The sequence below is a fragment of the Bos indicus x Bos taurus genome, chromosome 22 (genome assembly GCF_003369695.1).
Source record: "Bos indicus x Bos taurus breed Angus x Brahman F1 hybrid chromosome 22, Bos_hybrid_MaternalHap_v2.0, whole genome shotgun sequence".
NCBI lineage: Eukaryota > Metazoa > Chordata > Mammalia > Artiodactyla > Bovidae > Bos > Bos indicus x Bos taurus.
Window position 1 is genome coordinate 42,994,496 of NC_040097.1, and position 71,591 is coordinate 43,066,086.

General features: G+C 47.9%; 2 protein-coding genes across 2 annotated transcripts; one reads left to right on the forward strand and one right to left on the reverse strand.

The window, feature by feature from the left end:
• The first annotated feature begins 20,667 nt into the window (after positions 1–20,667).
• CAV3 (caveolin 3) lies at positions 20,668–34,405 on the forward strand. The gene is made up of 2 exons (XM_027523058.1): positions 20,668–20,907; positions 33,675–34,405. Exons 1-2 carry the CDS (start codon positions 20,794–20,796, stop codon positions 34,014–34,016), a joined length of 456 nt encoding a protein of 151 aa, XP_027378859.1. The 5' UTR covers positions 20,668–20,793; the 3' UTR covers positions 34,017–34,405.
• A 2,119-nt stretch (positions 34,406–36,524) lies between these two features.
• Positions 36,525–50,267, reverse strand: OXTR (oxytocin receptor). The gene is made up of 2 exons (XM_027523057.1): positions 48,627–50,267; positions 36,525–41,237 (listed from the first exon to the last, which is right to left on the reverse strand). The coding sequence occupies exons 1-2, from the start codon at positions 49,552–49,554 to the stop codon at positions 40,990–40,992; spliced, it is 1,176 nt and encodes a 391-aa protein (XP_027378858.1). The 5' UTR covers positions 49,555–50,267; the 3' UTR covers positions 36,525–40,989.
• Between the last annotated feature and the right edge of the window lie 21,324 nt (positions 50,268–71,591).

Here is a 71,591-nt window from a genome sequence, read left to right on the forward strand (position 1 = left end):
AAAACAAACCTTCTGTCTATTTCTTCACTGTACCCTTATATCCAAGTTTCTGACCCACAGTGGTTTCCTTCCTGGTCGACTCACCTCAACCCACCACCTCAGCCCAGTAATTCTTCTCTGTTTATGCCCCTTTTCCATGGCTGCTGCTGCTGCTGCTAAGTCGCTTCAATCGTGTCCAACTCTGTGCGACCCCATAGATGGCAGCCCACCAGGCTCCCCCGTCCCTGGGATTCTCCAGGCAAGAACACTGGAGTGGGTTGCCATTTCCTTCTCCAATGCAGGAAAGTGAAAAGTGAAAGGGAAGTCGCTCAGTCGTGTTTGACTCTCAGCGACCTCATGGACTACAGCCTACCAGGCTCCTCCATCCATGGGATTTTCCAAGCAAGAGTACTGGAGTGGAGTGCCATTGCCTTCCATGGCTACTTCCCCTTTAAAAGGAAGCAAGTTAAACTTCCTGGCTCCTGAAGATGCCCCAGTTCACTCGGTAGCATGAGCTCCATCACCAGAGTCCAAAGCAAGCAGCAAAGGATCCTGGGAGATGGCGGGGAAGTTGTGACTTTATCAGTATCTTGGTTCCCACCGCGCAATGTTTGACTGAAACGTTTTTCAAGTCAGGTGGGCTATACGGTGGCATTACCCAGGATTTTTAGATATAATCCATCCTGAAGAAGTTATATTCTATCCTTTGCAATAAACATGGATCCACACTTGATACAAGCCTTAGAAGTTTAGGGGGAAGGGATGTTTGTTGCTGTAGTCAGCAGGCAGCACCCCCAGAGAAGGGAGGGAGATAACAGTGAGGAGAAGAGGGCTGGCTGCACTCGGGTGATGAGTGGTGTCAGCAGTGGCCTGTGGGGGGCAGAGTGGCCCCAGGAATCCAGCTATCCTTGGACCCATTTCTGTCCCTCTCCCTATACACTGACAGCTGCAGCAGACTTTGATCCCATCTCACTATTTAACGGAATTTAAAGGCAGATCCACGCATCCTTATTCTGATTTCTTTGGGGAAGAAATAGGGGAGATTCTAACTCCTGAGAGGATATCATCAAAATAATTGATTTTGATATTCTATTATAGCAACTGTCAGAAAAAAAAATTTTATCTTTATTTGACACCAGCCTGTCTTGGCACTGAATCTCAATCTTTCTACTCACTTGCTGTGTGATCCTGGGACAATTACTTCCCCTTTCTGTAGAGCCTACCGCCCTCATATGTAAAAAGATAATACTATTATCCGCGTAACATGGTTGTTGTGAGGGTTAAAGAGCTAATGTAGGTAAAGTATCTACACTAGAGGTATTTAAAAAGCCTCCAATCTTAAAAGGACAAACAACACAAACTACTTATTGAAATTAAATGGGTGGGTGTATGGACAGATAAATAGATGTATACACATATATATTTGGCATTTAGAGATATGTTGGTGATCTGACAAGCTCATGTATATGAAAGTGCTTACCAATCCAATTTTACTAGAAAAACAAGCAGACACTGTACTGTATCTCAAAGCTTCCACAGATGCTAAGCAGTGGCTACAGAAAATGGCAGGTGAGGCTAGGCTGCCCTCAGGGCACACCCACAGCAATCCGGGGATTAACCACGCTGGTCCCCTTTCAATGCCATTCATGACCTATGACCTTGGTGACTGGCTACTGTTCCTTGATAACCCACCACCAAGTGATGGGACTCGAGTTTAGGGCCTGAAGTGATTGTTCATGGAGTCAGGGTATTTGCTTGTCTGTGGATGTGAAAGGAGCACTCAGCTGGGCCCAGTGCTGCAGGAAGCCAGCGTGGGCCTCCCGGGCCACCCGCCCCCACTCACCACGCTTCGCAGACACAGGCAGCGCTGCCAGGGCCTATCTCAGCTGCCTCTCCTTTCCCCCTTGGAGCCACACTTTTACACTTACCCCGCTACGGTGAAGTGCCACTTAACCTGGGAATTTCACCTTTCAGAACATGACTCAGAATATAGGAGAGAGAGCCAAAAGGTCCTTTGGCAAAGTCAAAGCTACTGCCAGCACCAAGTGCGTGCACCAAAGCCATGCTCGCAGCCATGACTCATAGTTGAGACAGAATTGTAACCAGGTTAGTTATCCGATAGCCCAGATCACAGAGGATTAGAAACAGTGACTTCAGAGGGGGCAGAAATTAGAGGCAGCCGACAATAACAAGGAGTGGCAGTTGAAAGTGAGGAAAGAAATGCAGCCAAAAGCTTCAAACACCACAGCAATCCAGGTCCAGTGATATTAGAAGCATCATGTAAAGGAGGGCAGGACAGAAAGGAATGTGGAAAGGGGTGAAGGCCACCAACGCAGAGCACGGCTTCACTGAGCACAAGACTGAGCAGGATCTCACTGTCACGGCCTGAGAACAGACACACAACAAGCAGGACAGATGGAAAACCAGGGCAGATCCCCAAGTCCCCGACCACTGACTGTAGCACCCTGACCCTTCTCCCACACTCAGGATACGATGGGAGGTGCAGATGGCCTGGGGCAGCCCCAGAGGGAAAAGCATGTGGGACAGAGAGATGATGCCCCAGCCAGACACCCCCGTGGCCTGGGAGTCAGAACTTCCACCTGATTCTCAGTGTTCCGTGACCTAACAGGCAATGGTAAGTAGACGCAACCAGCCCTGCCTGGGGCCCAGGGAACCAGGAAGGACATTTTGGGGAGGGACAGGAGTGTCCCAACAGGTCGGGAGGGGGATCCAGTCCCCTCGATCATTTCTTTTCCTGTGACTGATGGTGGCAGCAAAGCTCACTGTCAACTTGAGGATATGCTTGTTTGGCTCCTCCTCGGCTAAAGAGTTAGAAGAACTGAGAGGCAAAGGGGAAAGCATGAAAGGGAGAGAGAAGGTCCAACCGCAGAGCTGGCACCAGCCCTGTGACGTCAGGTGCTAAGAAACGTACTCCTGCCTAGACTGCAGACTGAAGTAAGCCAATTCATTTAATCGCAAATTAAACATGCAGTATTCCAAATGCTCAGTCTCTGGCAACATGGTGAATTTACCAAGCATCCTAAGTTAGAGGTACACAGAGTTATATGATTACAGGTTGAGCTGGGGAGAAACTATTAATCATCAATAAGCAGACAGACTTACCAGAGAGTTAGTATCAATATGAACAGCTGGCACAAATCATTAAAATGTGAAGATGAATGTGAAAAGGGGATGGGAAGGAAATGTCCCCAAGAGAGAACAGAAATAATAAAACTCCATAGAAAAAACTGTTTGGCATCACCAGTTACCAAAGACATGTAAGTAGAAACTATGGTGTGTCACATGACATCGATTAAATAATCAAAAAGAAAAAATAACAATAATGCCCGATGATGGCAAGGTTGTAAGAAAACTGGTAAATTCAAATATCACTAGTGGCAGAGTATTTTGGAAAGTCATTTGGAAACACTTCTTGAGCCATAAAATTATTGGTACCCTATGGCCCAATGGTCACACTACATGGAGTTTTTTCTAAAAGAATCCAAAAGTGCAATGTCCAAAGATGCTAGAACAACAAAGAAAAATTTAAAAACAATCTAAGCACACATGGTATGGAAACAGTTCAGTAAGTTATAACATGTGCACCTAATGGAATATTTTAGAGCCATTTAAGGTGACAATTGTGAGAATTATGTAACAACTTAGAAAATGTTTTTAATATACCTAGTGTGCAAAAGCAAAATGTACAGTTGACCCTGAAACACGGTTTGAACAGTTTGAACAGTTCTACAGTCTGAGGTTGGTTGAATCTAACACAGAGAAATTTGCATATACTGAGGGTCAGCTATAAGTTATAGTCAGATTTTTAACCGTGTGGAGGGTCAGTGCCCTGACGCCTGTGTTTTTCAAGCGTCAACTGTATAGAGGTAGGGTTACCATTATGGAAAATTTCTGTTTCTAGGGGTACGAAAATAAAAGAAGTTCAGAATAATGAAAAGTGCTGTTACCTCAGTAGGGTGGTAGGGATTAGCTGATCGTTCAGAGTGAAAACTGTCTTAAGTGTTAGTTGCACAGTCGTGTCCAACTCTTTGTGACCCCATGGACTTTGCCCGTCAGGTTCCTCTGTCCATGGGATTTTCAGGCAAGAATACTGGAGTGGGTAGCCATACCCTTCTCCAGAGGGAACTTCCCAACACAGGGATTGAACCTGGGTGTCCCACATTGCAGGCAGATTCTTTACCATCTGAGCCACCAGGGAAGCCTGAAAACTGCCTTATGGGAAGTTAAATACAGAGGGTGCTTCTAGCCAGCACTGCTCACACCCCACGTGGTTCTGTCTTCAAGCCCAGTTTTCCAACATGCCCGCATCCCTCTCCCCACACTGGTCAATCAGGGACTCAGGCTTTCAGCACCCAGAGTTCTGTTCAGATGAGAGAAGAGAAACCACCTGAGCCCCCCTCAGGGAAGAAGCCTGGAAGTCATAAGGTGACCCATACTCCCTGGGTTTCCACTTTTTAAAGCAGCTGCAAAGATGTGATCTCCCTCAAGACTCATGAGAATCACGGGAGGAGGTATAATTAGAGAATACTGTTTGGGTTAGAAACTGAGGCTCAGAGAGGTGAACCACCCTCTCCAGGGCTGCCTAAGCACATAAGCAGCACAGATGTCAGAGCCCAGGCCTGCTGACTCCAAAGCCCATGTTCTGTTGGCTCAACAGGGAGGTTACTGGCAGAAGCTTAACTGCCCTTGAAACCTTCATAACAAGAAGAAATTTGGATTCACCAGAAACCTCCCAAAGGAAAAACACTGATTGTCCAGAGGTTTCTGAACTTGAGCTTGTATCAGAATCACCTGGAGGGGATCTAAATGTGGATCACCAGGACCTACCCTGGTCTGGGATGAAGCCCAATAATCTGCATGTCTGACAAATTTCCCAGTGATGCTCCGCTGCTCATCCACATACCACACTTCGAGAACTGCTGGTCTGGAAGTCTTGAGAAGGGCTTCCGCTTAGAGGTGCAGTTGGGGCAGCAGGGGAGAACCAATCTCCAGGAAAACCAAGGAGAAAAACGCATTCTCTCGTTAAAGCAACTGGAACTATGCGGGCTTGGTGTTAGTGGTGTAGTGGGTTGGAGGGTGTGGAAATTGAGGGCATAAGTGGTTAGGTGTTGTGTGGGAATAGGGGTGAGACACATGGCCAGTGATGGCCAGATGGACAGGCTGGCTGTCTGGATTCCAGCCACCTGGAGATTAGGGTGGGGCTACCAACATCCAAGGCCGTGGTATCGGGGGATAAAGTGCCTGTGGGCAGTCATCTGACATACAAATCAGATGAACCAAAGATGAGAGTGGCCTTTGGTGGCCTCTACCATGTGCTGGCATGAGATCACTGCCACGCATTTATGAATGCAGCATGAATGAACCGATCTCACTCAGTGGCTGCACCCCCTCTAAGGTCAGGGAGGAGTCTGGGCATGGGGAGGTGAGGATGCCAAACCCAGCTGAACACCCTGAATCACAGTGGCTGGTGTGACATCCAAGATCCCACCACCAGAGATTAATGCTTTCAGGGAAGGCTCTGGCATCTTCCAGGATCCCCTGTTAAAATGTCCCTGGTAGGCTGACTCACCCATTAGCTCAACAAATATTTACGAAGTATCAGGCAGATGCTAGGCAATATAAAACCTTTAGACAGTCATGAGCTAATGCTTTAGTGGGTGTTAATCAGCAATCAGTCCATCTCATCTTCATGTAAAATGGTCAGCAAAGTGAAGGAGCAGGGGGCTGAGGAGCAATCTGTGACTTGGGATTTACGTTCTAGGAGTCAGCAGGCTGGTGCCGTTATTCTGATGGTGGCTCCTGTCAGAGCGGCCAGCGTGGCCCAGAGCTCCTGGTTCATGCCAAATGTCAAGCCTGATGATGGAGGAGTGTGAGTACCAGTGGTGTGAATACAGTGGAGGGTAGGGAGTGGAGAGGGCAGGCAGCAAGGGGAACAGGAAAGATGGAGACATGGGTGGCTGGGTGCTCCTGACCTCAGTTTGACAAGAGCTCCAAAGACATGCGTGTAGACTGAACTCCAGGGGAGTGGTGGGGAATTGGGGTTGATTCTTCTGGAAACCCACCCACGATATCCCAGAGGCCTCCACTGTGGAGAAAAGTTGTTTGCAGTCAGTGTGAGAGGGGTCCTGTAACTTTCATTGTGCTTGAAAGTATTCAAAAGCCAACTGAGGGAACCGAGGGAAGAGCACTAGACTTGGAGTCATGAGCCTCAACTCAAGACTCTGGGCTGTGCCATCTATGTGCTGGGAAAACTCAGTTCAGTCACTTCCTCTTTTGAGCCTCAATTTTCTCACTCATGAGAGAGGTGCTAACACCTCCATCCTAGCCTCTGAGAGGCCACAAGAACAGTGGTTAGAGGCCCTGACTCCAGAGCTCCACCGCTGCGATGCACAAGCCATGTGACTTTGGGTCGGTTATCTAACTTCTCTGTGCCTCCATCAATTCATTTGTAAAATGAGGCTAATTATCATTTCTAACAAGATTCCTTGTAAGAATTAAAGAAGATAATATGCGTAAAGCATCTACAACAACTTTTGGCATCTGGAAAATGCTATATAAGTGTTTATTTCAAAAATGACTGAACAGGATATTGAATTGCCAAACCCATCACCTACCACAACCTATGGATGCAAAGGGAGGGGATTTCTGAAGGGAATTTGCTGTAGGTGCAGGTAAGCAGGTCTTTTCCAAGCCAAGTGGGGGGAGCCCCAGAGAACCATGTGGGTAGGCTAGGGGGTGCTGGCAGGATGAGCACGGGCAACACAGGCATCCCCTCCTGACTGATCTCTGCTGAGCTGCAGAACCTCAAAGGCCACCCTGAGCATTGAAGAGTTCTGGGGGCACCAGACAGGAGGTCCTAGGAGGCTGGGGGTTATGCAAGGACAGGCCTAGTGCTGGCCCCTCAGAGAAGCCTAAAGAGGCAGAGGCAGCCTGCAACAGAAAAGCAAGAACAGCCTGCATGCTTGGTGGGCCCAGTGCTCTGACCTGAGTTTTGTCCCCAACTCGTAAATTCGTATTATGAAGTCCTAATCCCCAATGGGATTATCTGGAGTAAGGAGGCAATAAAGGTTAAATGAGGCCATAAGGGTGGTGAGCCCTGCTCTAAGAGGACCAGTGTCCTTTCAAGAGGAGACACCAGAGAGCTCACTGTCTCTTTTCCCCATGTGAGGACGCAGTGAGAACGAAGCTGTCTGCAAGCCACGAAAAGCACCCCTATCTGAAACCCAAACAGCCTGCACCTTGATCCGGGAACTTACTTCCAGTCTCCATAATTCTGAGAAATAAATGTCTGTGTTAAACCGCCTATCTCTGGCACTGTGTCATGGCAGCCCAAGTGAAGGCACCCAGGCTGCCTGCAAGTGCCCAGGCACCCAGAGGACTCTGCAGTCCTGTGGCTACCTCCAAAGTGCAGGAGCCCCCGGGGTGTGCACCCGGGCAGGACCAAAGATCAGGCCAGAAGCGCAGCTGGTGAGGCCAGGACAGAGGCCCCCACCAGGCATTCTGCAGGGAGAGCAGGCTAGGGATTGGCCACTTGTGCACCCGGAGGGGTAGCCACAGACAGCACTGGACGGGGCATGGGCACCACCTGGAGCTTCCCTCTTGTAAGGAGACACTCACACCTCTGTCTCTGTTATTGCCTGGTCTTGCTGTACCATGTGCCTCCAATCCCAAATTTCTGGGACTCCCCATGGGAAATCTGACCTGTGTCCAAAAAATGTTACCATCAACCAATTCCAGGGCTCTATAGGGCTGGCTCTTGTTTCGGTTGTTTAAAGTTCAACTCCAGACACCCACTGGCTGCTGCTGCTCCACCCCACGCTTCCCTGGCCCCAGGCTCACCCACCAGAGTTCCCTCCCCAAGGCTGGAGGCACATGAGGCTCAGACCTCATGTGTACCTTCCCATGCTGCTAACCCTGTTGATGTCAGCTCTACCCACCAGGACCTCTCCCCAGCACCTCTCCTCCTGGCTGTACTCCAAGGGAACCCCAGATTCATTAAGACTGAAGGTCTAGAAACAACTTACACAATCAGACCCAGGATCTCCTGCCTGATACTCCCAGTCAGAGGCCTCTAACCCCCTTACAAAAATTGTCCCAGAATCCATGTGCAGCATCTCGGCACAGGCTGGCCCCCACTCTCCACCAAAAGGTCATCTTCAATTGCCAGCCACGGGCCCTCTTGTTCCCTTTCTGAAGCATCCTGTAACCTGAGGGAGAGCTTTGGGCATCACTGAGTTCAAACCTCAGCACCAGCACTTAGAAGCTGTGTGAGCTTAGGTACATTACTGAGCCTCTATGAACCTCAGTAGCTCCCCCCTTCTGAGTTATGAGGGCAATCCCATGAGAACTAACACATGTTACCCCTCCCTCCATTAGGTAACTCGCCTGAAGTCACATTGGGTATGTAGCTCTAGAATCAGGGTGAATCTGAATTTATACACCCAATTTATATCTCATCTTCTCAAAACACACATCTCAAGATTTTCTGTGTTTAATATTAACGTCAATTCAAAACTATGCGGAATTCAGCCGAAAGCTGCTCGGATTTCTTGACTCAGCTGTGACATGAGTCATTCTGTGCGTACAAGAGCCACTCCTAGCAGCTTCCAGAACCACGCACAGCCTTGATGTGCAGTCAGCTGCTTCCCGCCTAGTGGAGCCGGCATTCGACGTGACTGGAGCCGGACGCTCGTTCACAGTCCTCCCCTTCTGTCAGTGTGAAGCCAGCCCAGTCGTTAACCCTATGTCTCTATAGCTCAGAAAAAGAGTTTTATACAGAAAACCAAAGTTTTTCTCTATCACCTGTGAAAATTCATTCATAGAATTTGCCAGCTGAGCATTTCTGCTCTTTTTGTCTTCTCAGAGAGAATCCACGTGGTATGATTTTCATTTACTTGCTCAACAAATATCTATAGATCTCCTGCTGGGGGCCCGGCACTACAGTCCAAAAAGTTAAATTCAAAAGAACAACTTATTCCCAGTTGCTACTCATTTTCCATGAACCAACTGCTCAGTTAATTCCTCAGAATTGAGTTCAGAAACCTTGACAGTCCTGCAGGCTCCATAACTACAGGTAACCTGGTTTTATTCAAAGAAAGACTGTCCTGTTCCAACCCCGTTAAATAAATCCACTCCCCTCAACCAGGCCAGCCTGGGGTGGCGTGCCTACGAGGCTGCTGCTTCTCCTCCACGCTTTCTCGTTCTCTGTTTGTACCCTCTTCTTTCAGTTAGCAAGCTTCCCTCCAACTCCCTGGGCCATCTTGCCACAAATCTAAAGCCACTTTCCCCTCCGTACCTTTCGAGGGTGAGGGGCCCAGTCCCTGCTCCAGTGTGTCTTTTGCCCCAACCACCACCACAGCAGTTCTCTGACAACAGCCGAGCCTCGGACAAGTCAATTCAATTCTGACCCTATCTGGAGATCGCCTGAGATACCACAGGTTAAGAGCTCAGTTCCACAAGACTGTGCACCCTCCCCCCACACTCCTCCAAAAACACACATTTCAGATGCAAATCACAAATCCAGATTGCCACCTGGGCTTCTGACCAACTGGCTATAGTTCAGAGGTCCCCATGACACCCACCTTGGGTTCAGTTAACTTGCTAGAGTGGTTCACAGAACTCAGAGAAGCATTTGACTGTTGAGATGACCACTTTTCTTTTTGTTTACTATAAAGAGCTATAACTCAGGGACAGCCAGATGGAAGGCATGCATAGGGTGAGGGTATGGGGGAGGGCCACAGTGCCTTCAGGCCCTCTCTGGGCACACCTCTCTCCCAGGACCTCCACTTGTTCACTAACCCGGATGCTGTCCCAAATGCATCCTTTCTAAGAATTTCTGCAGAGGCTTCATGACAGGCATGACTGATCATCACTGGCCATGGATGACAGTTCAATATCTAGCCGCCTCCCCTCTAGGGAGGTCAGGGGTATGGGAGTGTTACAGGAATGGGGACAAAGACCAAACACATATTACTTTAAATCACATTGCCCCTTTCCCTCATTCTAGCCACTGCCTGCTGCCTCAACTTCCTTGGCTCCTGGGAACCAACCAAATGGACCACTCTTTGCTTTGTCCACTGAACGGGGATAAAATTAAAGTCTGCCAATAGGACATCTCATTTCACCCAATAAAGCTAACTCCTCCTACCCTATGGTACATAAATATGGATGGAAATATGCACGTTGGCTAAAACTTCTCTTTACAAGCCCACGCCAGCACTACAGCACACGAAGATGAAAGGCTATAGGGCGATCCTCACACAACTGAGCAAAACAAAGCCCTGTCTATCTGAATTTGAACAAAATAAGGCCAGTCCCCAACTACAAAAGTTCTATTCCAGTAAGAATGACTTTTATTTACCTGGCAGAAGTGCCAAGTTCATCAGATAAATGCAACCTAATGAATCCGTCTGCTCGGCTGCCTCAGTGTAATGATCTTATTAAATGTTCCCAAATGGTTTCCCACCCCCGCCACCGGGGCTGATCAAGGACTCTTTCTTTAAACACTCCATTTACCTTCCGACAGTCATTTCTCACACAGCCTAATAACCTTGTCTCCCTTGAGCCAGTTTAGGTTAAATTTTAAGCTGGAGTTTACCAAGTTTAAGGAGGCTGGTTGGGACATTTTTATTTCCTGTTGCAGCCTCACCAGCCACTTGCTCTATAACACCCAAAGGACAACTTCTTATTTTCCAATCTGTCAAGATCCTTTCTCGGGACTTCCCTGGTGGTCCAGTGGCTGAGACTCCATGCTCCCAAAGCAAGGGGCCCGGGTTTGATCCCTGGTTGGGGAATTAGATCCCATATGCCATAACTAAGCATTGGCATGCCGCAACTAAAGATCTCGCATGCCTCAGTGAAGATCAAAGATCCCATGTGCCGTGACTAAGACCCAGCACAGCTAAATAGATAGATGGATATTTTTTAAAAGATCCTTTCTCATTGTAAATGTGCATCTTGTCACTCTTTTTGTCTGAGTTCTTAAAAGATGTGTAGTGTTTCCCATAAAAGACCAGCCACAGCTAAACAATTTCACAAGGACTCTGGGCTTTCGACAACAGTCAGTCAGTGCCCTTCTTACTCACAAAAGCCATTGTAGCCCACATCAGTTTAATACTGAACTTGGCCCTTTCCTCCAAAGCTCATGATGATAGGCACGCTAGGATATGTGAAGCTTTATGAAGACAGTGAGGGGTCACAGGGAGAAGACCCAGCTGACAGCAATCACCCTCAAACCCCTATCATGGACTCCTTTTCCCCCTGAGTCTCTCTCCCTGGCCCCAGTCACCAGGCGGCCCCGTGGCTGTGCCTTCGCCCTCCCTACTGGTTCTGAAACTGGGAACCACTGACCCCCACGTTCACGGCAGCACTGTTTACAACTGCCAAGTTACGAAAGCAACCTAAGTGTCCAACAACAAAGAGATGAAGAAGAAACATGATTTTATATATATATATATATATATATATATATTATACAAACACACAATGGAATACTACTCAGCCATTAAAAAGAATAAAACCTTGCCATTTACAACATGGTGGACTTGGAGAGTACTATGCTAAGTGCAAGAAGTCAAAGACAAATACTGTATGATATCACTTATTTGTGGAAGCTAAAAAGTGTAACAGACTAGTGAATATAACAGAGAAGAGAGTCATAGATTCAGAGAAGAAACTAGTGGTTGCCAGTGGAGGGGGCGGCATGGAGGGAGGGGACTAAGAGGTGCAAACCATTGGCTGTAAGATAAGATCGAGTTTAAGGATATACTGTGTGACACGGGGAGTATAGCCAATATCTTGCAATAAATGTAAATGGAAAGTAACCTTTAAAAGTTGTATTAAAATAATAAATACATATGTATTAAAATATGTAAAAAAAGTAAGACTGGGACTCACCTAGAGTAGACCTCTGAAAATGACTGATGCCAGGTTCTAAACTAGAGATGCCGACATAACTGGTCTGTGTGTGGCCGGCACGTTGACTCTTCACAGTCCAGGAGCACTCCAGCCCTAGACCAAGTTGGCCCAGTCCCTCTTCACTTTGGGTAAGCTGTTTAGCTCCATACGCAAGCTTGAGCACCCCTCTCCTCTGCGAGGCAGTAGGGCCTGTGATCAGTTTTCCACAGTCCCTACCATTCCTTATCCAACCCCACACTGAAGCTGAGTTTCCCTCACTTAGTCACTAATGTTTTCCCTGTCAATTTCCCAATAGCTAAAAAATAAATAAATAAAAGGTATATGTCTTGTCCCCAGGTCTACCCAAAGAGAGAGCACCAGCAAAGCCCTGTGTTTCCTCCACCTGGGCTGGTTTGCTCACTTCTCTTGAGGGCATTTAAATCTGTGACCCTGGCACTGTCTTCATTTCAGGAAGGATGAAATGTCCTTCATGTCATCATCATTCCTGTCATAGGGGAGAAAACTAGGGCTCACAGTCATACAACGGTTAGATCCTCTTAATTTAACTCAGAAGTCCAGGCTCTTAAGATCTACAGGATTCTGCAGTCTCCAGAGGAGCTGTGTTGGTACCCTACACTATTCCCTGAGAGCTCTGGCTGTTGGAAAATCCCTCCTTCTATGGGACTCAAATCACTTTTCAGCTCAAATATAATGTTCATATAAAAAGAAAGGGAAGGAAGGAGAGCCTGGGGTCCAGATGCTTTTTGGCTGACCAGTAGGTTCTGTTCAGCTAGGGACCAGCAGTGTCTCTGCTGTCTGGAGAGACTGCCCTGGGGTATGGGGCCCCAGAATGCCCAGAGTCAATGCTGAGGGCTCAAAAGGAACCTAGGTGCTTATTCGCCAACAGGCAAGAAGTAATGGGTCCCTAGAGACCAGACATATAGGGTTGGAGGCAGCAGTCAGGACAGAGTGGAGGCGAGAGCCTGGAACACAGGCTCTGATTTGGAGCTGAGGTTGAAGGGATGCACTTTGAAGATGGGAACAGGGGTTTCAAATCAAAAAACACATGTGGCTTCTAGAAGCTAGAGAAGGCAAAAAAGGAAAGTCTCCCCTAGATCCTCCAGAAGGAGCACTGGACAGTTGACCACTTGATTGGAGGACTTCTGACCTCAAGAAATGTAAGAGAGAAATTTGTTATATTAAAAAGCACAAGTTGTGCTCATCTGTTACAGCAGCAAAAGGAAATTAACACCGTTAAAGGTTTGGACCCTTCCACCTTGGAAGTTGCCTACGGCCGCATAACAAAGCACCACTAACAGACTGGCTTACACTACAGAAGTGTATCGTCCTACAGTTCAGGAAGCAACAAGTCTGAGATCAAGATGCCTGCGGGCTCACATCCCTCTGAGGGCACAGGGAAAAAGCCGCTCCCGGCCATGCTCCTAGCTTCTGCTAGATTCCTGCCTTGTAGTAGCATGACTCCTAGCGTCACATCACATCGTCCCTGTGTGCACATCTGTCCCTGGGTCCACATTTCCTTTTGACAAGGACACAGTCATTCAGGATGAGGGCCCACCCTACTGAGCTTATTTTAACCCGGTCATCTGCAAAGACTCTATTTCTAAATAAGGTCACATTCACAGGTACTGACGGCGATGACTTCCATCTCTCTTAGGGGCACACAGTCCAACCTATACACAATATTACTCCTAAAATCTGCCTCCTTTAAATACATGCCGTGCTGCTGAGCCCATTGAAACTGCCCAGGAGCAGAGACCAGCTGCTTGGGGACAGCTGGTCTGTCCCCAGTTGTGGTCCAACCACAACTCCCTGTAGTTCATCACAGTCCATGAGGCGTGGGGTGCCGTGGTCCCCCGACATCCCCTACAGGCAGCAGATACCTCCAGGTAAGGACCGTGTGGCCCCTTCCTCCTACAGCCTTCAGCCCCCCCCTGCTACCCGTCTCATGTCACCTGAGGCTGGGCCCTGCATTGGTCACTGTTTTTCTCATCTGCCTCCCAGGGGAAACATGCAGCTGGCCATCTCTGCTCCTAACTTCTCCGCTGCATCCTCAGCACCATTGAAGAGCCACACCCCCGGTAAGCATTTGCTGAGATGATGCATTCCTCATCTGTGGTTCCCATCCATCCGCTGAGTCCTACAAACACACCAGCACCAAGTCACTCTGTGGTGACTGAAGAAATGGTCCCAGAGAAACTTCCCTACATACAGAGACGCTGAGCTTGCCCGGTTTTTCGGCTTGTTTGTTCAGGCCACGCCATGCAGCATGTGGGATCTTAGGTATTGGAAGTGCAGAGACTTAACCACTGAACCACCAGGGAAGTCCCTAGCCTGGTTTTAAACACTGTTTGTGAGGTGGGGGCATCCTCTGAATGATCAGGGCTCTCAGGGTGCAGCTGGCCTTCTAAGCTCAAGTGAAAATTAAACTGGGACTTCCCTGGTGGTCCAGTGGTTAAGAATCTGCCTGCCAATGCAGAAGACATGGGTTTGATTCCTGGTCCGGGAAGATTCCCCAAGCTGTGGGGCAACTAGGCCCGTGCACCACAGTTACTAAGCCCCTGCTCTAGAGCCCACGAGCAACTACTGAAGTTTGTGCACCCAGAGCCTGTGCTTCTCAGCAACAGGAGCCACCACCACGAGAAGCCTGCACGCTGCAAAGAAGAACAGCCCTGGCTTGCTGCAACTAGAGAAAGCCTGCACGCAGCAATGCAGACCCAGCACAACTAAAAACAAATAAATAAATACAAAGAAAATTAAACCGGAGTGGATTCTTTTGAAGCTGAGACCCGATCTGACAGCAAAGTTCTCCCTTAAGAGTAACACTGAAAGTGAAAGGGTTAGTTATTCAGTCGTGTCTGACTCTGTGACGCAGTGGGCTGTGGCCCACCAAGCTCCTCCATCCATGGAGTTCTCCAGGCAAGAATACTGGAGTGGGTAGCCATTCCCTTCTCCAGGGGATCTTCCCGACCTAGGAATCCAACCCAGGTCTCCTGCACTGCAGGCAGACTCTTTACCATCTGAGCTACCAGGGAGCCTATCAACTATCATTAGCAAGAGGGCTTACAACAATCCAGGCACTGGGCTTAATGAAGCCAGAATCAGCCACTTATTCACCCATCATTGAGACCACCCAGAATCAATCTCATCCTTAAGCCTTCAGGGATTTGAGTGAAGTTCTTCTGTTTTTCCCTACTGAGACTCCTCTTCTCCAACCCCAAACTGTTCTTTCTCATTAAGACATGTTTCAAGCTCTTGCCCCATCTTACTCTCTTACTCACCCTCTCCAGATATAATCGTTTTCTAAGGCCCTAAACAATGTTCCAAGTGTAGTCTGACCAGGGAGGAGTTAGGTAGATAGCCACCTCCATTGTTCTAGGTGATATATCTCTTTTAATGCATCCTAAGATCACAGTGCCATTTTTGGAATCTATTCCAAAAATCTCCAAGGTCTCTGGTAGGAATCAGGTACCATAAGCTGCTACAAAGAGATGACGTTGTAATTCCCGTGCTATAGCAGAGTAAACTGAAGCTTGGAGAGGAGTGACCTGCTGGTGAGCATCTATCCAGTTACTCAGGGTTCTCCTGTCTCCAAACCTCAAGTTCTCCCCTCCTTTAACCAAGACATTTTGGTCTCTCAGTTTCTTCATCTGAAAAATGCAGAAACTGGATCTCTCCCAGCTCTGGCATGCTCTGACTTGTCTTCTAAATGCAGAGTCCAAAAGCCAAAGGGTGAACAGAACAAAGAAGCCTTGCGCCTAGATCTAAAACTCCCAAGAGAAACAAAAAAGCTCCCTTTTCTACTCCTCATCCCAGCCTTACCTACTCTGGAAACTTGGGATTAAGTGATGCATGCTGTTGGTTAATGGTAGTTCTAAATTTGACAGTCGAGCCTCTGGGCTGCAGCAGTACAACTTTCTTGGCAAGTCAGCCCACATCATCTCTCCTATTTCTTCCCTGTTCTCACTCCATAAAAGTATGTCTCACTGCACATCCCATTTTCAAAATATTTTTTCGTCTCACTCCCGTAGCAAGCCAAATAACACTCTCCCAAAATGCCTTTAAAACAAGAACACAGAGTCCTCCCTAAGCCCCAGGTGCAAAATGGATTTCGGAAAGCAGCTCTTCTTTTGGCCCTGTGTTCTCATGCCAGGAGCACTGCCCCAGGGCTGTCTCAAAAGCTTCATCCTTCACTATGTTCTCAGTAACATCTTCTCCCTGGGTACGTGTGCCCGCTGGTGCCCCACCTGTTTTTCTCCTGGTGGGAGAGGCACAGAGTCACAATGTAAGGAACACAGTGGGTGTCACCATCCACATGCGACAGGTGAGAACTCAGCACAGAGAAGACAGGGGGCTGAGCCAAGATCAAGGAGCTGGTTAGTGCTGGCCCTGAGAAAAGACCAAGTGTCCTTTCTACTACAGTGTGTCTGGAAACAGGATTGCCACCATGAAATGAGGGACAGATCTCTGTCCCTGACATCTACCTCTTTCCAGTCTGCCTCTCTGATTCCAATCACCCTCTGTCCAAGAGCCAGCTGAAGAGCCACCACCTGCAGGAAGTGCTTCCTGGGCACCTCAGCCCATAGACCCTGCTTCCTCTGAAATCCAAAAAGTGCTTCAGCTCCCCGCTACCTCGGCCCTTAGCACTGATGACTGGCTCAAGGCAGTGACCCCTTTCCACGACCAACGAGCCAACTTCCACAAACCTAGGGTGCGTTGGCCTGGCACCAGCACACGGGGAACCTCCACCAACAGCACTTGCTGTCACTACTGTTATCACTCAGTGTTCCAGCTGCTGTGACTGCGAGACCAGCTACCCCCAAATTTAGTGACACAGGAAAAGTCTTCTGCTCATGGACTCTGGTTTAGATATTCAGCGCACAGAGAGAACAGCTTGTGTCTGTTCCATGAAGCCTGGGCTTCAGCTGGAAGGCATGAAGGTTTAAGGGTGCCTTGAAATCTAGGAACTAGAGTTATCCAAAGTCTCCCTCGCTCACACGTCTAGCAGTCGATGCTGGCTGATGGCTGGGAGCCTTGGTTCCTTTGCCTGTGATCTCTCCCCATGAGCTAGCTTGGGCTTCCTCACAGTGTGACATCCAACTTCCAAGGGCAAGAATCCAGGGAGGAGAGACCCTGGAAGCTGTATCCTTCTTACAGCCTGGCCCCAAAGTCAGAGAGAATCAGTGTTGCGAGACTCTGGGAGTCAATCTTGGCGGAAGGAGTGTCAGTACCATTGTAAGAGCATAGATGAGGCCACCTTTGAAAAAATAGAACCTCTAAAAAAAAAAAAAGAAAGAAAGAAAAATACTATCTCTATGATCCTTACTATTATCTTTTATCATCACTTCTCCTTTAGGATGGGTCTCCTTCAGATGGCTCCTCCATCCCTTCTGACCATACAGCTGCCCCAGCTTTTAACCAGATATATCTGGTCCTGCGGTGGACAAAGCTCAAGCTCAGGCTCAGATTCCCGCCACAGCCCATACGAACACAAGCAGCACTAACCTTCGTCCTAATTTCTTTGTAGGAGGAGGTGTATATATCCCCAGGACCTGGTCCCAAGCAGGAGGATGAAAAAAAAATGTAATTCCTAAGAGATTTCAGGACAGAATTTTCTAGTTGCTAACAATTTTTGCTAGTCATACTGTGTAGGCCGAAACTGTACTCAGCTAAATATCTACACTTCCTGGCGTCATTTGCCAAGACAGATGGTGAGTGAGAAATAAACGGTTGTCATGAGGGACCTCCTGGAAAGTTTTCTAATGAAGTTGACTTGGCTGATGGATGCATTTTCCTACCCTGCCCGTTCCTCATTCTTCTTGTCTAGACTCAGACATGATGGCTGGAAGGGTAGCATCCTTCTTGTGCCTACGAGGTAGCTTTGAGACTAGAACAGAAAGATGGAAGGCTGGTGCCTGATAACATCATGGAGTCACCACAGTAGTTCTAAAGTATCTATTGGCATTAAGCAAAAGAGAAAAAAAGAAAGCCCCTATCTTGGATGCCTTATTTTGTATCTTTACTATTTGTATCCAAGTACAGTTATTGAGCCACCCCTCCTGACCTTGACCTCACACACTAGTAAAGTAATGCTCAAAATTCTCCAACCCAGGCTTCAGCAATACATGAACCGTGAACTTCCAGATGATCAAGCTGGTTTTAGAAACAGCAGAGGAACCAGAGATCAAATTGCCAACATCTGCTGGATCATCAAAAAAGCAAGAGAGTTCCAGAAAAACATCTATTTCTGCTTTATTGACTATGCCAAAGCCTTTGACTATGTGGATCACAATAAACTGTGGAAAATTCTGAAAGAGATGGGAATACCAGACCACCTGACCTGCCTCTTGAGAAATCTATATGCAGGTCAGGAAGCAAAAGTTAGAACTGGACATGGAACAACAGACTGGTTCCAAATAGGAAAAGGAGTACATCAAGGCTGTATATTGTCACCCTGCTTATTTAACTTCTATGCAGAGTACATCATGAGAAATGCTGGGCTGGAAGAAGCACAAGCTGGAATCAAGATTGCCAGGAGAAATATCAATAACCTCAGATATGCAGATGACACTACCCTTATGGCAGAAAGTGAAGAGGAACTAAAAAGCCTCTTGATGGAAGTGAAAGAGGAGAGTGAAAAAGTTGGCTTAAAGCCCAACATTCAGAAAACTAAGATCATGGCATCTGGTCCGATCACTTCATGGCAAATAGATGGGGAACAGTAGAAACAGTGTCAGACTTTATTTTGGGGGGCTCCAAAATCACTGCAGATGGTGACTGCAGCCATTAAATTAAAAGATGCTTACTCCTTGGAAGGAAAGTTATGACCAACCTAGATAGCATATTCAAAAGCAGAGACATTACTTTGCCAACAAAGATCCGTCTAGTCAAGGCTATGGTTTTTCCAGTGGTCATGTATGGATGTGAGAGTTGGACTGTGAAGAAAGCTGAGTGCCGAAGAATTGATGCTTTTGAACTGTGGTGTTGGAGAAGACTCTTCAGAGTCCCTTGGACTGCAAGGAGATCCAACCAGTCCATCCTAAAGGAGATCAGTCCTGGGTGTTCATTGGAAGGACTGAAGCTGAGGCTGAAACTCCAGTACTTTGGCCACCTCATGCAAAGAGTTGACTCATTGGAAAAGACCCTGATGCTGGGAGGGACTGGGGGCAGGAGGAGAAGGGGACGACAGAGGATGAGATGGCTGGATGGCATCACTGACTCAATGGACATGAGTTTGGGTAAACTCCAGGAGTTGGTGATGAACAGGGAGGCCTGGCGTGCTGCGATTCATGGGGTCGCAAAGAGTCAGACACGACTGAGCGACTGAACTGAACTGAACAGTTACTGATAAGAGTCTTTTTATCACCACCAGCTTTTAGATTAGTCTTCCTGCTTCAAACCTCACCCAGCTCCAATCAAATCTTCCTTACATGTGAATCTGTTAAAGACTCTTTTCTGCTATGAAGTCTTCACTGGCTTCCCAGCACTTCTAAACAAATTTGTACTCTTCAGTATGACATTTGAGATTCTTCACACCCAGATCGGAATCAAGATTTATCCCCTCCCTCACCCCTCAGACAACATGTGCTCAAGCCACTACACAATTCTCAGCATTCTGGCTCACAGTAGTCCTCTGATACAACTTCCCTACCTGAAATGTTCTGTGTGGTAAACACCTTAAGTGGCTAAAGCCACTTACTTCAGGAAGTCTTCCCTGATGTCCAGAGTAAGCCATTGCCTCCCATGGGCTTCTAAGACAAGTTCTTTGTAAGTAACTCAAATCTGCAGTATTTGCCACACATTATTACAATTACTTATTTTTCTGATCAGTCTGTCGCCTAAGGCTGTGGGCTCCCCAGAAGGCAGGGACAGAGCCTTACTGGTCTGTTTATCCTAGCTCTTGGCAAATTTTGAGATGAGTTGGTGGGTGATAAATGAATGCACAGACCCTACCACCTGAGGACTCAGAGTCTTCATCCTTCATGCGGCAGGGGCCTTGGGTCATGGCTGGGCTGAAGAAGGATGCAGGGAAACTGACCAGACACCTAAAAGAGGTGCTTGCCCGATGCTCATGCTGTGCTTGGGGTCCATGGATAGCCTGAAGCTGTCCCTGGGGACAGGGCAAAGGGCAGGGTGAATATGGACTCCACGTCCCTTCCACATGTATCAAAAGGCAAAGGAGGGTGGGCAACCCCATGAGTGGCCTCCTTCCCATCTTACCCTCCCCCAGCCCCAATCCACGCTGCAGTCCATCAATCCCCATCCAGGGGAAACCCCAGAGATGGGAAAACCTCAGCCCTGCTTTGGGCCACCAAACCATAGGGCAGGTGCCAACTGCTCCAACGAGAATCCCCACCAGAGACCAATTTCATTCTAAAGCCCTTCCCCCCACAAGCTCATCTCGTCTCCACAAGGCTGAGCAGAGCCCCGATTGGTACTATTATGGACCCATTTTACAAGTGGGGATGTGGTGCCCAGAGAGGCAAGTTGTATCCAAGCTGACACAGCCAGCAAGAAGCCAAGCTAGGGGCGAAAATACAAGTACCAGGGCTGCACAGCAGCCGCTGACTGCGGTGGCATCAGGGGATGCCAGGCCCTTGACTCACTCGTGAGGCCCAGCTCCCACGCAGCCCCCTTTAAGGAGTGCTGGGTCTTCCAGCAGGGCTCCAGTCTTAATTTTAGCTTGGAGGCTTGCCACTGGATGCTTCAGCCAGCGGCAGGCTGAAGTTATGCGGGACAGCTGTCAGCCGGCACGCTGGGTGGGGCCTATTTAGCCAGCAGGGGCACAAGTCTGGGGACATTGGTGTCTGTGCCCCAGGTCTTTTCAGCCCCGCTGGCCACACGGCTCCCATCTCCTCCCGTGGGTCCCCTGGCTCCACGATGATGGCCGAGGAGCACACAGACCTGGAGGCCCAGATCGTCAAGGACATTCACTTCAAGGAGATCGATCTGGTGAACCGGGACCCTAAGAACATCAACGAGGACATAGTGAAGGTAGGCTTGAGGGCCTGCCCTGGTGCTGCCTGCCCAAGGGTGTGGGTTTGGGTGCTAGATGGGAGTGGGCTCTGCTCCAGGGCCATCGGCTTCCCTGTTCCTCCCTGGCTTCTCCAAATACCCGCTCCGAAACCAGCTTGTACCCCCAGAGAACCTTTAGTGTAAACAAGAGCAAAGAATCAGTCACACATACAGGACCATCCACCAGGGCGGGAGAGGCGAGTTGCAAAGGAAGCTCCTTACAACTCGGCCACTATTCCCATCTGCTCCTGGAGTTCAGCCGGGAACAGACAAGGTGGCCAAGTCGGGCCCTTTCTGTGCCAGGGGCATTCTGCGGTCTCCACAGTGGGCCTGGGATTAATCCCCAGAAGGCAGCTTCCAGCAGGGCTCCTGGCCCCTCACAGGGGGCCCAGCTTCCCCAGGGCACCACTGAACACCCACTTCCCCAGGCTGGGGGGCTATGACCAGCACTCATGTCTGCTCCCAGCCTGACGCCAGTGTCCAGTGGCCAGGGCAGGGCAGAGGCCCTCAGAGGGCACCAGGGCCCTTGAAAGGGGATCTCAGATGAGGGTTACCCTGCCTTCAGGGAGTCTCCCCCATGGCTGTGCCTGAGTCAGGCCTCTTTCCTTGCCCACATGCCACCAGCAGCCTGGCTGCCTCCAGGCCCACACCTCAGTCCAACCTCCACCCGATAGCCACAGGCATCTTACTACAGCAGAATTCCTGGGAGCAGGGTGCCCAACCACAAGCATCAGAGTCACTGGAAAGGCCTTTAAAAGGGCACGTGAAGGGGCCTCTAGGGTCCTCTGAATACATCAGAAACACAGACCAGCCCCGCCCAGTAGAAACATAATGTGACCCATTATACAATTACTCTATGTCACTTTAAATGTTCTAGCAGGCATGAGTTTAAAAAGGAAAAACAAACAGGTGAAGTTAATTTTCACAATATTTTTCATTGAACTCTATGTATCTAGATTCCATAAAATGTAGAGCTGAAAATTGATTCACAAGCCCAAACTGTTCCAAACATTCTTAAAGTTTCCCAGTCACAGGATAGACTATCGATTTTTACATTTTAAGTAAAATTAAACATGATGTAGAATTCTTCAGTTGCACTCACCATAGGTCAAATACTCATACATATCTCAAGGCTACTGGGTTAGACAGCATGGTTAAGGGCTTGTTCTAAGCACCGCCCTGCATTGTCACCTTCAGCAGGATACCTCCCAAGCTGGCTGAGTCTAACTTTTTCCCATGGCTTCTGAACCCCAGCATAATCTGGCCCCCACCTTCCTCTTCTACCTCCAGCCCCCATGTCAGGAGCCAGTCACAGGAACCAGAACATACTCCTGTGTCTTTGCCAGGAGTGCCTGCTTCCTCTTCTCCATGTGGTGTAGGCCCCACTCAGCCATTGAGACCTGATTTAAACATCACCTCCTCCAGGAAGCCTTCCCTGACTGCCCCAGGAAATCAGGAGCTCCTTCCTCTGTGACCCCACTTCACGCAGGCCATTTCTCTGTAACAGTTTACATTATGCTATTATTGTATTTATAAGCATCATTTGTGGTGGAGATAGTATAATCACGACACAGCTTGGAAAGTTCAGCAAAATTAGGGAATGAGTTTTCCAAACTGAAAAGCACTATAAAAACTTTAAGTAGTATTTGTCACGGTTTGGGCAGTGTGATCTAGAGGGAATGGTCCCAGACTTGACGCTAACAGATCTGGTTTCAAATCCAGACTCGTCTACCTAAAAACAATGACACCAGACCCTCTGCAAAACGTTCATAATTTACCCACCCCCATCCCGACGGGGTAAATGGATCTCAGAGCAGCACTGTGCAATAGAAATAGACCATGAGGATTACATGAGATAAGGGATTTGAAAGTGCCTAATAGAGTCCCTGGCACAAAGCAAGGGTGTGCAAATGTGAGCTGATAGGAGCCAGGAGCCTGGAGGGCAAAAGAACTAAGCCAGGGCCAGCACGGATGCCCAGGTTCTGCTCTGGTGGTCCCTTGCCAGCTGCTGGGATGGAGAAGAGGATCCCAAGGGAGAAGGCGGTTTCTGAAGGATTCCTGCAGCAGGTGACAAGTGGAGAGAGGCTCAAGGGTCCCAGTGAGCCAGGAGCGAGCCGGCTCCAGGCCCAGACTGTAATTCTCGGGAGGGATGGCTGTGGCCACACTGGTGCAACTGCTTCTGTTGCCTCTTGGGGACTAGAAACTATCCTCACTGGAGGCACTGAGCCACGGAAAACCATCCCTCCAAGGTGAAGCAAAAGGCCCACAAACATTCCTGTTGGGAGTGAAATGAAATTCGCTCAGTTGTGTCCGACTCTTTGTGACCCCGGACTATACAGGCCATGGAATTCTCCAGGCCAGAATACTGGAATGGGTAGCCTTTCCCTTCTCCAGGGGATCTTCCCAACCCAGGGATCAAACCCAGGTCTCCCGCATTGCGGGTGGATTCTTTACCAGCTGAGCCACAAGGGAAGTATACTGAGGATAAGATGATCTGGGAACTTATTTGACTTTTTCTTTCCTTTTTAATGAGTGAGAGGAGACTTCAGGTTGGTGTAATGGGCTGTGAAACAATAAAGGAAAGGAAGAAAAAGGGGAGAATGTGGCTAGAAGAGAGGGGTCAGACTGGACAGACTGGCCTTCGGGTCACCTGGACGTCTTTCATCAACTGGGCAAAGGACGGGGCGAGGGGAACAGACTTGGAGAGAAAGAGAAACAAGGCGAGGCCAAGAAGGAGGCTGGAGCTGCCCGCGGGCAAGGAGGACACAGTAAGACGGAATAAAGTAAGACACGCCGGAATAAACTGGGCTACGGAGACCCACGCCTGGCCCCATCCTGACACTAACTTGCTATGTGACTCTGGGCAAATCCCGTTCCCTCTCTGGGCTTCAGTCCCTAGTGCAGACAGAGGCCGAGTGGAAAGAAGTGAAAGTTGCTCAGTCAAGTCCAGCTCTTTGCGACCCTATGGACTATATAGCCCAACAGGCTCGTCTGCCCATGGAATTCTCCACGCAAGAACACAGGAGTGGGTTGCCATTCCTTCTCCAGGGTAACTTCCAGACCCAGGGATCGAACCTGGGTGTCCTGCATTACAGGCAAATTATTTACTGTCTGAGCCACCAGGGAAGCCCGGAGTGGAAAGAGAGACCCATTCCCTTACCGGTGCTGCTGAGTTTTCACACAGTAAAGCCAACGGTGGAGAACAGGAGATGCACTCACTGGGTCCATGGACTTGACCCTCAGGAGAAGGAGGTGCTCCCTTTGGATTTCCAGAGTTAAACTTCACTGAACTTCACTGAGCAAGGCCTGGTGTTGCCCTTGAACCCAGGATGGAAATGAGTGCCAAGGGCAGAGGGAGAGCCCTGCACAGCCCAACAGACTTGACTGTAGGCTCCGTGCTCTGGGGTGGGGCTGGGCAGAGGGGAGGCTGCCCCATTGCCTTTGCCCCCCTGACCACCACCATTCACAGAACATCAGTGCCACCAATCACTGCTTGCTCTGTGCCAGGCACCGGGCTGTCGCTGAGATGGCGATGAGCAAGTCAGACCCACTGTCTGTGAGCCCTGTGCCAGGCTCTGGGGCAGGAAATGAGGGCCGGTGGTCCAGTGCTCCAACTGGCCAGCTAGGACACCGTTCCCTTCAGACTCAAACTGCAAAGCCTCCAGCCCCTCCCCCATGCACTTCTGCAGGACCCCAGCCCCACCCCCACTGTCTGCCTGTTATTTGAGAGGGGTCTCAGGACTCTCACTGACAACTCACGCTTAGGCAGCGGGGCCCTGGAGCAGGACGTCTGACCCCTGTGTCAGGCGGGTCATTTGGTTTCTGTTTTCAGCCTCTCTCTGAAAACCCTTCAAACAGACCTGATCCCAGCCCGTCACACCAGTTCCCACCTACCTCCAACCCATATCTGCCACACACGCCTTCCTCCCCCAGTAAAACACACAAACACCACCTTCTGCCACTGAGCTCAAGCTAAGAAGTACCTAGAGAACCCAACAGCTCCCTCTTCCCCCCAGTTCTCCAAAATCTGCTTTCAGTGTGGACCCACCTGGACACCCTATTGCACGAAGATGTGACTGACCTGGTGCTTCCTCTTGAGAAGAATCCAACCCAACAGAGAAGATGAGGCTACATTGATGAGAATGTACAGGAGGCGGTGGTAAACACCATGAATCAGCCATCAGTTGAAGGGTCACAGGAGGTTAAGAGAGGAAGGCACTCGCAAAATCAAGGGCCAGCTTCATGGGGAGGTGGTATCCACGCTGCATAAATAACGAGGAAAATGTAAAATGTGGAAAGGGGGCATCAGGCTTTCCAAGAAGAAGGGACGAAATAAGCAGAGGCCACAACATGGAGCAGGACGTTGGGCAGCATCAGCAAAGCTGAGGCCCAGGCTCGGCCACTCCCCAGCCTATATCCATGGCAGACATCACCAATGGATCACAGCACGTTTCCAGGAAGCCATGGGCCATAGGCTTGGCCGAGCTGGCACACAGGTGAAACCTCTTTGCTACACTGTCTGCAGGAGAACAACAGGATTAGAAATGCCTGCATTTATGGGAGAAAAGGCAGAAGGGGCAGGATGATGCTGAATTAGGAAAGGTCATAATCTGCCAGGCATTCCACACTGGCAACTTCTTCATTTGAAAACTTTTCATCTTGCCCCCTGGCGAGTACCTCTAAGAAGGGCTGCTGCTGCTACTGCTGCTGCTAAGTCACTTCAGTCGTGTCCGACTCTGTGTGACCCCATAGACGTCGGCCCACCAGGCTCCCCCGTCCCTGGGATTCTCCAGGCAAGAATACTGGAGTGGGTTGCCATTTCCTTCTCCAATGCATGAAAGTGAAAAGTGAAAGTGAAGTGACTCAGTCGTGTCCAACTCTTAGCGACCCCATGGACTGCAGCCCACCAGGCTCCTCCATCCATTGGATTTTCCAGGCAAGAGTACTGAAGTGGGGTGCCATTGCCTTCTCCGCTAAGAAGGGCTACCCTGGACTAACTCCCACTGAGGTATTTGTAACTTCGTGTTGTGGGGACTCCTGTGTTATGAACTAGAATTTTTAAAAATGTGGTCCACTTTCCTGGGGGCACTTGTTAAAATGCAGACTTCCAGGCCCTGCCACCAGTCAATGTTTTGTGCTTTCAAGAGCTAGCCAGTCCTCTTCGTCTAACAGAAGACACGCCTGGAGTCCAGAGTCATCACCAGTTTTCCTTAAAGATGCACAGTATCAGTTGTGTGACAAACCATCCTAAAACTCGATGGCTTAAAGCAACAGCCCTTCGAGGCTCTCTCAGTTCTGTGGGTTGACTGGACTTGACTGGGCAGGTCTCAGTGGCAGCATCTCCTCTGCCACATCCTGCTGGTGGAGCAAGGCACAAGGTGAGCCCAGACTGAGACTGTGCCCAGACAGAAGCCCTGACAGGCATCACTAATTGGGGGTCATCTTTGGAGACTAGCTAATGTCCCTCGAGAAGCTGGTACACAGCCAAGCCTAGAAGTCAAGCCAAGGCAATTCCTACTCCTCACCAGTCCACCACACCAACCTCACAAAGGCAGAAACTAAGGGGCCAGGGAGAGGATGGAAGAGATGGGCAAGGGCAGGGCTCACTAAGATCTGAAGGGGACTCCTCTGACGGGACACTTCTCTCCTCCCTGATGCCCCCTGTTATCTGAGTCTCTTCATAGCTCCTTCGTCTGTGCCCTTAGCTTCAGGCCAGGTGCCCCAGCCCCCCCGCCCCGTAGGATGATCTGGACCCCAAACTCCCACTAGTACTTGGCCCCCTCCTCCCACTCCCAGAACCGACCTGTGCTTCATCCTTGCCTCACCTCTGGCTAAGGAACCAGGTCCTGCAATGACCCTCGTCAGGGAGATGGCAGGAGAAATTGAGGTCCAAATTTTGATGTGGGTTCCACCCCCTGCTTGTCCCTTATAGGCTGGGTGGAATACTGGATATAAGACAAATGGCCCAACCTGACACCTACAAGGGCCAAATTTTGGCCCTACTATGGTCATCCCAGATGGTACAGAATTCTACTGCTGTTATTATCAATTATAACACAGAAGCAATGCTTTGCCATTTTCCGGCTACTCTGTAGCCATCACTGCATCTTAACTTCCTGCTTTAGAGGTCAGTGCTGCTCAGGCTATCTGGGTGAAGGCCCGTTTTATTGTTATTATTCCAATCTGTTGTACGCCAATAGTTTGCAAAAGTCAATCATAATTAACTACTAGAGAGATGCAGTGAAAAATAGGTATTGATGATGTAAAATCCAATTTTTATTATTATTAGAATCAACAGACATACAATTACTTGCTGAAATAACTATTTCTAAACTGCCAGCTCTCAGCTTGTGGACTTACATTGTTGGGAGGAGCACACTGACCGGACCACCCTTTGAGTAGCTAGATAATAGGTGACAAAACCAAGATTCCACAAAGCTAAGGCACTCCTTCGGATCTTGACTTTAAAACTAATTCCGTGTCACTAGGGATGTTGGCCCAATCCTCTTGGTAGTGTCAAAACCCACAAACAAAAAATCAGACAAAAAAAGGGGGCCCAGAGAGGGAAGGCCCCAGACCTCAAATCACACAGTAACTCAGTGGTCAAGTAGAGACTCGACCCAGACGGCCATCCCCCTGCCTAGAGCCATTTCCCCCACCCACGGAGAGCCTGTCTGAATCCTGCAGGGCCCTGCATGCGCAAAGACTGAGTCACACAGGAATGAGGGGGGAGGCATTTTTGATTGGTGGGGGGGGGATTGGGGGATGGCTGCTGGCCTCCCTCGCATCCTTGGGCAGCACCCAGCCCAGCTCCCCTGCACCTTCCCTGCCCTCCTGGAGATGGCAGGAGCCCTGCTGGCCAATTCCAATGAATCAACTAGCTCTCTTGCTGTTCCAAAAATAAATACGCCAGAGAAGGGGACACCAGCTAAATGAGCCGCCACTTTCTCCCCGTCCCAGCCCCTCCTCCAGCTGCACACCCAGCCCTCCAGCTCTGCCCACGGACTTAGCCCCTACCCCACCCTCCCAGAAAAAGCCATCTCCCCTCCACTTCCGGAAACGAATTAAGAAATGAAGTCACCGTGTGCTTCTGATACACTGGCACGTCTGCCTAGAGCTGCCTGAGCTGGGCTTTATAAATATCTTCCCAAAGTAGTATGGTGATCAGAGCGGTCTCAGCCCTGGTTAAGGGAACGGCTGCCTCCTCCCAGGATGGCCCGTCTCTCTGGGAGCATGATTTCAGGTTCACAGACAACAGAGAGGGTGCCCTGGGCACAGTGCCAGAAGGCGATTACTAAAAAGAATTCAAATTTCAGCAACAACAGCTTCTGCCTTCTGCCAAAAAAAAAAAAAAACAAGGATGATCATTAAAAGACATCATAGAGAGGTTCTTGGCGGTAGGATTATTACCATAAGAAGAGAAGGAGGGAAAAGAGGAATCCATCCATCTTATGGACATGTGCACACACTCATTTACGACCAGGTAGGCTGGAGAATCATTGCACTTATAATCTGGGGTACCAAGAAATTTTCTGAGATAAATTTTCACAGGAACTTTAGAGCAGCTGAACAAATGATTTTGTCACTCAGATCAGAACAGATCAGTCGCTCAGTCATGTCCGACTCTTTGTGACCCCATGAATCGCAGCACACCAGGCCTCCCTGTCCATCACCAACTCCCAGAGTTCACTCAGACTCACGTCCATCGAGTCAGTGATGCCATCCAGCCATCTCATCCTCTGTCGTCCCCTTCTCCTCCTGCCCCCAATCCCTCCCAGCATCAGAGTCTTTTCCAATGAGTCAACTCTTCGCATGAGGTGGCCAAAGTACTGGAGTTTCAGCTTTAGCATCATTCCTTCCAAAGAAATCCCAGGGCTGATCTCCTTCAGAATGGACTGGTTGGATCTCCTTGCAGTCCAAAGGACTCTCAAGAGTCTTCTCCAACACCACAGTTCAAAAGCATCAATTCTTCGGCGCTCAGCCTTCTTCACAGTCCAACTCTCACATCCATACATGACCACTGGAAAAACCATAGCCTTGACTAGACGGACCTTGTTGGCAAAGTAATGTCTCTGCTTTTGCATATGCTGTCTAGGTTGGTCATAACTTTCCTTCCAAGGAGTAAGCATCTTTTAATTTCATGGCTGCAGTCACCATCTGCAGTGATTTTGTCACTGGGTACCTACTATGCGCCATGTACTGTACTAAGCATTGCCCAGGAGGATGTGCCTAGCACAGTCCTGTGACTCTTCCTTAGAACTGTGTACCCCAACTCACAGATGACCCCGCCCTGCCTCCTCCCCTCTAAGCTGAGTGACAGGTGCATCTAGGCATCCTGATTCTACCCTGAGCTCTTCACACAGCCCCAGCCAGGGTCAGACCCATATGTGCCTAGCACAAAGGAGGTATTGAATAAGTATTTGTTTGGCTGAGTGGACGGATAGGTATGAATGGGTGGATGAGGATGGACAGATGGATGAGAGGACAGATAGATGACAGGTAGATGGATATGAATGGATGGATGCATATGGGTGGACTGACGGATCCATGGGAGAATAGACAAGATAGATGAATGCGTAGATGAACAAATGCTGGGGACAGATGGACAGAAAAGAACTTATGTCTGTTCTTCATAACAAGGTTGTAAAAAATAGCAAACCCATTTTACAGATCAGAAAATGAAGCTCAAAGAGGTTAAGTTATTGCCAAAGTCACTCATCAGATCAGCAGGTGTGCAAATCCACCTTTGGGACCCTGGCTCCTGTTGAAGAAAGCACTCTAACAGCCACTAGCAGCTAACAGTTAGCGATGAGGATCCTGTACCAGGCAATATGCTGGGTATTTACCTGTCTTAACTTATTCAATGCTCTGATAAACCTAATGAGATCAATCTAGGAAAACGAGGCATAGGAAAGCTGAGACGCTTGTTGAAGGTCACAGGGCCAGTAAGAGACACAGCTGGATGCAAACCTCAAAAGTACGAGTTGGTCAGGGCCCCTTCCACCCTCAGAGGCCAGATACAGATAATCAAACGCTGCTGAATGGAGTAATATGCTGAAATACATGAACAAAGCCGGCTGGGCTGCAGAGGGGCAGGGGAATTGCTGACTGCTTGGAGTTGAGTGGGTGGCTGCAAAGAAGGGGCCGGGGGCCCTGCCCCGGGGCAGGTCTCTCTGGCCGACTAGGACCAGATCTCAGAGGGAACAGTCTCCCTCCCTGACAGCCAGTGTCTGCCTCAGCGTCTGACCCTGGCTGGGGCAGTGTGAAGAGCTCAGAGTAGAATCAGGATGCCTAGATGCGTCTGTCGCTCAGCTTGAAGGGGAGGAGGCAGGGCGGGGTCATCTGTGAGTTGGAGTCCACGATCCCCAGGAAGAGTCACAGGAAGGGGAGGCCCCAGGCACTGAACAGGACAGAGGTGGAAGGCAGGGAGCACACCTCCACCCAAAGGCCTCCCTCTGCTGCCACGTTCCTAGGACTGCAGCAGGACCCAGAGCCCAGCCCAGGCACTAAGAGGCATCAGGCACAGGGGGGCATGGCCCTGATAGGGAAGGGGCTGGCTGCAGAGGTCAGAATCCCTCAGCTGGCAGGATCCAGGCCTTGGGGATTTGGCTGAAACTCCACAATTTTAGTGTGTGTACCCAGGGCAAAGCTGGAATGCTCCCCTGGGGCCTATACTCCTCAGCTTCTGGGATCTCGACTCCCCTTAGAAACAGCAGCTCTGGATTTCTGCCCATATAAACTGGATGTGGAAAGATACCAGTTATTTCCACTCACTCTCCAAATCCATGGGACATTCCCCAACCAACTTGGGCCTTCTTTTCCAAAGGTCCGGCACTAGATGTAGAGACTGGAGACTCCTGCATCTCTAACTCCAAATCTCCCACCAGCTACCACCTCCTAGAAGCCCTCCAGGAATCAGTGCTCTCTTTTGGAGGAGATGAGGACCATATTCATAGTTTTCCTTCCAGCCCTTCCCTTCCATCCAGAGGGCTGGCTGTATGAGAGGTTATGTGATCTCCACTAAGCCCCAAGAAGAGAAGGCTGGAAGCTGAGATTCACAAGTGGATCCTAAAAGGCCCTGACTCCCCAAGTCAACTTGTGCACATCGCCTGCAGCCTGAAATCTCATCCTGTGAATTTTGCTCCCCAATCAACATATCACCCCAAGTGTCGGGCTGCATCCTCGGCTGTCTCCAGGGGGACCCAGGGATCTGAGGCCTGGCCCGGGAGCTCAGAATCCAGCCATGTGAGAAAAACAGGACTCAACAATGGACATACAATATGGTCATGTCCACTCCCCACCCCTCAGAACATTTACACTGGAAAGAAAAGCATCAGAGCAATAATAATTTTAGTATTACTAGTAGAGAAATGCAAACTGGAAATGCATGTGTTTTGTTTTTCCTACTCCCTTAATTCTCTGCAAGGTGGCTATGTTATAAGGAAAAGTAATTTTAATAATAACTTTATTCATAGAGAGGATCTCCTTCCCCCTCAAAAGTGGGAAAAGGGTCTGCATGGGAGACTGAGGTTTGAGCTCACTGGCCCGACTCCCCACCCTCCAGTTAGTCTGATTCATTTGTGCATTCATTCAACCAACTGCTGTTAAAGCAGCCCAGGAACACACTGCCTCTCATTTTATAGACAAGACAGCTAACGCTCAATGCTGCTAAATGACATGACACAGGAGAAAGCAGCATGATGCTGCTTAAGGCATAGTAGGGACTCACGAAAGGTTAGTGAAGTGACTTGGCCGAAAGCAATCTTTATTTTTTCCCACTTACCAACTGGGGCCTCAGTCACCATTTCAGTGGGATGTGTGAGCAGGATTTTCTTGAGTGTCCACCTTCTTTCCAGATGCAAGGGAGGGACAGGGAGGAGACTTCCCTGGTGAGCCAGGTTAAGACTCCACACCTCCAATGCAGGGGGTGCAGGTTTGATTCCTGGTCAGGGAAGTTAAAAGCCCAAATGCCATGCGGTACAGCCAAAAAGATTTTTAAAAAGAAAAAGAAAGGACCGAGTAGGCAGCATGAGAGGAAAAGTCTGAGGCTGCTCAGGACCAGGGCAGAGAGAACAATGCTGCACTCCCGAGGTGCAGCACTCAGAATCCAGACGCCTCCACCAGCCAGGACAACACAGTCCTCACCTCACCACCGGCCAGATCCTGAAACAGCTCAGACCAGTGCACCTCCTCTAGCCTCCTCCATCACCCCGGACAAGGCTGGACCCAGCGACGCCTCCCAGCTGGCCTCTCCCCCAGGCCTCCTCACTCCCACCCCAACACCCACCCCAGTCATGTCAGCCAGGATGAGCTACTCAAAAGTCAGACCAGAGACGCAGAGAGCAGACTGGTGGTTTCCAGAGGCGAGCAGGGAGGAGGTGAAATGCGTGAAGGGGGTCAAAAGGTGCCAACCTCCAGTTACAAGATGAATGAGTCCTAAGGATGTAGAGCACAGCATGGTGACTACAATGCATGGTGAATAATAGTGTATTGCACATGTAAAAGCTGCTGAGAGTAAGTCATAAAAGTTCTGATCACATGCACACAAAGATGTTAACTATACTCAGTGTGGTGATCATTTCCTGAAATATAAAATTCAAATCACTGTGTTGAACACCTAAAACTAACTTAATGTATCAATTATACCTCAACTGAAAAAAAAAAAAGCTACAATCCAGCCAAGCCACTCCTTGTGCAAAAGCCCTCACTCAGAGGCTGCTCTCTGCACAATGCCTGCCTCATCTGGCCTCTCCAGCCTCCCTCTGGCCATCATGGGCCTGTGCTCGGCCTTCCAGAAGGCCTGTAACTCCCCGAGAGAGCACACTATCTATCCCACTAGGTCCCAGCAGTTGGTGTCCCAAACACTTTTCCAGCCCACACCTCCACCCACCACCTGGCTACCACCAGGAATCAGCTTAGCTAGATATCACCTCCTCCAGGAAGCTTTATCCCCAGGCTGAGTTAAACGTCACCCTGTGGGTGCACATGGCCTCTGTCCTTCCCATAATTACCAGAGAACTGGCCTTGTTCTCTCTGTGGCCGTAAAGTCCAGGAGGGCAGGAACCTTCACCTGCTTGCCATCCTATCAGCAGGCACCCAGTAAATCTTTGCAGGATTACTGCCATTCCAATTCCCTGCTGCTGCTACTGCTGCTAAGTCACTTCAGTCGTGTCCGACTCTGTGTGACCCCATAGACATCAGCCCACCAGGCTCTCCTGCCCCTGGGATTCTCCAGGCAAGAACACTGGAGTGGGTTGCCATTTCCTTCTCCAATGCATGAAAGTGAAAAAGTGAAAGTGAAGTCGCTCAGTCGTGTCCAACTCTTAGCGACCCCATGGACTGCAGCCTTCCAGGCTCCTCCATCCATGGGATTTTCCAGGCAAGAGTACTGGAGTGGGGTGCCATTGCCGTCTCCGTCCAATTCCCTAGGATCATAAAATAATAGAATTTCAGAGTCTCCTGGCCAGCCTGGAACTTACAGTTTAAATCAGTCAACTCCTTGGAGCCTCTTCTCCCCCCATAAAAGAGAGGACTGGACCAGCTCTTATGCCTCACAATTCTAGGACAACACCAGCCATCACCTGGGAGCTGGTCAGAAATGCAGAGTCTCAGGCCCCACCTGGACTCACAGGGGTCTGAAGTCCCGTGGGTGTGGCCCAGGCACCAGCTTTAACAGGCCACTCAGGGGGTTCTGACCCTTAATAGGTGATGCTGTGACTTAAGGATTCCCCCTCCTGCCCCTGCAGGTGGATTTTGAAGACGTGATCGCGGAGCCCGTGGGCACCTACAGCTTTGACGGCGTGTGGAAGGTGAGCTACACCACCTTCACTGTCTCCAAGTACTGGTGCTACCGCCTGCTGTCCACACTGCTGGGCGTCCCACTGGCCCTGCTCTGGGGCTTCCTGTTCGCCTGCATCTCCTTCTGCCACATCTGGGCAGTGGTGCCCTGCATCAAGAGCTACCTGATCGAGATCCAGTGCATCAGTCACATCTACTCGCTCTGCATCCGCACCTTCTGCAACCCACTCTTCGCCGCCCTGGGCCAGGTCTGCAGCAACATCAAGGTGATGCTGCGGAAGGAAGTGTGAGGCCGGGCGGGGGGTTGATGGGGCAGCAGGGCAGGGGAGCCTACTGCTCGTGGGGCTGCTGGTGGGCTCTTTCTCCTTGGGGACCACTGCCGCCCCCCAAGATGGGAGGACGCAGAGTAGGAAAACCAGAAAGAAAAGACAGTCCACCACGGAAGCACAGTGGGCTTCCCTCTGCCCCCTGCCATACCACGATGCCCCTGTGACTGGGCGCCAGAGAAGATCATTTGCTAAGAGGCAGCTACTGCAAATCTTTGTATTCACTTGTACTGTAACAGCATAAACCGGCCCACAGTTCCCACCCGGGACACCCTATCCCTGCCCCAGGAAACCATCAGTGACTGCTGGCATTAGGAGGGTGGCTCCAATAAAGGGTTTCGGTTGCATCTGGAGAAGGCTGTTTTTCATCTGTCCACTCTGTGGGCACATGTCCTGATCAGCTCCAAAAATAGGTTTCACTGCCCTGAGAAGCAGAAGGGTCAAGCTGGCTAACCCGTCTCTCAGCCAAATGCAAGAACCAGAGTTTGGTTTCTCTTGGGATTCTTGTTCACTGGATATCTGCTCCCACTGCGCTCCTTGGGAGATTATTCCCCATCGACTTCTGTTGCCCCTGGGCCAGCCAGGGGTTACTCACAGAAGGAAATAGCCCCTGGGCACCACTAAAAGCAGGGCCTGGGTTCAAACCTCCCTTTTGGCTCAGATGCTGAGCCCCTGGCATCGCCTCCTGGCATGTACACCCTCAGCCCCAAGGGATGCGATGAGGGCATACGGTCCAATTTGTTCACATGTGGACCAAATAAAAGGCAATGGAAAAGGCATGGTCCACCTCCTGCCCACCTAGCCTCAGCAGGAAAAAAAAATCAGAAAAGCAGAAATCTTTCATTCTTTAGGGATGCTTTCCCCAAGTGTGTTATCTAGAGCTAAGTCCTCGAAAAATGCAGGGGGCAGCTTTTACACTTAAATTTGTTTGGAAAATGTATTATATTTCTCTCAGAGATTTTCAATAGACATTAGAATGTTAAAGGCTCTGACAAGTCCTGCAGTAAAGAAAGCTATTTAGGCTCCAATCCTATTTGATCCCCCCGCTCCTTTTTTTTTTTTCATGCAACGCCTATAAGTCTCATGAAATTCAGGTTCCAAAGTACTTTTCATGTTTTCAGAGGTGCCACCTCACTGGCACCTGGCCACGAGCCCAAGGGACCTGGGGGTGATGTGGTGGAGGGGGCCACACCTGCAAGGGAGGCAGGGCAGGAGCAGCCTCCATTCTATCCTTGCCTCCCCTCCTAGTTGGTCTCAACTTTATCGTCCATGAAATGATCTCTAAAGTCCATTTTAGCTCTTTTTACCTGCTTTTGTTTTTTCGAGTATCTTAGTATGAAAATTTCAAACACAGAGGAATGTTGAAAATGTCTGCTGTGAACAACTATCTACCCACCATCTAGGCTCTAGAATTCACGTGTTACTGCTCCGCCTTCAACACGTTCCTACTCATCTTTCATCTGCCAATCTCCCCTTTCTTTTGCATTTTTAAAGAAGCTGCAGATATCGGTATATTTTGTTCTTAAACACTCATCGTCATCCCTTACTTTTTGCAAACAAGAAAGTCACTGTCCAGAGGCCAGACTTGTCAAAAGGTGCACAGCCAGTCACATTCATGCTGTGGTTCCAGCCCACTGCTCTCTGCTCAAGGGCCCTGCACATTCTCAAGTGGACTCACAGCCTAGGCTCCTCCTGCTGAAAGGTTTAAAGCGAGTACCCCTTACACCCCCTCGAAGGGCCTGCCCCTCAGACATCTCTCACATTGTTGGGCCAACCATTTCAGACTTGGAGTCTTGGCTTATGCAGAGATTTTTTACCATCTTGGCATTTACTGTGACCTAACTTGACCCTGACTCCAATTTTTCAAGCTCACTCTCCTTCTCTAAGGGCCAGACTATGACGGGAGTCATTCCTTCTGTGACCCCAGCTGAAAAGCAGCAGTCAGAACAGCGTACTAGGGGTATGATGAGAACGGGCCAGAGAAGGGGGTGGCATTCCACTCTCATACACTGCATCTGGCTCATGAGGTATTCTTGCTTAAGACACAGGTTGTGATTCAGTAGTGGAGACCAGGAATGACCACAAACCCATTTGTGATTCTGCAGGTAGCTCCCATGCCCCATTTGAAAAAAGATATGCCTTAAGCTTCCTTCAAGATGACAATCTAGACTCCCATAATGTCCAGAGTTAGATGCTGGGTGTGGCTACATCATACAAGAGGTTTGTGTATGGGTCTTAGAGCATCTTCCAACAGAACTCTGATAAATGAGAGAACCTGTGAACCAAGAGATTGGGATCAGGTCTCCTGCTGACCAACACCCCCTGCCCCCTGGCATCTGCCACAGCCCAGATGCACCTGTGTCACAATCAGACAGATTATGCAGATTCAAGGGAAGCTCAGCAAGGGACCTGAAGTCTGCAAGCCTCCAGATATGGTCACTGTTCTCAAGAGAAAGAAAGAGGGCAAAGCAATAAATGGAAAAATATATTTATTAAGTGCACCTTTTATAGAGCACTGTAGGGTACATCATTCACCAACTGGCGCAGACAGGAGATAGCATAGAAATTCACCAAGTAGAACAAAGTCAAGGAATTCACATTTTGCACTTAGGGGCATTTCGCTGCAATTAAACACAAAAGGTTACGCATTTTGAAACCAGGATCTTCTTAAAAGGCAGCCTCCAGCAGTCACATCCTGTAGAGCCATCCCTCAAGAAGACCAAATAGTATGGCAGATTTCTTTTCAGCACGTAAAGAAATAAGGCTCAGAGTCTTCAAGTGTTTGCATTTCACTTTTCAACATGAGAACAATGAAACATTCCAGAAGAAAATCTTCATGCTCCAATTTATTGGCACCTCCAGGTACCAATAGGTGCGTTAGGTTTGTAAACAGTCCTGAAACTGCAGGCAAAGATGGCTGGAGGACCTCAGGCATTAGGTCTGGAGGAAGACAGAGACAAGGGAGCGCTAATTGCCTTCTTCCAGGCTTGGGTTGGGGAAACAACAATCAATTGTGAAAATACTCTCCAGGAATGTTGGGAGGGGAGAGGTGCATAGCCAGTGGTGCAGCTGAAATCAAAGGTCACTGATCAGCTATAAAACAGACTCCTGTGCCATAATGAGAACCAAGAATCCAACCAGAGCTTTCACAGCAAGAGAATGAGGAAAGTGTCCCAGCTGGTTCTGATGCCCAAGAACCTTGCAGCTCCAGGGTTCTTGGCAAGGTTATGCCTGTGGTCAGAAAAATCAACTGAGTTGCTGTCTCCTTGATCCCCAGTGGCCTCTGGTGGCTGCTAGGATGGCAACTTCCCTAGTTGACAGCAGAGACTTGGGGCATTTCCGGCTGGCGAGCAGAAAGGCTCAAATGCTAACAGGCCCCGCCATCACTGCATTTGCACCCACGCTGCCCTGGTGTCCTTGAGGTGGGCACGGAGACCCCAAATCGGCATCCAGTTAGCTCCCCAAACAGCCAGGACTGGCTGGTGTCGACACTAGGGACCTGTCACAGCAACACTGCACTGCCTCTGGGTTCAAAGCTGACACTGTCCTCTGTCTTCAGTTAGTACCGAAGATCTTGTCCTAAACGGTGGGGTTCTGAACACTGGCATTTCAGTGCATACTTCTCTTCTCCCTGAACATCAAGATCCTGCTAGCTCATTCTACTGTGTGTGAGTGTGTTTGTGTGTGTATGTGTGTATGCAACGCAGTATAGAGTGAGAAAAGGAAAGTAGAGAGGGGAGAGCTGGGGCTTTAGGAAATGCTATTGTATCACAGTGAGTCCAAAAATACGTGTGCAAAAAACAAAAACAAAAAAAGAGTGCCAGTGTGCCCAGTCGGAAAACCTCTGATCTACAATATCCTATACTGAATAGCAAAAGGTGTTTCCTGGACATGGGCACATGTGCTTCAAGGCTGAAAAGACACTTCACAACATGTGTACCAGGTATTATCACTACTGGTACTTTTGGTCAAACTGGAAACACCATCTTTCGCAGGAAATCTAAGAAAACCATGGATTTTTCTGAAATGATGAGTCACACGGAAACAAAAGCTCTGAGAAGTAAGAGATTCTAAGAAATTTGTCCTTCAGGCTGGTTGCCTCTGAATTCAGTTGGTAAATATTTTTTAAGTATTAATGTAGTAGTTTTTAGCATATTTTCAAAATGTATACATCACTAATTCCAGAAAATCTTCACTACCCCTCAAAAAAGCCTGTAACTTAACAGTCCCTCCCCACTCACCCCAGTTCCTGGCCCCTGGTAACCACAATTCTGGTATTTGTCTCCACAGATTTGCCTACTCTTGACGTTTCATAGAAATGGAATCACGCAGTATGTGACTTTTCTCAAGGTTTCTTTCACTTAGTATGTTTTCCAGGTTCATCCGTGTTGGAGCATATGCCAGTACTTCGTTTTATTTTATAGTTGAATCATGTGCCATTGTATAGGTATACCACATTTATTTACCCAGTGATCAGCTGATAGACATTCGGGTTATTTCCACTTTTGCCTCTTATAAATCACAGTGCAAGAAACACTTACATACAAGTTTTCATGTGTGTGCAGGCTTTCATTTCTCTTGAGTAAAAACCAGGAGTAGCATTTCTGGCTCATCCGGTAATTCTATGTTTAACTTTTTGAGGAACTGCCAAACTATTTTCCAAAGTGGCTGCTCCATGTTACCTTCCCACAAGTGATGGAGGAGAGGTCCAGTTTCGCTCCCACCTGTCATTGCCTATCTCTCTGATTAGAGCCATCTTGGTGGGTGTGTACTGCTATTTCATGGTGGTTTTGATTTGCATTTCCTTCATGAATAAGGATACTGAGAGTCTTTTCATGTGCTTACGAGCCACTTATATCTTTTCTTTGTAGAAGATACAAAAATATGTCTACCCATTTGTTTATCAAATATGTTGCTCGTATTTTAAACTGTGTTATTTGGCATTTTACTTATAAAAAGTAAGAGTTCTTGATATATTCTAGACACGAGATTATGGCTTCCAAGCATCTTCTTCCATTCTGGTTGTTTTGTCACTTTCTTGATAGTGCTCTCTGAAGCATAAGAGTTTTGTGCCCCATTGATGAGGTTCAATTTATCTATTCTTCCTTAGGCTTATGTTTTGGGTGTCGTATCTAAGAACCCATGGCCTAGTCCAAGGCCACAAAGAGTCATCCCTGCTTACTTCTAAGATATAGTTTAAGCTCTTACATTTAGGTTGATGCACTTTCAGTTAATTTTGTACGTAGTGTGAGGTAGGGATCCAACTGCATTCTTTTGCATGTGGATATCCAGCTATCCTGGCACCATTTTCCAAAAAGACTACCATTCCTATTGAATTCTCTTGCCACATTTGTCAAAAATCTATTGGCCATAAACACAAGGCCATTCCATTCCACTGGTTTATATGCCTCTTCTTTTGTTTATGCCACACTCTTTTGATTACTGTAGCCTTATAATAAGTTTTGAACCGGAAGTGTGAATGCACCAACTTTGTCCGTCTTTTTCAGTGTTTATCTGGCTATTCTGGGTCCTGACATTTCCATGTGAATTTCAGGATCAGCTTATCAATTTGTACAAAAAAACTAGCTAGGATTTTGATAGGGATTACACTGAATCTGTATATAAAGTTGAAGAGTATTGTTAACAATATTTAAGTCTCTGATCCATAAACATAGGATGTCATCCCATTCACTTAAGCCTTCAACGTCTTTCAAATATACTTTGTAGTTTTCAGGATATGTCTTGCACTTCTTTCATTAAATTTATTCCTATTCCCTCTGATACTATTATAAACAGAATTATTTCTGAATTTTATTTTCACATTGTTCATTGCCAGGGTAAAGAGGAACAACTGATTTTTATATTGACTTTGTATTCCACAACCCTGATTCACGCATTAGTTCTACTGGGTTTGTGTATGTGCATGTGTGCATGAATTCCTTAGAATTTTCTATATACAAAATTGCATCATCTGTAAGGAATTTTACTTCTTTTACACATTTGGATGTCTTTTATTTCCTTTTTCTTTCCCAGATGCTTCTTAAGTATTAGCATACCAAACACTTTTAACCCAAGTTTTACTTGGCTGCCTGTGCCAGACAGTCTCCGAAGAGAATCCCCTGTTCTGGGGCCACCTTCAGACAAGTTGGTGCTCAAGGATGCTAGCACCAGTCCACTCAAAGGCAAAAGCGCTTTGAGGCCAGGAGGCTATTAGTACCACCACCAGCAAGGTCCTAGTCCTCACCCCAAGCTCAGAACGCTAGGCTTCTGTACCCAATGGTCACCAATCTTATACTTACTACCTCTCTCAAGATCCCAGAATACAGTAAGTCCTCTACACATGAACCTTCTAGTTGCAAACTTTCAAAGAGGCATGGCAGCCCCTGTATTCCAGGTGTACTTTTCAAGGTACTCTACTGTAAAACTGAAAATGCTTTACTTTCTGCGTTTATGTATGTATTACTTGTGTGAAAAGTATTACAAACCTATTACAGTGCAGTAATATACTAGTTCAGTACAGTACTCTATACAGCACTATACTATATAGTAAACTAGTACAGTACCATATAGCTGACTGTGTTAGCTGGGTACCCAGGCTAACTTTGTTGGACTTACTAACAAACTGGACTTACAAACGTGCTTTCAGAACAGAACCCATTCTTATGTAGGGGACTTACTGTTAAAGGAAGGCAGCAGTGGGGTCAGGGCAGGAGAAGTACCCGTGGGAGCCCACGGAAGATCCGGGGCTTGGTTTGATGGTGGAGTCACCCTACCATCTTTCCCCATGGGGGTTGCTTCCCCACCCAACTCCAGCTGCCCAAGGTGCAGAGAGGTACAAACTGAAAGGTACCTTATACACACATATACACAGCCACCAAGAACCAGAGTGTCACTGTCGCACAATCGAAGCCAAGGAGGGCAGTCCTGGCCCTATCAGTCACAGCGTGGATGGCTGCGAGCATCTTCTCTGGCTGGAGCTGTACTGGCTCAGGACAAAGGTAGACGAGTTGCTCTTTTTGCTGACGCTTGTCTCCCCAGGCCGGCTGCCTTTCAGGCGGCGGAATGAGCAGCAGAGGAAGCGCTGCACAAGTTCTTGGAAGAGGTGGCCCGTGAAGAGCATGTAGATCCAGGGGTTGCAGCAGCTGTTGAGGCTGGCCAGGAGCATGGCGATGATGAAAGGTGAGGCTGGAGGCAGAGGGGGAAGAAAGGAGAACACGGCATCACTCTCGTGGCATGAAGCCTCACCTCCTGAGAAGAGGGACCAGGTGCTGTGTCACAAGGCGGAGGACGGCAGAGACCAAGCCTGCCTTCCTCCCACATCAGTGCTCTGAGCACATGCACAGCCCAGCCCTGGAACGTTCCTTGTCCTTTCTCCCATCCGAAGCTTCCCTACCACGTGCTTCCATCTGCATGGCCACCTGTTCATTCCTTACTGACCTCGCAAGTCAACTGCCTCCCACTCAAGAGTATCCAAGCACACAGAGGTAGAAGCTACCAGACCTAGCATGTAGCCCTGCCAGCCATAAATACTTTAACTCCCCAAGAAACTGCTGTTTTCTCATCTCTGAATGATGATAATGAGAGTCCCCAAATCTCACAGGAGCACAGCAAGGGCAGAAGAGCACCTAATACTACAGATGGCCGATGCACGGCAGCTGCGATCGTGACCATGTGCCAGGGGGCCGTCTGGGCTCGTCTAAGTCCATGCTGTTCTGAATGAGTGCCTCAGCAGGGGAGGAGAAGGCTCTAGACTTATTCCAGCTGACTTACGAAGATGCTTTTAGCCCAGGAATATCTGATCTTGCATGCAGATCTCAGAGGTAAGGTCTTCTGCTTTGCTCACACACAGCCAGGACACTGCAGCTGGAAAGAGTGCTGTAAAATCACCCCCTCCACTTTCTGCTCACCTGCATTCTACCTTCAAGTCCCAGGGCCACTCCACTCTCCTGGCGATGGTCTTCTACACTGAAATCCTCACTGTGTCAACCATCTCCTTTCAAAACATAGCCACCCAGTGGGTTGCTGCCATCGGCCACTGACTGAAAAGGTGACTGAGAGAGGCGCTGCCCCACTGGAGTCCAGCAGGCTGGCAGCGGATGCTGTAGTGGCCACTCGGGGTCCCGTGTTAGGACCGGGCACTCAGCCCAGAGCTGCCAGAGAATAGCAAGCAAGCACACAGCGGAGTTTCTCTGGGGGCACTGCCTTCAGCCAGTGGGTAACACCGTGTACCAGGCAGCCCATATCCAGTGCCTGCTTCAAGGCAGGGCCCCCAGGCTGGCTCCTGTGTCTGCATCCCAGCTGCTCTGAAGGGTCAGCCCAGCTCCCAGGTTCCTGTGACTCTGGCCTCAGTTATGCTAGAGCAGAGTGATGGGGAAGTCAGTTTGGACAAAAGGAGGGTGTGGAAATCAGAATCTAGAGATTCATCCAAGAGAGTGGTCAGCAGCCAGCATCTCCTTGGGGGTCAGGCCCATGGGGAGCCCCTTACAGAGGACCCAGATGCAAACCCAAGGGGTGTGAACCCCCTTCCTACCTATTCATTCTCTGAGCCACATCTACTGTCTGAACCTTAACAGCCTTATCTTGAAATGGAGGTGACACCCACTAGGACTTTGAGAAAATTGGGGGAAAAAAAAATTGTGTGAAAGGGCATTGTGAATGGCAACGTGTTTATTCAAGTTATTATATTATTATTTACAGATATGAAATGTGATCAACTGCAGATTTTTTTTATCACTCTTGAGTTCAATTTAAGAAACTGTTCTTTGCCTTTTTTTCCATGACTTAAAAAAAAAAAAAAAAACTCAAAACCCAGAGCCCTGAGATTGGATTACATGACCCCAAAGGAACTCCAGATGGTCTGCTGTGGAAAACTTTACTCTGCCATAAGAAACCCAGCAGGGAAGGGGGCTGCAGCCATGGGTGAGAAAGGGATTTCAGGGTCTCCACCAGGCGAGCTGGCTCTCATCCATGTCTTCTATCCACCTCAGCAAAAGGAACACCTGTCCCTCAAGGTCCAAGCCCTGAGGGCTTGCAAACCACTCTCTTTGGTCCTGGAGAGAAGAGGGGCTGAGTGGGAGGCATGAACCAGGGATCGGGCCTCACACCTGCCTGGCCTGAGCTCAGGGCATTTCTCAGGAAAGGGAGGGAGGGGTGGAGGAAGAGATCAGATGCCCATGCATCCTCCCCTGCTGTGTCTACTCAGTGCCAGCCACCCAAGCAACCCTGGGGACCTGCCCTCAAGGGATTTACAAATCCAGGTGAGAAGGAGAGAAGCCAGACAGGCCTTCTAGTCAGTGGGGAGTGGCAGCATTGGCAGACAGGTGATGAGCGCAAGGCAGGGCACTCGGGGTAATCTTCAAGTGGGGGCTCCTACATGCCAAGCAGAGAACTGAGCAGAAAGGGCCATGTGCCAACTGCAAACATTCCCTGCTGGGCACTTACCGCCCCCAGGAGACAGACACCATGCTGAACTTCCACCCAGAACCATGACTCATGAGGAGGTGGGTGGCCGAGGGCCATGCAAGGACAGGGTGTCCCAGTGGTCCACCCACCCACCAGCCTGGCTTTACTCAAGCCGCATGAAGTCCCCTATGCGGATTTCCCGGTACTGCCCCCGCCTGTCACCATCACTGTCACCCTGGGCCCAAATTAGCCCGGAACAGCTGACGGGCAGCTGGCCATGGCCTCTCCTCTCCGGCTGCGCTGTTCCTGAGGCAACGAACACATGTCACTTACAACTCAAAGACCTATGGCTCAGTTGAATCTGATCAAGCTCATCAACCTTCCTAAGAGGCTCTCACTCCAGAAACCACTCATCAGTTCAAGGCCTCCCCTCCCAACCCTTCCCCAACCCATGGCTCCCAAATCAGGCACCTCTCATAAGGACTAAATCCCTTATCCCTACAGGAGCTATAGGAGAATTTGGGAGTTGTGGTGTACAGAGGCTTTTTTAAAAATGATTTCTGGATGTACATGTACAGAAAGATTGAATATGAGTATGTTTTCCAAGGCTCTTTGAAAAGAGCACCATTTTACAACATTGGAATTGTAAAAGTCACAGGTGTGTGATCTTACCATGCATAAGGTCAGGAAAAAGAGCTAAACTTGTGGGCTACACAGCTTTAAATAGTCTTCCGTGATGCCATTGCTCAAATCTGGGGACATGTGGGGCCTACCAGGAAGGACCTGAGAAATAACCATGTTCTAGAAGCAGAAGAGGTGAGGTTTCCTGCAAACGGAGAGCCTTTCCTTACCCTTTAGAGAATGACAGGACCCTGCCACCAACTTGGGCCACTCATGCAAAGGCAAGCCACACATTTTGGGAACAGAGATAACACATTAAAGCTTTTTAAAGCCTCATTACTTAATGTCCAGTCAAGGGCCCTGCACAGGCATCACCTAGGAGCTTGTTAAAAATGCAGTCTCACAGGCCCCACCCAGATGTGCTGAATCACAATCTGCACTTTAACAAGTTCTCCCACATGATTCTGTGTACAAAATGAAATCTGAGAAGTATTCCAATGATCTCATCAGGCAATGTGTGTATGTTTCTTTGCATAACCAGCTCCTACTCATCCTTCAAAACCCTTTTCAAATGTTGATTCCTCTCTGATCCTGATTTTTTTCCAGGGAGCTAGAATCAATGAATCCTGGGGGCACTCACGGTACTTCTGACAAGTGAATACAACTCTTACAGCATCGTCCCTTCATATTGTAACTATTTCTGCTTATAATCTGTGGTTGAGGACTTTGTGACATCTGTGGCTCTGTCCTTGGCCACTAGCAGAGGCTGGAAAATGGGAAATGTCCAATAAGGGACTAAGTTGAAGTGAAGCATGAAATTAGCAGACAGGAGGTCCTGATAAACCAGTCACCACCACCAGTATGTTGGAAAAGCAAAAAGACAATTTCTCAGCTTGATGATGGGAGATGGGCCCCTAACAAGATAACTGAACGCAAATTCAATTCCCCCTGGAAAAAGTGAGTTCGCACGCAAATATTAAGGTCAGGTGGGGATAAAGAGAAAGAAATAGAATGAATAAGTGTGACCATTACAGTGTGAGGCGTGGACTGTGGAGGGCAGAGGCCCCTGGTACTGAAGCATCTGGAAAGGGGGGGAGGTACCAGTGTTCCAGCAGAGCACGGAGGGAGGTGCCCTCCGTGGCACCTGAGGCTGCCCCTCAGTGGCCTGGAATCAGAATCACAGGAAGACCACCTGGTTACACCGCTCTGCCACCCACTCATCCGAAACGGTCCCCTTGGGCTTCCAAAACTCAGAGCTAAAATCTCCCCACCTTGCATCATACTGCTTCCTCTGGGGAAACCTTAATTTCCCTTGACCTCTTAACACTCTTGTTCCCAGCATTACTGGACTTGCCACCACTCGATGAAAATTGTAGTCCCTCTGTGAAAATGCATTCCTGAGCTCAACAATCCACACTCCCTCAGCTGTATGGACGGATTCCATGACCTGACACATCTTGAGATCTTCCTCTTCGTAAAGCACTGGCAGCGCACTTACTGCATGCCAGGCTGTATGCCACCAGCACCTTCTACCCTCCCCTCCCCACAACCTAAAGCCTAATCTTAACCCCAGCAAACAGCCCCAGGCAGGTTTAGTCAACCATCCAGGGTGACTGCTGCTCATTTTACAGATGGGGAAACACTTACAACCAGGCCTCCTATGGATTTCAACCTTTCCCCTGGCAAAACACCCTGGCAGATTTTTGATTACCCCAAGTGGTGGGGGGCGCACTTCCTCACTGAGTAGCCAATTCTATGGCCAGAGGTCTGCATAGAGTCTTATTTATCTTCAGTTCAACTCTACACACTCATCCCTGCCCCATCTTATGCACCTTCCTCCTCCCATAACCCACATGTTTGTTCAACTAGCACTGGTTGCACTCCAGGGGATGGCCAGCCTTGTGCTAGGCAATGGGCACACGTCAGAGAACAGGACAGGTGGCATCCCCCCTGTGACAAGGTTCACAGTCCACCTCTCTGGCTTTTAACAAGCTTCTCCACACACCAACCCTTCTGGACACACTACATACTGTCCAGCAGACTCTGCCAACACCCCACCCCCTCCTATTTCCTCTGACGAATAAATGTCTATTTCCTCTGACTGCCGAGATTCTCAAAGCCAATCCCAAGAATGAAAACAAAACTTTAAACAACCAGAATGGGGGAAAGGCGGAATGACATTGATCGTGTGGTCCCCAGGTGCTATGGGTCACACCATGTCATCCTCATTATGACAGAGGAGGAAGCTGAGGCTCAGAAAGGGGAAATCATCAGCTCAAGGACACAAGAGAAAGTGGAAGGGTGGGCTCCAAACACAGGCCAACACCGGCTCCAACACCTGCTGTTAGCCTGCACCGAGACCTGGGGACCTACAGGCCTGCCTGCTGTCTTGACCAACTGGATACATCCATCTGTCTTCATCTCCCCCCAGAGAAGCAGCTCAGGGTCAGAGTCCCTGTTACCAGCAGCCAAGCAAGTTCCACAGAGTTCAAGGGGAAAGGTTGTTGCCAAATCTTTTGGCTGCGCAATTTGATCTTGACGGTTCCATCCGGGGCTTGTCCAAACCTGCTAGGGCTGTCTGGTCCAAGCCCTCCTTCTGCAGACTTACTAGACTCACCAAAGCAGGGTCCCAATAGCATGTGGCTACTGGGGCGGGACGCTCATTAAATTATCACAACCCTCCTCTTGCTTTTTTCTCCTCTATTTTCTGCTCTGAACAATGAAAATACTGAAATCGAGAGTTTTCCTCTTTGCTTTGGCTCTTATGAAAAGGAAGCCTTTTGCACAGCCCCCTCCCCCCAACACACAAAGAAGCTTTATTATTGCTATTATTATACTTTTATCCTTTTCCCCCCTTTCTTCCCATTTTCCCCTATCTATTTTATCATGCCTGGGACCTGAATCTTGAGCCCCCTCCCCAAATTATTTTTGGAACAAGGCGAGCTCTAAACCAATAAAGGCAGAGCTTGGTGTGAGTGAAGGTGTAGGCGGGGAGAGATGGAAAAGGAGCAGCTGGGTTTACAGGGACCGGCAGGGGGAGCGAGACCTAAGGAAAGAGTTCTGTGGGGGCCACAAGGCCAGCTGACAAGCCACATGTGATTTCTCCAGCTGCTCAGTTAGTCCCTGATCTGTGAGCAAAGCAAAGTTAGAGAGCTGAATGATGATTTCAGCTTCCACGGGTTGGCTGCCGTGTTGGAGACTGGTGGAAGTAGTACTGATTCTATCCAGAAATGGGATAAGTTTGCTTTCTCACGGACAGAACAGCTGAAAGAAAGCCTCCCAGTCTTTCCTTACAAGCAATTGAGCCGCCGGCATTCCAGTGCATTGAGATTACCTTGCAACCAAAAGGTGTTAAGTCGTTCACCACCACAGATCACCCCTCCTGCTGTTTGCAAATGAGCTACCGGAACTGTCTGTGATGAAGGCTGAAGGCGCAAAGCCTCGGCCAGAAGCCAGCGCCCCAGAAGCTCTGCTCCCCTGGATCCCTCCTCATAGCATCCCACCCTACCTTCGCCTCCCGGTTTCACCAGCCACCCTCAGTTCTGACACTGTCTGTCCTCCACTGGAGAGCGCGCGTTTCCCGCCTACCAAAATCAACCGGGCTCCAGAGACAAACGGGGAAGTTTGCGCTCCGTTCGCTCCCTTCCCTGCTTGCCCCCACCCCTCAGCAGAAGCACTGTCTGGGCTCCTGGGTACTGACAGCGCCGCCGCCGCAATACTCACCTCTCCACCTCGCGGCTGGAGAGAGGGCGAGGGGCACAAGTCGCCTCCTCCACTCGGCAAGGGATTCCCAGTCTCCGCCCACTGACAGCGCCCTGCCCCACACCTTCTCAGGCTCGGTTGGAAGAATCCAAGCACCCATCTCCCGCTGCTCTGATTCAAACCAGGTCTCCCGGGTTCACGCTGACTTGAACTTAAAGTGGAAGTTCAAGGGAAGTGAACTTAACGTGGCAGGAGATGGGGCCTGGGTCGGAAAGTCACCTCCCCGCATTGCTCACCAGGTGGAAAAGGCAAGTCATTGGAAGCTCAATTTTCGGGTCCGTAACAGTGAATCAAATACCCCATGTGGCCTAAAGACTGTGGTAGGGATTTTACGTGCATTTTCACATTTCATTCCCCTACTGTTGAAGAGGAGGCTTCCCTGATGGCTCAGTGATAAAGAATCCACCTGCTAATACAGAAGACTCCGGTTGGATCCCTGAGTTGGGAAGATCCCCTAGAAAAGGAAATGGCAACCCACTCCAGTATTCTTCCCTGGGAAATCGCTTGGGCAGAGGAGCCCGGCGGGCTACAATCCATGGGATCGCAAAAGAGTCGGACACTGGTTAGCAACTAAATAACAACTGCAGGGGAAAACTGGCTTATCATCTTTGCTATTTTACAGAAAGGGAAGTCAAGGCTCAGGGAGGTTATGCCCCAAGTCACCTGGCCAGCAGATGATGCGGCCAAGGCTCAGAACAATCCACGAAGCCCGCCAAACCCAGGACAGGGACAGCAGGACCAGGCCACGCCCGCCGCGCTCCCTCCTCCCGGTGCTTCCGCCCGCGCTACCTTCCTTGGGCGCATCGGCATCCCAGACACTCCACATCTGCACGAAAAAGAATGGCGTCCAGCACACGATGAAGGCCAGCACGACGATGAAGGTCATCTTGACCGTGCGGATCTTGGCCTTAGAGATGAGCTTGACGTTGCTGACGCGGGCCAGAATCGCGCGCCCCGCCCAGTCTGCCGCCTCGCCCTCAGCACCCGCGGCAGCCTCTGCCGCCGCCGCCGCCGTCTTGAGCCGTAAATTCTGCCAGATCTTGAAGCTGATAAGGCCATAGCAGGTGGCAAGGACGATGACGGGCACAATGTAGACGGCGAGCGTGATCCACGTGATGTAGGCCTTGGGCCCCCAGGGTTGAATGAAAACGGCCCAGCAGTCGAAGACACCGTCGGCCACCTCGCGCAGCGAGAAGATGTGCACCTGCGGCGCGCTGGCCACCAGGCAGCCGAGCCATGTGACGAGTACCGCCAGGCGGTCGGTGCGGCGGCTCAGCGAGCGCAGCGGCTGGCAGATGGCCAGGCAGCGGTCGAGCGACATGAGCAGCAGCAGGTAGGTGGACGCGAACATGCCCACAACCTGCAGGTACTTGACGAGGCGGCACAGCAGGTCGGGCCCGTAGAAGCGGAACGTGATGTCCCACAGAAGCTGCGGCAGCACCTGGAACACCGCCACTACCAGGTCGGCTATGCTCAGGTGCTTCATGAAGAAGAAGAGGCGCGAGTGCTTGTGGCGCGTGGTGCGCAGCGCTAGCAGCACGCACGCGTTGCCGCTCAGCGCCAGGAACAGGATGAGGCACAGCACGGCCACCTCCACCCGCGCCAGGGCCTCGTTGCGCTGTGGCGGCCCGGCAGTGCGATTGCCCTCGGTTCCCGGCGGCGCCGCGCTCCCGTTGACCGCCTCAGCGCTCCAGTTAGCCGCAAACGCACCCTCCATGACCGTGGCCGCTGCGGTGCGCCCCGGCCTTCGAGTCCTTTAAGGCGCGGCGCGGGGGCGGGGCCCGACTTGCAGTCCCGGCGTGCCTGGAGGCGGGGTGGGGGCTCCTGGGTTCCCCTCCCTGAGACTCCGCGGACCGATCTGCTGGGTCGGACTCTGAAACAAACCCCGAGGGCCGTGAGAAGACCGTGCGTTTCTCCCGACGCGTGTATGCCTCAGCTGTCCCCTTTCCAGGAACTCCAAATCATCTAGGACTAGGGCCACCACCGCCGGCCCTGGGGTTGCTGAGCGGCTGTCCTAGAAATTCCCGTTTGAGAAACTTCTTTTGAGACTTTGGAAATGAGCGGGAATCTACCGGACCCGCAGTTCCTTGAGATAGTCGCTTCCACTGAAGGAGAGGGAGGAACATAACCAGTTTCCTCCCGGACTGGGACTTCTAAGCCAGCCACCTCGCCTAGGGATCCCCCAACTAGTTATTCCCCAGAACCCACAGGACAGCCACCTCTCCTAGTAAACCCCACTCTGATGCTCCCTCTGAAGACACCCCCCCCCGCCCCCAAACAGCCACTTGCCTGGGAAACCCTGCTCAAGACCATCCCCCTCCAACCCCGTTTCTAAAATGCTTAGCCATCCACCCCTGAACTTCCACAACAACCGCTTCTTTGCCTCTATCCTGGAGGCACTCCTGACTCAGTATATCCAGGACGCCTAACCTGTTCTCAGTACCCCTGACACCTCTCAGGGGAAATCCTCCCCAGCCCAGCATCCTCGAAGGTTCGGGAACTCAACAGGCGTCTTGGCCCCCGACAGCCAAGGGATCTCCGTCGAGATCCTGAGCAGGTACTTTACAATCTCTCAGAGTACCGGCGGCGCCTCCGGAACTAGGATCTCAAAGCACTCCAACACCTTTTCTCGGGTCCCAGTGGCTCCACCAGCGCCAAACATCCTGTCCACTCATGCGCTGGATTCAGCTACCTGAACCGAGTCGTAGGGCGAAACTACACTTGGTTCCCTGGGGAAGTTGCACCGCCACGGATGGTTCCAAAGCCGCGTGTGCTCCCGGGGCAGGTTGAAGTGGCTGCTGCCGGCACCCAGTCTGATAGGATGCCAAGGGCTCGGACGCTGTAACCTGGGGTGGAATCACCTCGCCTGCAGCCCTGACTGGTGGCTGGGTAGGGACTAGAAGCGATCAAGGAGCCCTGTCGAGGCTATGCGCGTGGACGGCGTTAGGATGCGGCGCTGCCTGCCAGTGGCCAGCTTTTCTGCAGCGTGTAGCGTAGGCTGTCCCACCTCATAGATCCGCTAGGAGGCGCGGAAGGCCGGTCTTGCCGGTTCCCACGAAGCGGTGTAATCTTGCCCAGCGTTGCCTCAGCGTGGTAACAAACAGGCTTATTTGACTGTGACTTAAAGCAGCAAGAGGGAAGAGGCTCGTAAATAATATGCTTGGTTTCTTCCTTTCTTGATTTAGAAGCTCCTGACTCTCAGGCAAACGGGAGGCTTGGATAGCAGTGTTTCCCTGTTGAATTGACAGTGAGGAAGTTACAAAAGCATTTAACAGATATTCCCCAATCATCAGGTCAATTTCAGGGCTTCTTCCCCTCCTACTGTTCCAGGGAGCTTGATGTAGTGGATTTAGCAGTGGATTCATGCTTTGGAATATTTTTGCTCCTATTTCCATTCAAGAGGAATGAGATACTTTCTGTTCCAATCAGCACTGGGAGAGGTCTTTCTTCACTTAGTTTTAGGGGAAGATCTCAAGGCCCTCCCCCTCAAAAAAATCTATCTTCATTTTAAAATGACTCTGTTTGTCTATGGCCCAAAGCCATTACTGCCTCTTTGCTATGCTTCAGTGTTAAAATCCTAAAAGATGTCAAAGTAATATGAAATTCTAAGATGGTTTTTCTGACTCCTAGCTCTTTTTCTATTCTAAAATCATTAAAAAAAATAATTTAAATTGGCTGAGAAAAAAATGGCAGAAAGAAAAAAGAGGGTTCAACAGTGGACATGGCTCTTTAAGTATTGTTAAATGCATCTCTTCCTGACATTTCACTTACCCCTTTTAAAATTATGTGGCTAGAATAGTGTTAGTCAAGGATGGGGGCTAACAGTTATAGCCCTGTGCCAAGACATACTAGGGGTGGGCCACTGCTGCTGCTAGATTCTGGGCTTTACCATCTACGACCTGTGTGGCCAAGTCACGGAGCCCCAAGACTCAGTTTCTCTGGGGGCTGACCTCGTGGGGCTGTGAGGAAGTAAGACTTCACTCACGTGAGGAGTGCTCTGCAAACAGTTAAATACATCTGAAGCTGTTTTCTCACATTGACAATCCTCACCCCAGAACTATCCTATGAAAACATGTTCTCATCCAATCAACCTCCATCTTACTTATCTTCCTGGATTGAACTCATTTATCTTTTCAATTAAGACCAACAGAGTATGTGTGTGTGTGTGTGTGTGTGTGAGAGAGAGAGAGAGAGAGAGAGAGAGAGAGAGAGACAGAGAGAGAGACTGTACCAGACAAGGACCTGAGTTAGGCCCTCTGAATCCGAACTGGTGTGATGAGAATCTGAGATCTTTACCTCTTAGGGGAAGCCCTCCCTGACCACCTCAGCCCACTGAGAATTCCCCATTTTCTGAAGCTCTGATGCTTGACTGCAGATTTCACCTATAATACGAATGTGTCGAGTCTCCCCAGTGCAGTGTAAGTGCCTAGAATATGTCTCGCAGATCATGGTCCTTTGTATAATTACCATTATGTTTCCTGTCATGCATACCTATCAATAGCAATGTGTTGAGAGAATGACACTGGATTACCCAAAAACACCCCTCTGCAAATTAACCACTAGGTTCAGTCTTTTGCTTCCCAGAATAATCTTTCTGAGGAAATCTGGCTAAAAGAGGACTCTTTGTGAGAAAGCATGCTATTCTGATATGTTCGCTATTTTTCCTGAGAGGGAGCGATGGCAGAGATAAAGCATGATGCTTCCAATTCCACAAACGTGTCCACTGACCATGGCTGTGACAACCCAACCTCCTATTAAGGAACTACTATCAACACCCACATTCTCCACTTGCAGACACCACTGGCCTATGTTAAGGCATGACCAGAGAGAAAAAGCCTTCTAAGGGGGGAGCAGAGCTTGGAATAAAAGCAGGTTGTTCTTCTTTTTTCTTTTTTTTAAAGCAAGCTATTCTTAGGCAGAAGAAAAGGTTTATTGAGAATCAGGAGCTTTGGAATGTGTGACTTTTTGAAGAGGCAGGGCCTAGAGGAGGGAAGTCATTTAAACGTGGGGGTTATCTTCACAGCAAGTGAATGAACAAACAAATGGGGTTCTCCTGAGGACTACTGAGGAGGAAACTGAGGTTCAGAGAGGAGGAGGGGCTTGCCCAAGGCCCCATAGCTGGTTAAAGAAGGCCAGCATGGCTGGAGTAAAGCATGAGGCAGATCTAGAGAGGTGGCAGGCACCAGACCCCCAGCCTGGTTGACTTGGGTGTCTTACCTGATGGACAGAGGTGACCAGTGACAGGCAAGGGGCTGGCTAGGGGGCCAGGTACAAAACTGCAAGGGGCTAAGAGACGTGACTTGAGATAGTCCCCTGGGATCACTGGAGAGTCAGCCTAGATTCATTCAGGGCACACAAAGAAAGCAAAGCTCTTCTCCATCTGCCCTCCCCCGCCCCTCCTCCTGACTCCCTCCACCTCCCACCTCGTTTCTATCAGTCCATCTCTGGTGGGATGAAACAGCCTAAGGGGGATTCCAGTGACCTGACAGCTTCAAAACAAAACTTGCCCTAAACCTCCACGAATTCCAACAGCCCACTCGCTTTCATTTTTCATTAAAAAAAAAACAAAGGACATTTCTTCCCAGAGGGGCACCCCTACTGAAGTTCACCTCTCCTGCTGGACTGCTGAATGCATTATGGCCGAGCAGACTCTGTGCTCTTTCCAGCACAAACATTCACTCAGTAAATATCTTCTAAGCACCTACTGTGTGCCTGACAGAGTGACCGAGAATCACAGCACCGAGTCTGGAGTTGAACTCCACTAACCAGCGCTCCTGAGATGGGCAAAAGCCAAGACAAGCAGAAGGACCGGGACCTCAACTGCACCAGGGACGCAGAGTCCTGTATGACCAAGGGCAAGTCCTCATTCCTCCAGGGCCCTGGTTTCTTCTCCTAAAAATGAGGGCGTTGGAAAGTCTCTGAGATCCCTCACAGTTCTATCATTCTCTAAGTCTAGCAAGCAAAACACACACAACGCGGCAGGGAGCACACAGACTGATGACACATCCTCAGCGTCCCTGAGGCCTGGAGCACTCAGTAGGTACTCGGCAAACACTAGCAGGAGGACCGAGCCTCAGAAGTCACAGTGCATCCCTCTGCCACATTCTGCTCCACGAGGCAGTCATGAAGTCCCCCCAGTGCAGGAGGAGGAGAAACACAGTCTGTCTTTTGCAGGGAACAGTGAAGTGCTGGAGGCACGTCTGACTAAAGGCAGTGTTGTAACTTTGGGGGAAAAATACACAATCCCACTGTGTCAGTGAGTTGCTCAGAAAGCTTCAATGAAAGAAGAGCTGGAATGATGCCTGCTACATGGCGAGTATCTAAGAAACAGGAACTGTGGCCACTACCTACAAGGATGCCCAGTTGTCCAGGGACCACAGATCAGGAGCCAATGGCCTGGTGCAGAGAGATGAGCTGGAATTTGTCCTCTAAACCCCAAGCCACAGGGCTCAGAGTACACTTCACTATCCCCTAATCTGAGTGAACCAGGGGCCTAGGACAGGAAAGCCACATTAGTGAGAGTTTCCCTACAAGCCCCCCACATCCAATACACCCCAATATTATTGCCCAAGCTCCCAGATTACGAGCCAAGGGTATTGGTCCTAAAGAAAACACATCTTAAACAAGACAGACTAAGCACATGGCTCAGAAATGAGAACAGAAACGTCTGCAGGCTGCAGAGCCAGTGGAGACACATGCAACTTCCGGAAACAGAGGCTCAGATGTCCTCCAGGCCAGCAAAACAGTCCCTGGCAAGCCAGGTGCTTCCAACCCACTCTGGGGGCCTGCACAGCCCAGCCCTGGGCCAAACTGTTGCTGGGGTCTGTCTTCTCTTAACAGACCTCCCTCAGCTTCACCAGAGAAGACCAGGCCACAGAAATTTCAGCCAAAAGTAGCCACAAATTATCACTGCTCCCAGAACTGGTTTTGCTGTTGTTGTTATTGTTGTTTTTTACCTCATGGAGCATTTCTCTCTACCCGGGGCAGGGGCGGGGGCAATCAGGCACAGAGCGATGAAGAAACAACGGACAACGGAGAGGACACGCAAGGGCCTGCCGAGCCCCTGCAAGCCAGTGTCTACTCGTCCCACGGTTGAGGGCCAGCCCAGCATAGAGAGGCCACAAGGAACTGCAACGAAGATACAAAAGAACCATACATGTGTTAAATGATGGCCCACAAAGGACTCCAGAAATCATATCTTGCCATCTCATTGCTTCTTAGAGAACAGAAGTGTGCTTCAGACTGGGGTCGGGCTGACCCCCATTTCTGCTGCTCTCCTGCAGGGCCAGGCCCCTTTGGCTGCAGCTCTGATCTGTTTGCAGCTTGATGGCTCCAGGCAGTGAGCCCTCCAAGCCCTACCCCTGAGCCCCCTGCTCCAGGAGAGCTGCTTCCGGGACTGCCTGCAGCTGGGGGAGGGGGCCCTGAGAGTCCAGTTCCAGCCCCAGGGCAGGGCCAGGCACCTACTTTACAAGGTTGAGTGCAAAGTGACAATGTGGAGCCCCTTGTTCAAATTTGATTAAGAAAGTGACATCAGAGTGTTAAATCAGGAGTGGGGCCTGAATTAACGCAGAGACTGCATGGCCCATGAATCCAGCTCACCCATCACCTGTCACAGCATCCATTCCATCTCAAAGACTATCTGACTTTTTCCTTAAGTATCTCTTGATGCTATCTCCCCCATCCCCCACCTCCACGCCACTGCTCCATGCTATGTTGCTGGCCATACACACTTCTTGGACGCTGCAACCCTGCTGTCCCCTCCCACCTGCTCTCCATACAGCAGTTAGCTTTTAAAATGACACTTGTTATGATGTCATCCTCTACTTCAAATAGTTCAATGTCTTCCCCTTGCCCTGGGAGTAAGGACCTAATACTTTAAGGTAGCCTAGGGCCCTGAGTGGTCCAGCCCCTGCTGCCCACAGCAGCCTTGTCCTGCTCCACCCTCTTTCTGGTCCTCTGAGCTTCAGCCACTTCCCCATTCCCCTGGCCACGCAAGCATGTACTCATGTCTCATCTCCCAGCAAACCCACCACATCCTCCTAACTCCATCAGGACTTCTCATCTGCAGACTTCTCCTCCTCAGCACCTTCTATGAGTGTAATTTCACATCCATTTGTGTGGGTTTCTGGGTATGCCAAAGGCTTTGACTGTGTGGATCACAATAAACTGTGGAAAATTCTGAAAGAGATGGGAATACCAGACCACCTGACCTGCCTTTTGAGAAACCTATATGCAGGTCAGGATGCAAAAGTTAGAACTGGACAAGAAACAACAGACTGGTTCCAAATAGGAAAAGGAGTACGTCAAGGCTGTATATTGTCACCCTGCTTCTTTAACTTACATGCAGAGTACATCATGAGAAACACTAGGCTGAAAGAACCACAAGCTGGAACCATGATTGCTGGCAGAAATATCAATAACCTCAGATATGCAGATGACACCACCCTTATGGCAGAAAGTGAAGAGGAACTAAAAAACCTCTTGATGGAAGTGAAAGAGGAGAGTGAAAAAGTTGGCTTGAAGCTCAACATTCAGAAAACTAAGATTATGGCATCTGGTCCCATCACTTCATGGGAAATAGATGGGGAAACAGTGGAAACAGTGCAGACTTTATTTTTTTGGGCTCCAAAATCACTGCAGATGGTGACTGCAGCCATGAAATTAAAAGACGCTTACTCCTTGGAAGGAAAGTTATGACCAACCTAGACAGCATATTCAAAAGCAGAGACATTACTTTGCCAACAAAGGTCTGTCTAGTCAAGGCTATGGTTTTTCCAGTGGTCATGTATGCATGGGAGAGTTGGACTGTGAAGAAAGCTGAGCACCAAAGAATTGATGCTTTTGAACTGTGGTGTTGGAGAAGACTCTCGAGAGTCCCTTGGACTGCAAGGAGATCCAACCAGTCCATTCTGAAGGAGATCAGCCCTGGGATTTCTTTGGAAGGAATGATGCTAAAGCTGAAACTCCAGTACTTTGGCCACCTCATGCGAAGAGTTGACTCATTGGAAAAGACTCTGATGCCGGGAGGGATTGGGGGCAGGAAGAGAAGGGGACGACAGAGGGTGAGATGGCTGGATGGCATCACTGACTCGATGGATGTGAGTCTGAGTGAACTCCGGGAGTTGGTGATGGACAGGGAGGCCTGGCGTGCTGTGATTCATGGGGTCGCAAAGAGTCGGACACGACTGAGCGACTGAACTGAACTGAACTGAACTGGGTAATGATGGGTCTGGTTGTGGTCACCATAATGTCCCCTTGTCTAGTACCTTGGAGCATGCACAAGTCATGGAATGAATGAGTTACCATTGAACCAGTGGCTGCCACCAAGACAGAGATCCTGGGGCTGACAATGTGCCCAGTTGGTCATGAGGGGGAACCGGGACGTCTCAACTGTGACAAGTGGACTAGGTTACCTTCCTTGAATGGATGTTGTAAGGATGAAACTGCATTGTATGTAAGTCAAATCATTATGCTGTGTACCTTACACAGTGCTGTGTGTCAATTGTATCTCAATAAGAAAAAAAAGAGAAAAAGAATGAGACTGTGGAGTCCCATACCAAGGTCACAGGTGCAAGGCCTCACCACAGAAACAAGATCATCTCTGGAACTGACTGAGCCCCATTGTAACTGTTGCCAGAAGCCCCCTGATTCTTACCAGCCAGCTTCCTGACCCCAAATTAGGCAAAAATGACCACCTTGGTACTCACCCTATAGCACCGTAACAAATCACCTAATACCACCCTTCCAGCAGGAATTTTATCTTGAGGATATAGAAACTGGCTACTAGCCCACAGAATTGTCTCTCCCTTGAACCAGTAGGCTGTTCTAACAGTAATGACTCTCCCTGGCCTGTCAGAAGGTCAGTCTGCTGTGCTCACAGCAAGCACATTATCTCTGCTCTTTGTTCTCAGTAAAACTCACTCCTTTCTGCAATACTCTGGGTATGGAAATTCTTTTCCAACCTGCGCTCAGACTGCCACAACATTGACTATGTATAAAAAAGCACCTGGAACAAGAGCAATGCTCAACAGAGTCTATTTAATGTTTGTGGATGGACACTGTGAGGCCTGGGGCAGGTGGACATCAAGGGAGCCCTCCAGTCTTTCCTATCCCCAAATATCTGGGATTCTATGAAGAAATGCTTAGGTTCCTTTCTTTTCATGATAGATTAGAGATTGTATGCATTTCCTCTTCTAGAGGGACATGCACTTAAAGGGGGGCTTCTGTTGCTACTTCAGGTTGCATAAGACCCATCCCTGGCCAGGCACAGGCATGGGAGGAAGTGATTCAAATCCAGTGGGGACACGTTCCACACCCAGGTCATATTCTTCTACACTGGTTCAACAATAGGGGAGAAGGTTTCACCTAAATTACATTTCAGCCTAAGTTAGATCTAGCCTAAACCCTCAGTCTAATCTACATTAACTAACTTTCATAATGAGAAGAAGCAGGGTAGACACCCATTCTACCCTACCCACAGGCATAGAGCTGTCCCAGGCATTGTCCATCTGTTTTGCTCCTGAAAAAGCTTCCTGAAGTTCAGACTCAATGAAAAGATGATTAAGTGGCCTGGTCAGTTCAAATAGAAAGGGAGCTTCCCTCCCTGCCAGGCCACCCACCAGGGATGGGAGTAGCAACCGGGGTCCAATCTATTTCCTCCTCCAGCCTGACCTTTGGTTTATCTTCCTAGGTAGGCTTTGTGGCTCCCATGGGTCCTGACAGGCCTGGAGGCATCTGGGCCTTGGGAGGCCCCCACCAATAGCTTCCCAGGGCGTCTAGAGAGTGGACAGCCACCAAATTCAACATTCAAATGAGGCTCCAGAGGAAGCTGAACCTCAAGGCAAAGCCTGGTCTCCTAGAGACCTAATTTCTGTGATGGATCTGGGCAAAGTAAATGGAAAACCTTCTGTAAAACATTCACCATTCTAGACACCATTAGGAACATTCGTGATTCATGAGAAGAGGTCAAAATACCAACATTAACAGGAGTTTGAAAGAGCTGATTCCCTCATGGATGACTTGAAGGGGTTTAAGCCTTTACTGGAGGAAGTAGCTGCAGATATGGTGAAAATCTCAAGAAAACCACAATTAGAAGTGGAGCCTGAAGATGTGACTGACTGAACTGCTCCAATCTCACGACAAAATCAGAAGAGAGGACAAGCTGCGTCTTATGAATGAGTAAATAAAGTGGCTTCTTGACCCTGTTGTTCATCAGGAATAGCCGCAACAAAATGCTGTGCAGTTTGTTGAAATGACAACAAATGATTTAGAATAAATTTATTTAGTTAATAAAACAGTTGCAGGGTTTGAAAGCATTGTCTCCAAACCCTTCAGAAAGAAATTCTACTGCAGGTAAAATGCTATCAAACAGCAATGCTTGCTACAGAACAATCATTCATGGAAATAAGAGTTCATTAATATGGCAAACTTCACTGTCCTATTTTAAGAATTTTCACAGCCACCCCATTCTTCTGCAACCACCACACTGATCAGTCAGGCAGCTGTCAACATCAAAGCAAGATCCTCCACCAGCAGGAAAAAAAAAAAGATAACTTGCTCAAGGCTGAGATGATGGTTAGCATTTTTTAGCAACAATTTTTAATTAAGGTATGTATAGTTGACCCTTAAATAACACAGGTTTGAACCACAGGGGTCAACTTATACATGGATTTTTGAGTACTCAGGGATTGGGCACCCCTAATCTAACCCCTGCACAGTTCAAGGCATTAAAACATAACTTTTACATGTACTAGGAAACCACGAAATTCAGGACTCACTTTACTGCAACATTTGCTTTATTGTAATGGTCTGGAATGAAACCCACTTGTCTGCACAGGGTTTGTATGGACACGTATTTCCGTTTTCTTGGGTGTATACCTAGGAGTGAAACTGCTGGGGCATACAGTAACTTTACGCTGAATCTTCTGAGTTTTACATTCCCGCCAACAGAGCATGAGGGTTCCAATTTCCCCACATCCATGCAAACACATATTGCTAATCTGTTTTAGATTCTAGCCGTCTTACTGGATGTGAAGTGGCGTCCTGTGGTTTCCGTGTGCATTTTCCTGATGGCTAATGCTACTAAGGCATCCTTCCATGTGTGTGTTGGTCATTTTTATAACTTCTCTGGAGAAATATCTATTCACGGTCCGCCTATTTTTAAAATTGGGTTGTCTTTTTACTACTGGATTTTAAGAGTTTGTTATATATTCTGGATTAAAATCCCTTATCAGATATAAGATTTGTAAACATTTTCTCAGATTCTGTGGGCTTTTTACTTTCTTGATGGTGTTCTCTGAAGCAGAAAAATGCTCAATTTTAAGTCCAATTTATCTGTTTTTTTATTTTCTCACTTGTGCTTTCACTATTGTATCTAAGAAACTACTGACAAACTCAAGGTCACAAAGATCACACAAAGGTCACAAAGGTACACCTGTGTTTTCTTCTAAAACTTTTATAGCGTTAGCTGTTACATGCATTCTGATGCAATGTTTGTATAAGGTACATGTATTTTGTAGATGTAATTTTCTGTATAAGGTATGAGTTTAAATACGTTTCTTTCAAGTGGATATCCAGTTTTCACAGGACCATTTCTTGAAAAAACTATTCTTTTTCTATTAAATGGACTTGGAACTCTTGCAGAAAATCAACTGAGAATAATTACGAGGGTTTATTTCTGGACTCTCAGTTCATTTATTTATATGTCTATCCTCACAACAGTACTACAATGTCCTTTAATTACTGGAGATTTGTGGAAGTTTCAAAATTTAGAAGTGTGAGTCCTCCAACTTTGTTCTTTTTCAAGATCAGTTTGGCTATCCTGAATCCCTTACATTTATATGTGAATTTTAGAATCAGCTTATCAATTTGTGCAAAGATGGCAGCTGGGATTATTTTTTTTAATGCCCTCAGTCTGTTTGGAGAAGGCAATGGCACCCCACTCCAGTACTCTTGCCTGGAAAATCCCATGGATGGAGGAGCCTGGTGGGCTACAGTCCATGGGGTCGCTAAGAGTCGGACACGACTGAGCGACTTCACTTTCATTTTTCACTCTCATGCACTGGAGAAGGAAATGGCAACCCACTCCAGTGTTCTTGCCTGGAGAATCCCAGGGATGGGAAAGTCTGGTGGGCTGCTGTCTATGGGGTCGCACAGAGTCGGACACGACTGAAGCGACTTAGCAGCAGTAGCAGCAGCAGTCTATTTTTAATTTATTTATTTTACTTTACAATATTGTATTGGTTTTGACATACATTGACTTGAATCCACCATGAGTGTACATGTGTTCCCCATCCTGAACCCCCCTCCCACCTCCCTCCCCATCCCATCCCTCTGGGTCATCCCAGTGCACCAGCCCCGAGACCCTGTATCATGCATCAGACCGGGACTGGTGATCCATTTCACATATGATATTATACATGTTTCAATGCCATTCTCCCATATCATCTCACCCTTGCCCTCTCCCACAGAGTCCAAAAGACTGTTCAATACATCTCTGTCTCTTTTGCTGTCTCGCATACAGGGTTATCATTACCTTCTTTCTAAATTCCATATATATGCGTTAGTATACTGTATTGGTGTTTTTCTTTCTGGCTTACTTCACTCTGTATAATAGGCTCCAGTTTCATTCACCTCATTAGAACTGATTCAAATGTATTCTTTATAATGGCTGAGTAATATTCCATTGTATATATGTACCACAGCTTTCTTATCCATTCGTCTGCTGATGGACATCTAGGTTGCTTCCGTGTCCTGGCTATTATAAACAGTGGGCAGCTGGGATTTTGATAAGGATTGCATGCACTAAAATCTGTAGATCAATCTGGAGAGTATTATCATTTTGGCAAAGTAAGTTTTTTGATCCATGAAAGTGGGATATTTTTCCATTATTTAGATCTTTAATTTCTTTCAACAATGCTGTTTGCAGAGTATAAACTTTGCCCTTCTTGTATTAAATATTTCTAGGTATTTTATTGTTTGATGTTAATGTAAGCAGAATTAATTTGCAGATCATTCAAGTGTATAGAAACACCACTGATTTAATATATTTATCTTGCATTCTGCAACATTGATCAATTGTTTGATTTTGTGTGTGTGTGTGAATTTCCTCAGTTCAGTTCAGTTCAGTCGCTAAGTCATGTCCGACTCTTTGCGACCCCATGAATCACAGCACACCAGGCCTCCCTGTCCATCACCAACTCCCGGAGTTCACTCAAACTCATGTTCATTGAGTCGGTGATGCCATCCAGCCATCTCATCCTCTGTCGTCCCCTTCTCCTCCTGCCCCCAATCCCTCCCAGCATCACGGTCTTTTCCAATGAGTCAACTCTTCGCATGAGGTGGCCAGTGTATTGGAGTTTCAGCTTTAGCATCATTCCTTCCAATGAACACCCAGGACTGATCTCCTTTAGAATGGACTGGTTAGATCTCCTTGCAGTCCAAGGGACTCTCAAGAGTCTTCTCCAACATCACAGTTCAAAAGCATCAATTCCTCAGCGCTCAGCTTTCTTCACAGTCCAACTCTCACATCCATACATGACTACTGGAAAAACTATAGCCTTTGACTAGATGGACCTTTGTCAGCAAAGTAATATCTCTGCTTTTCAATATGCTATCCAGGTTGATCATATCTTTTCTTCCAAGGAATAAGCTACTTTTAATTTCATGGCTGCAATCACCATCTGCAGTGATTTTGGAGCCCCCCAAAATAAAGTCTGACACTGTTTCCATGGTTCCCCATCTATTTGCCATGAAGTGATGGGACCAGATACCATGATCTTAGTTTTCTGAATGTTGAGCTTTGAGACAGCTTTTTCACTCTCCTCTTTCACTTTCATCAAGAGGCTTTTTAGTTCCTCACTTTCTGCCATAAGGGTGGTGTCATCTGCATATCTGAGGTTATTGATATTTCTCCTGGCAATCTTGATTCCAGCTTGTGCTTCTTCCAGCCAAGTATTTCTCATAATGTACTCTGCATATAAGTTAAATAAGCAGGGTGACAATATACAGACTTGACATACTCCTTTCCTGATTTGGAACCAGTCTGTTGTTCCATGTCCAGTTCTAACTATTGCTTCCTGAAGCCTGCATACAGGCTTCTCAAGAGGCAGGTCAGGTGGTCTGGTATTCCCATCTCTTTCAGAATTTTCCACAGTTTTATTTATTTATCCACACAGTCAAAGGCTTTGGCATAGTCAATAAAGCAGAAATAGATGTTTTTCTGGAACTCTCTTGCTTTTTCCATGATCCAGCGGATGTTGGCAATTTGATCTCTGGTTCCTCTGCCTTTTCTAAAACCAGCTTGAACATCTGGAAGTTCACGGTTCACGTATCGCTGAAGCCTGGCTTGGAGAATTTTGAGCATTACTTTACTAGCGTGTGAGATGGGTGCAATTTTGTGGTAGTTTGAGCATTCTTTGGCATTGCCTTTCTTTGGGATTGGAATGAAAACTGACCTTTTCCAGTCCTGTGGCCACTGCTGAGCTTTCCAAATTGGTTGGCATATTGAGTGCAGCACTTTCACAGCATCATCTTTCAGGATTTGAAACAGCTCAACTGGAATTCCATCACCTCCATAGCTTTGTTCGTAGTGATGCTTCCTAAGGCCCACTTGACTTCACATTCCAGGATGTCTGGCTCTAGGTCAGTGATCACACCATCGTGGTTATCTTGGTTGTGAAGCTCTTTATATAGTTCTTCTGTGCATTCTTGCCACCTCTTCTTAATATCTTCTGCTTCTGTTAGGTCCATACCATTTCTGTCCTTTATCGAGCCCATCTTTGCATGAAATGTTCCCTTAGTATCTCTAATTTTCTTGAAGAGATCTCTAATCTTTCCCATTCTGTTGTTTTCCTCTATTTCTTTGCATTGATCGCTGAGGAAGGCTTTCTTATCTCTCCTTGCTATTCTTTGGAACTCTGCATTCAGATGCTTATATCTTTCCTTTTCTCCTTTGCTTTTCGCTTCTCTTCTTTTCACAGCTATTTGTAAGGCCTCCCCAGACAGCCGTTTTGCTTTTTTGCATTTCTTTTCCATGGGGATGGTCTTGATCCCTGACTCCTGTACAATGTCACGAACCTCATTCCATAGTTCATCAGGCACTCTATCAGATCTAGTCCCTTAAATCTATTTCTCACTTCCACTGTATAATCATAAGGGATTTGATTTAGGTCATACCTGAATGATCTAGTGGTTTTCCCTACTTTCTTCAATTTAAGTCTGAATTTGGCAATAAGGAGTTCATGATCTGAGCCACAGTCAGTTCCCGGTCTTGTTTTTGCTGACTGTATAGAACGTCTCCATCTTTGGCTGCAAAGAATATAATCAATCTGATTTCAGTGTTGACCATCTGGTGATGTCCATGTGTAGAGTCTTCTCTTGTGTTGTTGGAAGAGGGTGTTTGCTATGACCAGTGCGTTCTCTTGGCAAAACTCTATTAGCCTTTGCCCTGCTTCATTCCGTACTCCAAGGCCAAATTTGCCTGTTACTCCAGGTGTTTCTTGACTTCCTACTTTTGCATTCCAGTCCCCTATAATGAAAAGGACATCTTTTTTTGGGTGTTAGTTCTAAAAGGTCTTGTAGGTCTTCATAGAACCGTTCAACTTCAGCTTCTTCAGCGTTACTGGTTGGGGCATAGGCTTGGATTACCATGATACTGAATGGTTTGCCTTGGAAACAAACAGAGATCATTCTGTCGTTTTTGAGATTGCATCCAAGTACTGCATTCCAGACTCTTTTGTTGACCCTGATGGCTACTGCATTTCTTCTAAGGGATTCCTGCCCACAGAGGTAGATATAATGGTCATCTGAGTTAAATTCACCCATTCCAGTCCATTTTAATTCGCTGATTCCTAGAATGGCAACGTTCATTCTTGCCATCTCCTGTTTGACCACTTCCAATTTGCCTTGATTCATGGACCTGACATTCCAGGTTCCTATGCAATATTGCTCTTGACAGCATCGGACCTTGCTTCTATCACCAGTCACATCCACAACTGGGTATTTTTTTTTGCTTTGGCTCCATCCCTTCATTCTTTCTGGAGTTATTTCTCCACTGATCTCCAGTAGCACATTGGGCACCTACTGACCCAGGGAGTACCCCTTTCAGTATCCTATCATTTTTCCTTTTCATACTGTTAATGGGGTTCTCAAGGCAAGAATACTGAAGTGGTTTGCCATTCCCTTCTCCAGTGGACCACATTTTTCCAGACCTCTCCACCATGACCCATCCATCTTGGGTGGCCCCACAGGGCATGGCTTAGTTTCACTGAGTTAGACAAGGCCGTGGTCCATGTGATTAGACTGACTAGTTTTCTGTGATTATGGTTTCAGTGTGTCTGCCCTCTGATGCCCTCTCGCAACACCTACTGTCTTATTTGGGTTTCTCTTACCTTGGGTGGGGTCAGGACAGGGGGACAGGAGCGGCCGAGAGGAGCTACCCCACGTCCGAGGTCAGGGGTGGCGGCTGAGACGAGCTACCCCACCTCCAAGGTCAGTGGCCTAGAACATTCTATATACCAGACCATGTCATCTGTAAATATAGTTGTACTTCTTTACCAATCTGGATGACTTTTATTTTTCTTCTCTAATTTTCCTGACTAGAGCTTGCAACACAACATTGAATAAAACTGGTGATAGGAAACATCCTTGTCCTGTTACTGATGTTAGGAGGAAAGCATTCAATCTCTCACCATTAAGCACGAGTTTAGCTGGTGGTGTATGTTTGGTTGATATCCTTTATGAGGTTGAAGAACTCCTGTCTATTAATGGTTTGCTAGATATTTTTATCATAAAGAAGACGTTGAATTTGTCTCTTTCCCATGCCTATTGAGATGTCGCTTGTATTCTCCTCTATTCTATTGATATGATGTATTATATTATTTGATTTTCTCATGTTTAACCAACCTTGCATCCTGGGATAAATCCCACTTGGTCACAGGGTGTAAAGTGATTTTTTTTTTAATGTTTATGGATTCAGTTTGCTAGTATTTTTTAAAGAATGAATTTTTGTAAGAGGTTATCTATCGGTCTGTTCTTTTCTTCTTCTGTGGTATTTCCCCCCTGATTTTGATATTAGAGTAATTTTGGCCCCACAGAAGCCTTTTAGGTCTGGTTTCTTTGTAATTTTGTTCATTTTTAATCACTAATCCACTCTCTACTTGTTGTAGGTCTATTCCGATATTCTGGTTTTTCTTCAGTTCCAGTAAATTTTGCCTTTCTAGGAACTTTTTCATTTTATCCAATTTATCTAATTTGTTGTTATACAGCTGTTCATCATACTGTTTTACAATTCCTACAATTCCTGTAAGGTTAGAAGGTAAGGTCTTTCATCCCTGATTCCAGTAATATGAGTCTTCTCTCTAATTTTCTTGGTTAATCTAGTTTAGGAAAATGAAAGTGAAGTCGCTCAGTCGTGTCCGACTCTTTGCGACCCCATGGACTGTAGTCTATCAGGCTCCTCTGTCCATGGGATTTTCCAGGCAAGAGTGCTGGAGTGGATTGCCATTTCCTTCTCCAGGGGATCTTCCCGACCCAGGAATCGAACCCCATTCTCCTGCATTGCGGGCAGACGCTTTACCTCTGAGCCACCAGGGAAGCCTAATCTAGCTTAACGGCTTACCAACTCTATTGATCTTTTTAAGTAACTAACTTTTGATTCTGTTAATCATTCTCTATTGATTTTCTATCACCCACTTCATTAATTCCTAATCTTCATTATTTCCTTCATTCTGTTTTAGTTTGCTCCTCTTTTTCCAGAATCTTAAGGCAGAAGATCATGTTATTGATTTGAGATCTTTCTTCCTTTTTAATATAGGCATTTATAGTTGTAGTTTCCCTCTAAGTACTGCTTTAGCTGCATCCCATAAGTTTTGGTATGCTGCATTTTCACTTTCATTCTTTTCATAGTATATTCTGTCTTTGTGATTTCTTCTTTGACCCAATGCTTATTTGAAACTGTTATTTCCCATGTATTTGTGTATCTCCCCAAATTCCTTGTTTTTGATTTCTAATCTCATTCCATTGTGACCAAAGAACACATTTTATATTATTTCCATAGTTTTTAATTTATTAAGACTTGGTTTATGGCACAGAACGTGGTCTATTCTGGAATAGGTTCCATATGCACTTGAGAGGAATATGTGTTTGGCTGTGGTTGGGTAGGCTGTCTGATAACGTAAGGTCTAGTTTGTTTATACCATTGTTCAAGCCTTCCATTTCCTTGTTGCTCTTCTGCCTAGAGCTCTTCTACTCTTCTTTCCATTTATTATTGAAACCAGGATATTGAAGTCTTCAACTATTATTGTTGTATTGAGTATTTCTCCCTTAATTCTGTCAGTTTTTGCTTCATGTATTTTGGGGCTCTGTTATCAGAGGGATGTTTGTTTATCTCTATTTTATGTAGATATTTTCCTGATGGATTTACTCTTTCGTCATTATAGAATGCCCTGATTTACCTCAAGTAACTTTTTTATTTTAAAATCTGCCTGATGCTAGCATAGGCATTCCAGCTTTGCTACGGCTGCTGTCTGCATGATATACTTTTCACACCATTTTACTTTCAAGTTATTTTGTCTTTGAATCTAAAGTGTCTCCTATAAACAGCATATAGTTGTTTTTAAATATCAGTGTATATGTCAACACTGATATTTAAATAACAGTGCTTTTTAAATATCAGTTTAAATACCACTGCTTTTTAGATATCAGTGTATATGTCAACATTGTGGAAAAAACATATAAAGCCTTCATATTATTATAAATATAATCCTGACCTCACAGACCCCCTGAAAGAGGTCCATAGTCCATTCTTTGAGAATCACTGCAACAGTAAGCATTTATTTAACCTATGCATCAGTGAATTACCTGGGTGTAGAAAAAACTGGAAAAAGCTGACTTGCTGGGTAACAGGATTCTGGATACATTTTTTCCCTTATAAATGTTGGTATTGCCATTATGAATGCATAGTAAGTAATTCTAAAGGTAAGAAGCACACATCTCTTCATAATCGACTTTCAGGAAGTGTCGCTTGATTCATATACTGCTCCAACCAAATTCCTGTTAATAATTCCAGCTTCAGCTTATCCTATTACAATGCACTAGCCTTGGTGGCCTCTAAGTCAGCTTCCTCCTTGGGTTTCACGCCAGCCAGTCTCTTCCTTTCTTGCTGGAGCAGACTAGGAACATCCCTCCTTTGGACAAAAATACATGCCTCTGGCTCACATTCTTGGGGCCTCTCCATGGCAGATATTTCCTCTTGACATTTGCTGGTGAGGGAATTGGGCTGCTGTCAGCACTTTTGAGCTAAATCAGTGTCTTGCTCTGGCCCGGCCTCTGATACCACACGAGAAGTTCAGGCTGGGTGAGACCAACCCAGAAACTGTTCTCATCCAGCCAAGAATTGAACAGATGCCCTAAGACAAGTCCCCAAGTAATGATGACAACAAGGCAGAATATGATAAAGGCCATCAGAGGAGTACTAACAAACCAATATTAGTAGGTCACTTAGTAATTAATTATTAACTAATTGACAACAGATTAATGGAGGAAGAAATTATATAAGCAGAGGGCTCTGGAAAGCCTTTTCTCCCTTTCAGGGAGAAAGGGATCATTGAGGAAGATGAAAAAAAAAAAAAAGTGAAGAAAAGAGAAGTAGGAGGAGAAGAGACAGGAGAGGAGGAGGAACTTGCAGACAAGAGGCAGGAAAAGTGAGTCCATGGGTATAGAAGGGGGTGTGGTAAGCATATCACCACGATAGTAAAGCCTTTTTATGTTTTTTTTTCAAACAGTGGTCTTCTCCACAGTGGTCTCCTTTATCTCCTAATTGTGAGGCCACACACTTATTCCGCACTTAAACCAAGCTGCCATTGCCCAAACATTTGAGAAAATGGCATCTCCCTAGGAATATGCTGAATGGTGGAAAAAACAAAAAAAAAGAGCCAGTGAATTGTTATCAGAATCCTGGGTTCAAGTCCTCTCAGTACTACTCAGGAGCTGGGAGATTCAGGGCAATTGCTGATCCTGAATTGCAGAGTTGGACACGTGTAGAAGTGGGTGATGAGACACGGCCCAGAGCTGCTTTGAGGACTGCATGAGAAAATTAAGACAGTTCAGTTCAGTTGCTCAGTCGTGTCTGACTCTTTGCGACCCTGTGGACTGCAGCATACCAGGCCTCCCTGTCCATCACCAACTCCTGGAGCTTGCTCAAACTCATGTCCATCGAGTTGGTGATGCCATCCAACCATCTCATCCTCTGTCATCCCCTTCTCCTCTTGCCTTCAATATTTCCCAGCACCAGGGTCTCTTCCAATGAGTCAGTTCCAATGAAGACAGAGAGCTGTGCAAGTCTGACTGGACAGGGTTTGGTCTTTGAGGCAACAAAGAGCCACTCAGGACCCGGAGCCTGGCACCGGCAAGCACTCAAACCAAGGTAAAGTGGAGGTGGCTGAAAAATAAATAAGATACAATGAGTTCATTTCTTTGAGAAGCATGGTATCATGAGTTGGAAAGAAGGTTCCTACATTTTTTTGAGCAAAATGAAGCATCACTGAACAAACACAGAGTCTCCAAAGTAACTTTTTTTTTTTTTAAGATGAGAAATCTTATTTTACATTTTTAAAAGAACCATAATACCATTTTCTATCTACAAACTAAATACAATTCCTTAATATCACCAAATATCCAGAAAGGGTTCTAATTTTCAGTTATCCTCAAATATAGTTGTAAATCATGATTCAAAAGAAATCTACATATCGGAATTGATTTTTTCTTCTTTTGGTCTCTTAAGCCATAGGTTTCTCCCCACAATTTCAATTTATTTGAATTGATATCCTTTCTTTTCCTTTCCTTTTTCTTCTGAATTGATATCTTTTCTTAAAGATTTTTCTCACAGCCTGGATTTGCTCAGTGTGATGTCCTTCTGTCTTGCAAGTTTCCTGTTTTAAGTGAACAGCTGGGTTTAGAACAATGCTCAGCAAACTGTAACCTGTGGGCCAAATACAGCATGGGGTCTGTTTTTGTAAATAAAGTTTAACTGGAAACAGCCATATTCATTTGCTCACGTGCTGTGTAAACACACAGCTTCATTAGCAGACTCCTGTAATTATGACTGAGATTATCCATAAAGCCCAAAGTATTGCTCTTTTGCCTTGGCCCTTTACAGAAAAGGTTTGTTGACTCCAGTTTTGGGTGCTTGATGGGATTAACTCTTTTATTTTGCAAGACAGTGTCACAAGCAGTGTTTGCAGAAGCACATAATGAGCTACTGTCTCTTTCTGTCATATTAGCAGCTGTGACTGCTACGGCATAGATCCTTTAAATCATTAGTGGCTGCCAAACAGCCCCTAGATTGATTAGAATGCTTGGCCAGAATGCCATTGTACCTGGAGAAAGCTCCCTCACCTGCTCTGTGGTTAGCCAGAGCTAAAGTGGAAAAGAGAATAAAAATCTTGATTCTTCCCTTTTATTCACTAGCTTCCAAAACAGGGAGCGGGCTCCCTGACATATTCACATGGTGATCAATTACAGTTATTGTTTCAGTTTCATTATGACTTTTGATATTTCACTTATTTGGTAACTTTTCACCCACTGTGGTTGCTGTGCTTGCTGATGATGGTCATCTCCAGCTAGGGGGAGTCTCTTCAAACTGGCCTGAGTCTTTTGGAAATAAACCCAGTCATCTCTGTTGGCTTCCCTGCTACCTAGAATGAACAACTTATATACACTTGGTCATATTTAACTTGTGGGGAGGTCCTGGTTTTGTGTTTAAGTCTGATGACTTTATGGTCACACTATATCCTGGAACCCTGGGTGTTGTCAATCTCATCTAACTTGCTCCCTCTCAGGGTGGACTAAAGTACACACTTGGTTTTAAGTTCCATACATCAAATGTGGGTAAGCAAATTAGAAGCAAACCTCTTTTTTCTTCACAATCTCCCACACTGATCTCACTGTCTCTCTCTCTCCCAAAGGGAAACCTCCAAAGCTCCCAAGTGAAATAGTAGTCATAGTGGGATCTCCACCTGTGCTCTGCCCCTCAAAGGTGAGCACAGAGCATCCTGAGCTGGACCTACTTGCCTGCTCATGTTCCAGACAAACCTGGGGCCATTTCCTTTCTGCTAGCTCTCCACCTCAAGGGATCACAACTGGAGCCTCAGTGACCCATGAGGTGCTAGAACTTAAAGGCACATACCTTTGGCTTCCTTCTATTGAGGGGGAGGAGGGAAGGAAAGGAAGCAAGAAGGCGGGCCTGTCACACACAGCTCTCCAATGTCTGCAGCAGGATTTGACACTTGGATTCTCTTCCAATCTGTGCAGTCACTTTGTAAGGAAAGGGTCTTTATGACTTTATGACTCATCTGGTTTTACAGATGAGGAGAGTAAAGGCCTGAGAACATATATGACTTGCCCAAAGTCACACAATTAATAAATGGCAGAGCCAGAACCTAAATTTAAGTTTTCTGCCTTTAAATCCAATGCTCTTGGCATGCCTCACCCCAGCCACCACTGCCATCTTCACAACAAGACTGAAGTCAGCAAGTCAGCTCACCTCCACCCAGATAATTCATTCCAACCATGATGAGAAATGTTCAGAAAAGCAGAGTGTCTGTAAGCATGGAGAATAAGGTGAGCTACCCAGGCCTGTAGAAACAGGAGTCAAGTTCAAGAAAGGCTTCCATGGAGGGAGGAGATCTAAGCTGAGACCCAAAGAACAAAGTACAGTTGACCAGATGAGGGGAGGAAAGTCCTCTTAGAGCTCAG

Coding starts and splice junctions, on each gene's coding strand:
- OXTR (XM_027523057.1), bottom strand. CDS start 49,554: ATGGAGGGTGCGTTTGCGGCTAACTGGAGCGCTGAGGCGGTCAACGGG. Junction 41,238..48,626: donor TGCCGATGCGCCCAAGGAAG/GTAGCGCGGGCG, acceptor CTCTGCCTCCAG/CCTCACCTTTCATCATCGCC.
- CAV3 (XM_027523058.1), top strand. CDS start 20,794: ATGATGGCCGAGGAGCACACAGACCTGGAGGCCCAGATCGTCAAGGAC. Junction 20,908..33,674: donor TCAACGAGGACATAGTGAAG/GTAGGCTTGAGG, acceptor CTGCCCCTGCAG/GTGGATTTTGAAGACGTGAT.